This window comes from Onychomys torridus, chromosome 2 (genome assembly GCF_903995425.1).
Source record: "Onychomys torridus chromosome 2, mOncTor1.1, whole genome shotgun sequence".
Classification (NCBI taxonomy): domain Eukaryota; kingdom Metazoa; phylum Chordata; class Mammalia; order Rodentia; family Cricetidae; genus Onychomys; species Onychomys torridus.
Window position 1 is genome coordinate 3,890,076 of NC_050444.1, and position 72,089 is coordinate 3,962,164.

General features: G+C 40.1%; 2 protein-coding genes across 2 annotated transcripts in view; both read right to left on the reverse strand.

Moving 5' to 3' along the window:
- The window catches only part of Tcea1 (transcription elongation factor A1), a 36,779-nt gene extending 26,651 nt beyond the window's left edge, over positions 1 to 10,128 (reverse strand). Inside the window, exons 1-2 of the mRNA XM_036179518.1 lie at positions 9,892 to 10,128; positions 1,744 to 1,806 (exon numbers count right to left, since the gene is read on the reverse strand). Coding sequence (XP_036035411.1) covers positions 1,744 to 1,806; positions 9,892 to 9,954 — 126 coding nt within the window. The 5' untranslated portion in view covers positions 9,955 to 10,128. The remainder of the gene's footprint in view (positions 1 to 1,743; positions 1,807 to 9,891) is intronic.
- Positions 10,129 to 24,686: 14,558 nt separating this feature from the next.
- Positions 24,687 to 59,446, reverse strand: LOC118577601 (acyl-protein thioesterase 1). Its single transcript, XM_036178001.1, has 9 exons — positions 59,257 to 59,446; positions 58,711 to 58,742; positions 36,675 to 36,740; positions 35,321 to 35,368; positions 33,886 to 33,956; positions 31,302 to 31,375; positions 28,314 to 28,415; positions 26,945 to 27,121; positions 24,687 to 25,388 (listed from the first exon to the last, which is right to left on the reverse strand). The coding sequence occupies exons 1-9, from the start codon at positions 59,323 to 59,325 to the stop codon at positions 25,335 to 25,337; spliced, it is 693 nt and encodes a 230-aa protein (XP_036033894.1). The 5' UTR covers positions 59,326 to 59,446; the 3' UTR covers positions 24,687 to 25,334.
- Between the last annotated feature and the right edge of the window lie 12,643 nt (positions 59,447 to 72,089).

Below are 72,089 nucleotides of genomic sequence, written 5' to 3' on the forward strand. Positions count from 1 at the left end.
TGGGGTGGGACAGAGAGTTGGTTGTGGTTAAGATCATTTGTTGCTTTTGAAGAGGACCCAGGTTCAATTCCCAGCATCCAGATGGTGGTTCCCAACCATTTGTTAATTACAGTTACAATGGATCCAAAGCCCTCCCTCTTCTGACACATAGTGCATAGACACACATGTAGGCAAAACATCTATACACATAAAATAATAAAACTTTGAAAAACAGAAACTTCCCTTTCTTCCAGACTTTACCTGGTTACCAATGCTATTGCTTTTAAATACAATTTCTTCTCATAGTCTTTGAGCTCCAAGGGAGAAAGATCTTAATTTACTGACATTCACAATTGTTAGCCATAATAAAATTTCAAGTATCTGTTATATAATTAGACTGAAGAGAAAAAAAATTAGAGATGGATAAAAATGCAAACCCTACCTAGTCTCCACACTTTTATAACTCTATACATCTCTCAATTACTTGCTGGGATTACTAAGATTGCTTTCAAGGTATTTTCTCCACATAAGCCTACTACCTCTGCTAGGAAGGGTTACACCTAGGTGGGAGGTAAGGTACTATCCAAAAGGAAATGGCTGCTGATCCTAGAACCCAGAAATTCAACTTCATGGGTAGCTTCCTCTTTCTTGAGACTGCATGTAAAGTTCTTTTTATTTGGTTTTGTTTTCAACTATAGATCGTTCTGGCCATTTGGTGAAACTTACAGACATCTTCCTCAGAAGTGCTTTAAAGCACGTTAAATAAAACACATAAGACTGCAAAGAAAAGCAAACTATACATTAAGTACAGTAATACACTTATGTCCTTATTAAAATATTAAAACAGAATAAACAACATAAGCAACCATCAGGATGAGCAAATGAATTTTAATACATTTGCAAAAATATAGGTTAATGGAACTTAAAACATTTGTGATTTTTTTTTGTCAACAAATGCTACTAAAATGATTGTAGTTTTATCATCTTTATAATGAGAAACATGCTCAGTTTCAGTTAGACACTCCTGAAGATAATTTTCCCCAGCAAGGTTCACACACCTTTCTAATTCTTTCTTGAATTCTGATTTAATGAAATAGAAACATCAAGGAAGAATGCTCAAGAACAACAAGGTATGTCTAGTGGAAAAAATCTACATTCATGTTATTGACCATACTTACTTCCCTTTTTAACATTTTGACTTACTTTCTTACTTTAGATTGAGCACCTAGACTTCAGTACTCACTCTGCTGACATTCAGTTGTTTGCATGTATGGCTGATGCTGAAAGAGGGAGAAGAGTGGTGATTCCCTCTCATCCTACACTAAGCTACAGTGAAATGCTGGAAGACCAAACCAAAGCCAAGAATCCAGGGGCAGCCCTTACGCTGAGATCTCACGACCCCATAACCTTGGAAAGTTCTTTGAGGAACACATATATAATTTATAACAACTGACTGATTCATGTTGTCATCTAAAAAAAGAATGATCGCCAGGCGGTGGTGGCGCATGCCTGTAATCCTAGCACTCAGGAGGCAGAGACAGGTTGATTTCTGTGAGTTCAAGACCAGCCTGGTCTACAGAGCTAGTCCAGGACAGGCTCCAAAGCTACAGAGAAAGAAATCCTGTCTCAAAAAACCAAAACAAACAAACAAGAATGATCTATTCTATAAAAGGATAGATTAAAAGCATGTTATTGATAATGAAGATGATCTATTATTTTATGGCAATTACCAATTTAAACATTCTGACATTTAGAAGCACATACCTGTAATAATTCCAGAGTCATGGGAATATTCTTAAGTTCTTTCAGCAAATCCAACGCACCAGCCTATAAAATAAAACAGGTTAATATTGAATTCCCATGGAAGCAGAGCAAGGACTAGCCAATTAACAATACAATGGCTCATCTACTCACATGAGTACAAAGATACATGTATGCATATACATACATCTATCATCTTACAATGGAGATTAAAACATCTGAGGTTTATAATATCTGCTTTCTGAGTTATGGCTAGCACTTGTGAAGTAATTTTGAATTGTATTTTCAACAGTATTTGTGCAAATGTATCTTCGGAGAAGAAATGTAAAATTTCTTACTGTAATAAAAAAACATACCTAAGACTTCCATTGGAAAGAGCTGCATGTGAGAAAAGCCAGACTGAGAAAATGGGAGGCCCAACAGCTGCTATACCCTCTAGTGCTTATCCATGCAAGGATAATACAAACTGGCATTAAAGAGGAACAGAGGGGCAACAGTGCCACCTATAACTTTGGCCAACTACCCCTCCCCACCCCCCACTGCCTTATTTTTTTTTGGAGACAGGGTCTTATTAGGTAGCTCTGGATGGCTTGAAATTCCCTATGTAGACCAGGTTGGCCTCAAACTCAGATCTACCTGCCTCTGCTTCCTAAGTGCAGGGATTAAAGGCATGTGCCACATTGCTGCGCACTCTGGTATTCACTTAATTTCATTTTACCTAAAACAGTCATTTCATTAATGTTCTACATTTCAAAAGAACAGAAAAAAAAAAAAGGAAAATTTAATTTGTTTTTCTATCTGTGTGGGTTTCCCTGTGTGTGTCAGAGAGTGCTAAGAGGTCTGAGGTCAGGTGTCTTCCCCTAGTCCCTTTCCACTTACACACTCAGGCAAAGCCTCCTGCTCAACTCAGTGCTCCAGCTTGTTCCAGGGATTCCCTGCCTGTACCCTCTGCACTGGGATTACAAAACAGCTACCAAACCCACCTCCAGTCTTTTTTTATGTGGGTTCTGGGAAAAAGAATTCCATCTCCCATGCTTTACTCTCTGCCTCATTTCCTCTGCTCAAAAACACACAAACACACACAAAAGTTATGGTATATTTTCTTTTAACGCCCTTTCCTTCTGCTTATTGAAAAATACCCTTTTAGCTATGTACACACCTTTATTCTCAGCACTCACAATGCTATGGTAAATGGATCTCTAAGAGCTGAAGTCAGATACTGTTAAACAAACAACAACAGCAAAACTCAAGAATTCTTTTAGACATGAAATTTTTATTTTTATCATATATTGCCTCTTATATACATAAAATGGAAAATATGAATAAAACAAATCAGCTAAGGTGTTACCAAAGTACTTCATATTCAGAACCAGACATTTATAAATCATTTTTTGGCTCAAATGTGATAATGTCTGTTTCTACAGAGGGTTAGGTAAGGCAGCACAGCATATAACTTGAATCCTAGAACCTGGGAGGCAGACAGGCAACTCTTTGCAGGTTCCAGATTACATAGTGAGCCCTAGTCTCAAAAAACAAAAAAGAAGGGGTTGGGGATTTAGCTCAGTGGTAGAGCACTTGCCTAGCAAGCTCAAGGACCTGGGTTCGATCCTCAGCTTAAAAAAAAAAAAAAAAAAAAAGTTGTATCAAGAAGACTAGTAATAGGGTGATAACTCTGGTAGTGTGGTAACAGGTGCCTGTAATCTCAACGCTGGGAGACTGAGGAAGGAGCATCACAAGTTTAAGGTCAGCCTGGGCCATACAGGGACTCTTTGTCTCAAAACATGAATGTAATGAAACACTCTGTGAAAGAATCCATAAGAAAACTAATGCCAGGCTGGATTTGCAGCATGGAGAACCACACTTTTTCTACTCTTTCTATTTACTTCCTCAGGGTATCTCTGATTTTCTTCCAAGATTATGACACTGACTCTGCACATCATTATTATTCTTCCTGTGTGTGCATGTGTGGGGGTGAGTGGGGGTGCCCGCATGCCACAGCGCACTTGGGAAAGTCAGAGGGCGACATGACATGCAACTGTTGGCTTTCTGTTCCCGCTTTGGGTGTTAGGGATGGAACTCATGCTCTTAGGCCATTTTACCAGCCCTCTCTCCACAAGTTTTGACATTCTGCTGTGAAAGTACACAGTACACTACCAAGAGCCATCTGGCTAACTATATATGTAACTCACGCTGCCTTCCAAACTCTTAAAATATGAAAACAAGGCACCTTACAAATCAATGAAAACACAGCATACCTGGGAAAAATAAAAATCCCTCACCACAGTGCATTCTATAGAAAGAAGCAAAACTTTCATACTGTGTTTCTTTAAAAAAAAAAAATAATGTATTTTTTATATGTGCATGGGTATTTTGGCTGCCTATGTATCTGAGCACCACATGCATACCCAGTGCCTTTGGAGGCTAAAAGAGTATGTTGGATTCCCTAGGACTAGAGTTACAGCCTGCTGTTATCCACTATCTGGGGTACTGGGAATCAAACCTGGGCAGCTAGGGCTCTTAACTGGGGCATCTCTCCAGCACTTTGTACTGTTATTCTTTTAAAAAATAAAACCAAGAAAAGATTTCCAGTCATGATTTGAAGCCATTCAACACCAGACCTGACCTTCCAGAATAAAATGGTATTAACATCTCTTCCGACAACATCAATATAGAACATTTTAATTTAACCACAAACTTGAAAGAAAACACAAGAAAAATTATGAAACAGGTTATTATAAAGGATTTTAACCATTTGTGGTTTATAGATCTCTTTTTATGTTAAAATTCTGTATACGTTTTATTTAGACTGAACTAAATACAGTAAAACATTGTTAGAGATCATTGGTCTAAAGTTCAACACTAATTTAAAAAAAAAATTCTAAGGGGCTGGAGAGATGGCTCAGCAATTAAGAACACTTGCTGCTCTTGCAGAGGACTCGGGTTTGGTTCCCAGTACCCATTCAGGTGGCTTAGAATCACCTGCAACCCAGTTCCAGGGCACCTAACATTCTGGTTTTCATGGGCACCTGAATGCATGTAATGCATATACATACACTCAGGATAGGATATATATATATATATGTAAAATAAATACATACATACATACATACATACATACATACATCTTAAAGAATTTCTACAGCACTTCTTTTTTCAGTACAGATGAGGTTTAATCATGTATGTGCATATTGTCCCACCTCCCTCCAAATCAAACTAAAAACTGAAAAGTTAAGAAATTCATTTGGCAGCAAAGGCTAGTCTCAACAGATGTAAAGCTAATGGTTCTACATACCTAACTTAATGTCTTTTTTTTTTTTTTTAACTTCACTTAATGTTAAGGGTACAGTATTCACTATAGAAATGTTAATGTCTGATTGCTAGGAGCTGCCCAAATCCCTTTTAGAGGTATCACGTAATACATGATGAGGCATAATATCTTGTCAATCTGAAATATTCTGTAATTCTCAAGAGTCCAAAGGCTTTTAACAGATCTATCTATATTCTCTATTTTTGATAGCATTTTCTTCTAGCCACATCTCCATGGACTTTCTGATTCATTTCAGACTAAAAATCAATAAGAAGTTAACAAATTCAAATTTATAGGTAGTTCTTGTTCTCTTAAGGCACACGTGCCATGTCACATTAGCAATACAACACATGATTTAAGTCATTTTCCATGTAGCAGCAACAGATTGACTTTGACTTTGTTTCTACTCAGCCCTTTGGTGAGAATAGGTTTAGGAGACTGAGGCTATGATAGGAAGAAAATGGTAAGTGACTGATTGGATTCAGCAACTATGCTTGTTCTCAACAACTACCAAGTGTTCCAACCAGATGAGAATTTCATTCAAGGTTCTTTACAAAATAAACTAAGATGAACTGGATGAACCAGCCAAAAGCATGATTGTACGCTAACTCAGTGACAATTTATCTTTGGAGTTACTGTATACTAGGTATTGTGGAAAATATTTGAAAAATTCTGATTTTATGTATATGAGTGTTTGTCTGCATGTATTTATGTGTGTGTGTGTGTGTGTGTGTGTGTGTGTGTGTGTGTGTGTGTGTGTGTTGCCAGCAGAGGCCAGAAGAGAAAGCTGATCCTCTGGGACTGGAGTTACAGTTAATTGTAAGCCCCCAATGTGGGTGCTGGGAACCAAACCCAAGTCCTCTGCAAGAGCAGTAAGTTCTCTAAACAGGTAAGCCATCTCTTCAGCCCTTCAATAGATACTCTTAATGCCATATAATAAGCTCCATTCTGTGTGAGCACATAGCAGTAAACAAGACAGCAATCCTTTAGCATCTCAGAGAATTTTATTTAATATTAGAGATTGAACCTAGAGCCTCATACATGCTAACCTATTACTCTACTAGCAAGCTGTATACCACCCAGCTCCAGGGATTACATCAAAACAAACAACAACCCTCTACGTCTGTGATCCAGCGCAACTGCGTTTTCCATTCCTCTGGCCCACCACTGACAACTGTGCTTGCAGAACTCACTACCAAACAAAAGCTGCATTCTATCCCTCCCCAGTCACCTCCCTCCTAGCATCAAGCCATAAATAATGATGCAAGAGGAAGAAAGATCTGACTCTAACTTCCAAAGCCACACTTAGTTCACAGTACTGACTGAAAAATAAACTACAACTATCACACTATTTGATTACATTTTTAGTGCTTCTGTTAGCAGAAGTGCTTTTACAAAATACAGTATTCAAACTTTCAGACAACCTAATTCATATAAAACTAGAGGATTCAAACATCCTTCTTTTCCACATGCAAAAAGAAGAGGCATAAAGAACTTACAGTTAAGAACATGCGCTATATTTCCCTATGACCCAGATTCAAATTCATACTCTTGTTTCCATTAATTTTAAAAATCCTTTTCAGGCTTCTCACATATTGAAGAGAATAACATAGCTTCTAAGAGGTAGATGAAATGGTCAAGTACACAAGTGAAGTATTAAAACACAGAAAACACTGGACATAAGAGACAGCTGGGGTGGGGTGGCCTGGGGCTTGTATAGATGTTCCTTCAAAACAGATACACAGACGTCCAGTAAATATGGAAAAGATGCCCAGAGCATTTCACTAAAGACTGTAATTTAAAGGATAAACATCAACAAGTTTTAGAACAATGTAGTGAGATCAAAACAGTCAAGTACTACTGATGGCAACGTAAAATGGTATGTGCCACTTTGTGGGGAGAAAAAAAAAAGGAATTTTTTTGACAGTTTCTCAAATGGTTAAGTAGGTTTGGGGTATAGTTTAATGGTACAGTGTTTGCCTAGGAGTCCAGACCTAGGATTAAAAAGAAATATCACATAGACACTGCAGTATTTCTACTCCTACGTATATACCTAACAAAAATGAAAACATGCTAAAACAAACAAACATAAGTATATCTTAACATTAGTTTTATAGCCCAAAGTGGAAACGGCCTAGATGTACATCAAAAGATGAACCCAAATGTGATATACATGCCAGTACAATGAAATACTGTTCTATAATAGAAAAAAATGAAATATTAACAAGATGTGATACAGACTGGATTTTAAAACACATATAGTGAGCTTGAGCATGGTGGCATGTATCTAGGGTCCCAGTCAGCTACTCAAGATACTAAAAACAAACAAAAAAACCAGAGAGTTCTTAACTAGTCCAGACAACACAGTGAGACTGTTGTCTCAAAATAAAACACAGGACATTACAGTAATTGAAAGAAGCTAGTTAAAAGATGTCACATACTATAAGATTTTATTGATACGGAATTTCCAGAAGCAACAAAGATACAATGTATGTAGAGGTTCCAAGGGTGTTTTTCATTTCCAAATTCTCCTTTATAGAATGGGACTACTATCTGAGTATCTACTATCTAGCAAAACTATCTGAGTAATAAAAAGAGGTACAATTGATAATTACTGGATTTAGAGGAATATGTGGCTGAGAGTACAAGCTCAATAATTGGTAGCTGTAATTAAGTGACATCTACTCTATAGCTTTATTAAAATTAAGTGATATTTTTTTTAAAAAAGCAGAACTTAGATTTGTCTGTTAGTTATAACTATAATACTTGAGGCAGTTTCCATTTTTATGATCTAAAATAACTTAAAAATAGCTCCTATCACAGTTCATGCCTGTAATCCCATTTATGAGGAGACTGAGTCAGGAGAATCACATGAGCCTAGCTAAGGGTTCCAGGTCAGTTTGGACTACATAACAAGACCCCACCTTCACAACACAACACACACACACACACACACACACACACACACACACACACGCACGCACGCACGCACGCGCGCGCACACGCACGCGCACACGCACACACAAACAAAAACCAGTCTTGGGAGTGGGCATGGTAATGGCCCAGAACTTTAATCGCAGCATTCAGGATGCAGAGGCAGACAATCTCTAGGAGTTTGAGGCCAGCCTGGTCTAGTAAGGTCCTGATGTCAGCCAGTACTACATTATGACACCCAATATAAGTGGGGGGTGGGGGGAAGGATGCCAAGGAAATGGATAACAGTAAAGCCACTTGATCTCAAGTTTAGTGAGTTCAGCACCAGGAACATCCCTCTAATCCTGGCACCCAGGAGGCAGAAGGATCTCTGAGCTCCAGGACAGCCAGGGTTACTTAGAGAAATCCTCAAATTCTCCTCTAACCTATGCACCTGTGTATGCATAATGTTAATGTTTTAGAATTCATGGACAGAGTTGTCATTCTGACCTTTCTCTTTATTTCATCAGCCTGCTTGAATTTCGAAGGACAGGAAAATGAAAGAAAAAGCAATTAAAAGAACCAGATTTATGCTGGGTGTGGTGGCGCATGCCTTTAATCCCAGCACTTGGGAGGCAGGGGCAGGCGGATCTCTGTGAGTTCTCTTAGTCAGCCTGGTGTACAGAATGAGATCCAGGACAATCAGGGCTGTTACACAGAGAAACCTTGTCTCGAAAAACCTAAAAAGAACCAGATTTATTTTCCTTTTTAAAGGCAAATTTTCATATTGGTTAACGCTGTGCACTGTCAGAAAACAGACTCGAAGTTTGTTCTGATGGATTAGGGAAAAAAAATAACCCAGTTAATAACCTTTTCCCCCTGAGAGCTTCTAGTGTGGCAAACTGGGGACCTCCAGGCAGAGAGAAAAGCTTCCCAATTTAATACAAAAACAAAAAACAAAACCCAAGAAATGTTCAACCTATCATATAACCAAAACTCATCTCTTGCAGCAAGGAATAAAATGGCTCAATAAGTAAGGACGATAAACGACACAGGCTAACAGAAAACAAACAGGAAATATTTGAAAAGACCAAAATTGCAAATGCTGATTAACAGGGCATGAAATTAAATGCTGGGCAACGCACCTGTTGAAAAAGAGGAACAGGGGAAGTCTAAAGTTTTAGTCATTTGGTAGTAACACTAATTCCTATGCTGGCAGTAAGTGGAAAATTAGCTAGCTCCTGGCTCAGCCAAAACTACACAGTACTTAAGCACAAGTAATTTTACTCAATCTCTTGATTAAAAATTGTATATACCACGCACGCACAACTGTATCCTACTTACAAAAGAATTCTGCAGAGGTCTGTAACTCTAAAGCGCTGAACAAATGTAAGTAAGCACCCCTTCACGGCTTTAATTTCATAAATGGGAACAAATGATTTCTAGTACTTTGGTAATAAAAATGTGCGGAGTACGGGAGAACAAACCCAGGTGAAGTTGGCCGAGGAGAGGTAAGTGTGAAGCAAAGGGGTGGACACAGACGATGTCACCGGCCCGCCACTGCCTTAGCACCATGCAGCCCGCCGGGGAGTGTGGTTTTTAACCGTGGCTGGCCCGCACATCTCACCCAGGCCTCCTTGCTAAGAGACGGCGGCTACAATGTTTCTACTAGCGATGCGGGTCTGAGGCAGAGCACGCACTCTACCGCCCGTAAACGGACCGCGGCACCCAGTGAAGCCCGTTCCAAGGTAACCGGCGGCGGCAGCCGCACATTCTCTCAAACAGTGAGGGTTTCATCCTAGGCTCACTGCGGACGTTGCCGGCACCGACGTGTAAGCCGGAGGGCGCGCGGCGCGGCCCGGCCCTGACTGGCTCCGCGTGGGCCGGTGTCGCGGTCTCGGCCGCGGCCTGCCCGGGGCCCGCCCGCTCACCGCGTTCTTCTTCTGCACCATCTTGTCCATCTTCTTGGCAATGCGAACCACCTCGTCCTCCATGGCTCCGGAAGGCCTCCGCTCGCCCGGCCGCAGCGGACGGGAAGCGGGAGAAGCTGCGCAGACGCTCGGCAAGCCGTGAAGCAGACGGCCTAGGCCTTCCTCACGGACCCGGCCCGCGGCGGCGGCGGCGGCGGCGGCGGCGACAAACGCTCCGCCCCCTAGGCCGCGCCAGTCGAGCGCCGCCCGCGCCGCGCAGGCGCTACCAATCGATCGCGAAGGTCTGGATAGGGTCGCTAGAAGGCCGCAAGATCCGGCCCGCTGTCCTCTTTCTTGACCTGCTCCGGGCCGCAGAAGTCTGGAACTTCTGGTCCTACCTCAACTCGCGTTGCTGGAGGGTTGGGATGGGACTTTCATGGGCTTTCACGCCAGCAGGAGCCCGGCTCCTGGCGATAGACGGCAACCGGTTCCAACCGAACCCCTCCAGCACCGCGTCCGAAGGGATCGGAGTAGGCGTGGCTGTCCGCTTTGAAGAGCATGAGAGAGCACCGAGGGGCCAATCTCGGCCTCCGCTGTTCGAACCTTCTCAGCTGCTGAAGGAAACCTATTTAGAAGATGACAGCCTTGAGAATTGTGACTAATAAAAGGCCAAGGTAGAAAACTGACATATATATTGTTTGGGGTTGTTTACTTTGTCCCTGTGTAAAAGTTTTTAATAAATCAAGAGCCAATGAATATTACAAACATTAAGCCTCAAAATGTCTTCTTTCCAATGAAAAAATTAATTAAAACACATGTAGTGTTATTAATTAAACACGTGTCACTAAGAATGAAAAAGATCGTGTTATGAGAGTAGTAGTAACTAATGATGTGTCCTTCCACACTTTAGGGCTTCTCTAATGAGCAAAGAAAGTATAGTTTCCCAGGGTGACAGTCACCAATCACAGTTTCCATTGAAAGGAAACAGTTCAGTAGCATGTTTTGTCCACAATACGTGCTTTTCATTGTTTTCTTTTTTTTACCTTTCCCCTCAATATTCTTGAGAATAAAGAAGGAACAAGAATTGTCTCATTGGCACATGAGAAACTAGGTCTGTGCTCAGTTAAACCACTTAGTACCAATTTATACTATTCGCAACTATAACCCTATTCCAAAATGAATTATCATTAATTGAAATCTACCACCTAATACAATTCTCTCTATACCAAGATAACAGGTTTTTATGGTTCATGTTTGGGGAGACCAGAGCAAGATGTGGGAGGTTTGTACTATTATGACCACTAGACAGTTTCCAAATTTTCCATAATTTTATTGTCAGGTCCAAAAGAAACTTAGAACAAATAGCTAACTGTGGTACCTATTAGCATACCTCTATGCTCTCTTCACATCGCAAGTACCTGTTACAGAGTCCTTGCTGGCATCCTGGCTTCCTAACTCATTTCATCCTATCCCCTTACCTAAAATTCTCCAATTTACAGTCTTCCCTCCCCACAGCTTCTGATTCTTATATAACCACGCCATTTTAGCCGTGTGTCATTGGTTCTTGGTCCTCTTTCTTGGCCCCCACTCTGTTGGTCCTCTCTTGCTCCACCCTGCCATGGCTGGGTCCATTCTGCTGGCCATGTTTAGTCTACTCCTTTGTCTTCCTGCTCTGGACTCTTCATGATGCTTCTGGCTGTAGTTTCCCTCATATCTACAATAAAGACCTTACCCTCAACCATACCTTGAAGAGCTCATGCCCTTACTTTATACATTTGTCACTTTAAAAAATGTACAATTTTGCCTAATTTTTTAACGATTTATTTCTATTTTATGTCTGTGAATGTCTGGTGCCTGTAGAAGCCAGAAGAGGGCATCAGATCCCCAGAACTGGAGTTAGAGACAACCTTAAGCCAGCATGTGGTTCCTCAGCAAGAGCAGCAAGTGCTCTTAACCTCTGAACCATCTCTCCAGTCCCTGTTTTCCTAACTTCTACCTGGACTGTCTGGTTGTGTTGTAATTCTTTTTATATTTTGGATATAACACTTAGGGGATGTTTCCTCTTTTGCAGGCTATCTTCCCATTCATCTTTTCCTCGACACTTGGTCTTTTGTCTGTTGTAGAAGGCTACTGAACTATAGTTATGCCATCTTGTGAAAGTATTCCTGGTCTCTGGTCATGTAGACCAGCCATAAATTCCTATACAATGTGACCTAAAGATTGTGAGAACTGCCTGAACACTTAACTGCTATTTTTCTGCCCCGACCAGCAGGGTCTTCAACGGGGACCTAAAGGGAGGGCCGACGAACGAGAGGGACAGGAGACACAAAGAATGAGAGCAAGACAGGACGTCTGATCAAGCTCCAACATTTTATTTTTCTCTCAAGGCATATATAGGAAGGAAAAGGGGGTTGTGAGCAGGAAGGGACTTAATTGTGGGCTGTTCAGCCAGCAGGAAATGTTGCTCTGAAGGTTATCTATCTACCCTTGTCTAACTGCCTAATTGCTTAACTGCAGCTCATTCATCTGATATCTGAGAAGAGGTTCTGGTGCTATGGAGACTTAAGCAAGGCCTATAAAGAGGAGAGAAGCCCAAATATGGCAGCATGTGTGTCAAGGGTCGCTTAGGCTTATGGCTCCAGTCATTTTTCCACTTCTGTAAACAATGCTTGTTTACTGCAATGTCCACAGCTGCCTTTTTGTATATGTCATAATTGTCATCCTTGCCTTTAAAAACTTGAACAAACTGAAGGTCGAGGCTGCTTCCCAATACTCTGCCTGCAATAGCCCTGCTGGTGCTGCTTAATTACTCCATATGACATTCAAGCATCAAGCAGTTTTTCTCTTCAGGTACCCCATAATGGTGTCAAATCACAGAAAAGAATCACCAGATCTAAGGTTACGGAGAATAACCATTGTTGTTTTAATAATATTGTCTTCTAATCCATTAAAATTATTTCCATTAATTTGGAGCTAACTTTAGATTTTTTTGGCAATATAATTTTGAGCATGTGATTGTTACTATGGCTGAATTACTCAGTATTTTAGTCTTTAGAATGCAATTGTAAATGGAATTCTTTCTTGAGGCTCGCTCAATTTATTTGGTGCTAGTATTTACAAATACAGTGACTACTCATACTGATTTCTTATCCTCCAAATTTGTTGGTTTATTTGTTCTCGTGGTTTTTTGTTTGTCGGGTTTTTGAGACAGCCCTGGTTGGCCTCTGTTGATCATCACTATCAAGAGAGCCAAGCAGCTGCCATCTTCATGAATTCAGTAGTGCCTACTTGGAAAAGCTCATCATAGCTGACCTTGTTACTGTTGGAGGTCCATACAAATGGGTAAGAAGGGGAGGGTCATCAGACCTTCACCTGTGTATCCAGCCACCTCTCCCAACTAGTTAGTTGTACGCAGTTCTGTCCCAATTGCAGATGGCTTCAGGATCCTGGGGAAGGGCTAGTCTGTAGGTTGGAAAAGACTAGTGGGCAGGGCTCTATCTGTGTAGCCGCATGGGAGCCATTATCCAGGTGAAGCAGGTGGGGAAAGGGCAGACTTTGTTCTTCAGGGTCATCCATGCACTGTGAATAAGTCTTACGAATTAATTGGTTCCCAGAGTGAATCATTTGTCATCAGAACCTTAGGAGTGGGTAGAAAATAACATAGGTCCACCTCCAGGGTGAAAATACTCCTAACTTGCTGTGTAACTGAGGTTGACCTTAAATTTCTTTTCCTGCCTCCACCTCCCAAGTATTAGGATTACAAGGCCTATATTATCATGTCTAGTATCATTGTTTTTGAAAAGATGTTGTTTGTGACCCTAGCCATCACATCCTGGGCCTAGTGTACTTTAGTCAAGTGCTGAGACACTGAGACACATCTGCACCTTCGTTTTTTTGTTGTGTGTGTATTAGGGTCTATGTAACCCATGTTGGCCCACTGGCAATCATCTGACATCAGCTGCCTGAATGCTGGAGTAGGAGGCATATGCCATCAGGCTTCCATAGGATTTTCATTATATAAAATGTTGATGTAGAGCTGAGTAGTAGTGGTGCACGCCTTTAATCCCAGCACTCTGGAGGCAGAGGTAGGCAGATCTATGTGAGTTTGAGGCCAGCCTGGTCTATAGAGTGAGATCCAGGATAGGCACCAAAAATTACACAGAGAAACTATGTCTCGAAAAACCAAAACAGGAAAAAAAAAATTGGTGGATACATCAGAGGTGGTTACAGTAAGATGTGGAAAGCTTTTCCTATAGGCTCAAGAAGCAATCTGATAATATTCTTAGCTTTTGGGTTGATAGAAGCCAGTTGTCTGCTAAGTTAAGATTTTAGTTTAGACAGAGGTGGGCAAGGAATAATTGTTCCAGAGGGCTTGAAACTAGTCCAGTGTTAGGTATGTGTGATGTTTGAAAGAAAATTGCCCCCAAAGGGAGTGGCACTATTAAGAGGTGTGGCTTTTAGGTGTGGCCTTGTTGGAGGAAGTGTGTCACTGTGGGGGCTGGGCTTTGAGTCCTCCTATGCTCAAGCTACTCCCAGAAAGAGTCCACTTCCTGTTGTCCTGATCAAGATATTGCCAGCACCATATCTGCCTGCATGCTGCCATGCTCCCCGCCATCATGATAATGGACTGAACCTCTGAACTATAAACCACCACTTCAATGAAATGTTTTCTTTTTTAAGAGTTGCTGTGTGTCTTCACGGCAATAGAAACCCTAACTGAGACAGTGGGTCTGCAGAATTCCAATCTCTCCACAGTACTGCAGCAGTTCTGATTGGTCAGTAATTCTCTGCAGAGGTGTAGCTGGAGTGTGACAACTTGTAGTATGCTGTTGAATACAAGTAAAAATAGTTCTTTTCCTTGTCCCTGACCTTAGGGAGAAAGCTTTGTCTTTCCGTTGTGGAATATGATGTCAGCTGTTTTTTGTAGACACTCAGCATGCTGTATTCCTAGTCCTAATTTATTGTTCCTATCATAATTTGGTGTTGAGATGATTAGTTGCTATTTTCCTTTATCCTATTTGTTATTTTCCTGCTGAAGGAGTAACTATACTTCCCAGCTTCTTTTGCTGACTATGGAAGTCATCTCCACTCATTTAGCCATGTGCATACATGGGTGACAAGATGTCCCCTCGACCTGAATAAGCATGGTCCCACTTAAGGTCAGACCAAGCCTATCTTCTCTCCCTACAGCTGCTTTAAATAATAATTATCTTAACACTTAACGTGGCATATACAGCTGGTTTTATATGTTGAACCACTCTTAAATTCTGGATAGCTTAGTCTTTTAAATATGAACTTAGATTGGGTTTGCTTATAGTTTAAAATTTTTAAAACCATCTCTGTTGATAAAAAATGGAGGCCTGTAGTGTGGCCTTGGTACCTGGTAATACTAGTTTCATACACTGCTTCAAAGGGGTGTTCTTCCATGTAGTTTGATATAATTGAAAAGTATTATCATGGAAAGGACAGAATTACAATGTGAAGATTTCAGTTGACTGCAACACCTCTTTAAAGTTTCATTAAACTGCATTCCACTGAGTGGGAAAAATGTAGGCTCTGATGAGCTCATCACAAGAGCTATTACACAGACAGGAAAAAAGTTGAAGGGAGCAGAAATTAAAGAATACTAATAAGGAAATCAGACTGGTCAGCTACTTTCCTTGTAAGCTAGGACACAGAACAATTTAAAACAGAAGTCAATATTATGTGTCTTTTGTGTGAGAATTAAAGAGAGTAAACTTCATCATACTAACTGAAACTGGCTTGTCTAGCAAGTTTGACTTTCCCCCTGATATCTGGGAAGGTAAGATAAACAGATAAACTTTGGGATAAGTGGCTCCATTTTGATATATAGTCTGCTATGCTGGGCTATTGTCAAGTTTGGAATAACAAAAACACAGCCTCCTATAGTTTTTCTCTTAAGTGTTATAGAATGATAGAGTTCAATCACCTCTTTAACCATCTAGCTTTTCTTTGTTGATTTTTTTTTTAAAACTGATCCAACTTCATTGTTTCTGTCTTCTTAGAGCCAGTCTGGGCAGTTTGTATGTTTATAGGAATTTCTTTCATTTTTATCTAGGCTATTTTTTTTTTTTTACAGCACTGTGGATCAAATTCCATTGCCCACTTTTTACAGAGTTGTTCATACTATTCTGATTCTTACTTCTAAGTGTACCAAGTAGTTTTTGTCAAGTTGACATAGCTAAAGTCACCTTAGCTATGTATGATGCAGCTGTGCAAGGCTGCAGACAAGTCTACAAAGCATTTTCGATTGGTGAGAGAAGGCCAAGCCATTGTGGGAAATGTCATCCCTAAGCTGGTGGTCCTGGGTTCTCTAAGCAGGTGGAGCAAGCCATGAGCAGCAATCCAGTAAGCAGCACTCTTCCATGGCCTCTGCATCAGTTCCTGTCTCCAGGCCCCTGTCCTGTTTGAGTTCCTGTCTTGACTTCCCTCAGTGATGGAGTGTTAGCTGTAAGCTATAACCTGAAATAAAATTCCTCTACAAGTTGCTTTGGTCATTGTGTTGCATCACAGTAATAGTAACCCAAAGTAAGAAAGTCTTTATTTTCTTCAACTCAGAGGCTTAAAAAAAAAAACAAAAACAAAAACCAAAAACCAAAAATCAAAAATCTTGGGGCTGGAGTGATGGCTCAGAGGTTAAGAGCACTGGCTGCTCTTCCAGAGGTCCTGAGTTCAGTCCCCAGCAACCACATGGTGGCTCACAACCATCTATGAGATCTGGTGCCCTCTTCTGGCCTGCAGGCATACATGGAAGCAGAACAGTATACATAATAAACAATTATTTTAAAAAAAAAAAACTTTTGGTTTTGTTGATTCACTGTTGTTCTTCTAACTTTATATCTATTCTTTAAGATTTTCTTCTAACTTAGAAATATCCCAACTTTTTTGAAATGACTGTACCATTTTATATTCTCACCAGCAATGTATGAGTCCAGTTTTTCTACATGAAGTACTTAGCATTATTACTATTTTTTAAATTTCCCATTTATTTCTGTATATGTGTGCGTATATTCACATGCAATGGCACACATACAACAGACAACTTTTGAGAGTTGGTGCTCTTTTTTCAGCATGTGGGATCCAGGAATTGAACTCAGACTTGGCAGCAAGTGCCTTTACCTACTGAGCCAACAACCTTTACCTACTCAGCCATTATTATTATTATTTTAGGTGATCTAATAGGCATGTAGTAGTCTTACTGTAGTTCAAACTTCCATTTCCTTTAAGGTTTATGATATCAATAATCATTCATATAGCTCCCTCAATGAAATATCTCATGTTTGTTTGTTTGTTTGTTTGTTTGTTTTGAGCTGAGGATCCAACCCAGGGCCTTGCGCTTGCTAGGCAAGTGCTCTACCACTGAGCTAAATCCCCAACCCATTTTGTGTTAAGACTCATACTTTTTTTTTTTTTTTTGGTTGGGTTTTTTGAGACAGGGTTTCTCTGTGCAGCTTTGCGCCTTTCCTGGATCTCGCTCTATAGGTCAGGCTGGCCTTGAACTCACAAAGATCCGCCTGCCTCTGCCTCCCGAGTGCCGGGATTACAGGCCTGCGCCACCACCACCCTATCTCATGTTTTTTTAAATGAATTGTTTTACTATTTCCAGAACTATTTATATAATTCCTTCACAATAGTTTGCAAGTATTTTCTTTGTTTTTTGGAGATAGAGTCTTACTGTGTAGTACTGGTCTGGAACTTGGTCTATAGACCAGCCTAGCCTTGAATTCACAGAAATCCATCCACTTCTTTGGGATTAAATGTGTGCCACCATGCCTACCCTTGTTTTCTGGATAGGCTCTTTGAAAGAGCCAGGTTTTTAATCTTTGTATGAAGTGTACGGCTTAGATGGAATTGCTCTGCCCACAGCTGTCCAGCTGCTCACCCCTACGCCTGTGAAGCCTTTCTTCAGCATTCTTCTGTTTCATTCTTCTGTACGCTTATCTCTGTGAATATGAATTTCTGACACTATTTCAAATTTTTGAAATACTGTACTGTCCTTTTACAGCATCATTTCAACTAGTCTAAGTTCTCTTGTCTCTTCATATCACATACATTTAGAATATCTGTGTATAACAGTCTCATTGGGATTAAAACAGGAATCACATTAAACTTGTGCATTGATGTGAAGAGAATAAATGCATTTACTATACATAATCTTCCAATTTCTATAAGTCTGTTTTTTTGATACAATAAAATACAGGATAACCCATGAAAGAGGTTGATGTGGTAACAGCTTCCTTGGTTGGGAGTACTAACAGATGCAAGACATTGTATATCAAGAGGTAAGGAGCTCATGTGACTATTTTTTTCTTTTTCCTTTTCTTCTTTTATTTTTGATACAGAGTTTCTTTGTATAGCCCTGGTTGTTCTGGAACTCACTCTGTAGACCAGGCCAGTCTTGAACTCACCACGGAGATCCACCTTCCTCTGCCTCCCAAGTGCTGAGATTAAAGGTGTGTGCCACCACCATGTGACTATTAAGCTACCATGACTGCATCACAGGGTTTCCACCCTGATAACTAAACCTGAGCATATCCCAAAAGTCCTATGTCCAAACATCAATTGTTGATGCTTTTGTGATTGTTGTTAACCTGAGAGAAGTTAGAATCACCTGCCAGACTGGCTTCTGGGCAAAACCCCAGCACCACTCCACAGGTAGGGGATTCTGAACTATATAAAGTGGAATAACCTCCTGAGCACTGAACGTAGCGGGATCAGCTCTCTTTAAACAGCTGCTGTTTTGTCTTCACTACTACAGTGGACTGCAACCTAGAACTGTGAACTAAAATAGTCAAAGCAGTCTACCATAGCAACGGGAAACTAAGACAACTCTCTTAATACCAAAATGAGTTAAAATTTAATATATGAACCTCAGGGGATTCATTCAAACCATATCCTATCCATAGCCTGATCCACAAACACCAAGTCATGTCTTCTGCTGTTACTTTGTAGAATTCCTTTTTCCTCCAAATCCTGTAATTTAAATTTATTCATTTGTAATCAACTGTAAATGGCAATTTAAATTTTATTTACACAATTAAATCTCTAAAATGGTAAGCTTTATCTTCTAACACACTAAAAATATATACTTTAATAATCAGTGGATACCTTCCAGGTGGTGGTGGCACACGCCTTTAATCCCAGCAGTTGGGAGGCAGAGGCAGGCGGATCTCTGTGAGTTTGAGGCCAGCCTGATCTACAGAGCGAGTTCCAGGAAAGGTGCAAAGCTACACAGAGAAACCCTGTCTCGAAAAAACCAAAATAGAGAAAAATGGCAGGTGTCCTTTCTCCTACTCCCATTCAGTTCTACTCTCATTTCTGTTTTTGATTTTTCTTAACTATGAAAATATCTTTCTTAAAAATCAATGAGGAGATTGCTCACTCAGGAAGGTGCTTGCCATGTGAGCACATCAGTTTGGATGACCAGCATGCCAGTAAAAAGCTAGGGACAGCAGCATCTACCTGCAGGCCTGGCCCTGGGGAGGGAGCAGCAGAACCATCCTGGAAGCTTCCTTGCCATCCAGCTTAGCTGAATCCGCAAGCTCCGGCTTCCATGAGAGACATGTTTCAAAAATTAAAGTGGCAAACGACTAAGGGAGCTATTATTGACATCTGGCCTCTACATGTACATCCATGTTTATATACACACTACTCCACAAGCGCACATGTGCAAACGTTCATGTTTTTATTTTATTTTATAATTTAATTTTACATATCAGCCATGGATTCCCATTCCCCCACCTTCCCCCCAGCCCATCCCCTATTTCCATCTCCTCCAGGGCCAAGACTCCCCTGGGGATTCAGCTCAACCTGGTCGATTCAGTACAGGCAGGTCCAGTCCCCTCCTCCCAGGCTGAGCTAAGTGTCCCCACATAAGCCCCAGGTTCCAAACAGCCAGCCCATGCACTGAGAACAGGTCCGGTCCCACTGCCTGGGTGCCTCCCAAACAGTTCAAGCTAATCAACTGTCTTACTTATCCAGAGGGCCTGATCCAGTTAGGGGCTCCTCAGCCGTTGGTTCATGTTTCCACTAGTGTGGCTATTTGTCCCTGTGCTTTTTCCAATCTTGGTCTCAACAATTCTCACTCATACAATCCCTCCTCTTTCTTGCCAACTGGATTCCTGGAGCTCCACCTGGGGCCTGGCGGTGGATCTTTGCATCGGCTTCCCTCAGTCATTGGATGAGATTTCTAGCATGACAGGGTGTTTGGCCATCCGATCACCAGAGGAGGTCAGTTCAGGCTTTCTCTCGACCACTGCCAGTAGTCTACAGTGGAGGTATCTTTGTGGATTTCTGGGGACCTCTCTAGCACTTTGCTTCTTCTTATTCTCATGTGGTCTTCATTTATCATGGTCTCTTATTCCTTGTTCTCCCTCTCTGTTCTGGATCCAGCTGGGATCTCCCGCTTCCCTAAGCTCTCTTTCCCTCGAACCTTGTCCTTCATTATCCCCACTCACGTCCAGGTTGTTCATGTAGATCTCATCCATTTCACTGTCACTGGGCGATCCCTGTGTCTTTCTTAGGGTCCTGTTTTCTAGGTAGCCTCCCTGGAGTTGTGAGGAGCAGTCTAGTCATCTCTGTTTTACATCCTCCTATGAGCTACTCTCATTTCTTTACACATGCTCCACAGATATATTTGTGTGTACGTGTGAGTATGTGTGCAAGTGTGTGGGGCCAGTAGAGGATATTGGCAACCCTTAGAAGGATCATGTTTTTATAGTGGTAGATTATTTCCACATCTTTCCTCATTTGAGCCTCAAGTTAAAGTGTGGAGTTGGATCTATATGGAATTGTGAGCTGCCAGTCATGGGGTGCTGGGAATTGAATCTGGATCAAGCATCTCCACACCTCATATTGTGTGTATTTTAAATATTCATTGTTTGAGTATAACCCGAGTCAGCTTCAAACTAACACATTACATGTTCATTCTTTTTTGAAAATCACATTTTGTACCTCAGTTCATTTTATGGTGCAGATTAATCTAGTCCACTTTTGACATTTCAGGTATTTTTTTGCTACTTCTCTACTGACCTTTCACTGGAGTGGGTGATTTTCATCCCCCTCTCCCCCAAATCTGAATTTTAATGCTGTTTCTCCTTTTTGTCTTTAACATTCTCATACACTATCCCCAGACTATTTCTTCAGGTCCTTGGCATAATCACCCTCTACTCTTTCATCACTGGTGCTCACTTATGGCAGGTTGTTTGGTTTGAGCATGCTCACTTCTAATAGGGCTAAACATATGGAACTTTACACAAAGCATTTTTAAATGTCTATTCTTCCACATGCCCCAGAGGCAGGTCCGACTCAGGGAGGTTCTCTATTAATTTGTAAGTTTATGCATTGCCAATCCATAACTTACCTTTGTTCCATTTCCTCTTTCAGTTTTAGGAATTTGTACAAAAATAAAATGTTCTTATAGTGTGGCAAGGGTTGCATGTCTACTTCCAGAAAGTAACAAGTCCTACCTACTAAAAAGCAGGCAAAATTCTGTTATTTATGACTACAATCAATTAAGCATGCACTGGATTCTTTTTAATACAAGGCTGATGAAACAGATATCAACGCCTTAAGTTAGGGTTATTACTCAGTAGACTGTCTAGTGCAGTACAAAAACCTGGGTCTGATCCTTAGCATTGCACGAACTGGGTGTGATGCCCCAAGCCTGTAATCCCAGTATTTTGGAAGCTGAGGTAGCAGGACTGCTATGAGTTCCAGGACAGCCAGGATTATATTATAAGATCCCCTAACTGACAAATAAAACCATAGGGATGTGATGCTGCTTTGCAGAGTAAATCTGCAAGAATAGAGGTTAGAAATAAGTTTATGTCACACATCTCTGCATTAGTTACTTTTTCGTTGCTGTGATAAAAGTGATCAAAGTCAATATATATATGTGTGTGTATATAAACATATGTGCATGCGTGTGTGTGTGTGTGTGTGTGTGTGTGTGTGTGTGTGAAGCTTATTTTGGCTTACTAGTTTAGAAGGATAAGAGTCTATCCTGGTGCCAGGCATGGAGGGGCATGTATGTAATTCCAGTACTTGGGAGGCAGAGGCAGGTGGATCTCTGTGAGTTTGAGGCCAGCCTAGTCTTAAGAATGAGTTCCAGGATGGCCAGGGTTATGTAGAGAAACCCTGTCTCAAACATAAGAGTCCATCTTGGTGGGAAGACAAGGCAGCAATTGGACATGGTGGCAAAGCTGGAAGCTGAGGGGTCACACCTCAACCATGAGTATGAAGCAGAGAAAGCAAACTGGAAGTGGGGCAGGGCTTTAAACTCCCCAAACCTGACTGTCAGTCCCTAGAGCCAGACGAGTGGCCAGACCCTCCCACCTCCACCCCAAGGACCTCTAACTGCCAGGTTCTGCCCACAGAATACTCTTATTGCCCTAATTGCTGGGCCCTGCCCCCCACACTACAGAGTAAAAAGCCCAATCTCCGGACGCGAAATCCTACCAATCTCCACCCTGAAAAGTTCCACCCCATTCTTAGAACCTCTATAAGCCCTGTATCTGGGTTCAGTGTACTGCTGTTTCTTGCCCAGGCAGAGGCAGCCACCCTCCTGGTTTTTTCCCCTCCCAATAAATCTTCTGTGTGAGGTTTGTTGTGCAGTGTGACTTTGTGGCATTCCTTGGCTCCCAGCTGCCAGGATACTTTACACCAGAGCTGCAATGCTTACACTGACCACACTGATAAATAAGCTTCTTCCAGCAAGCCTGCCCTCCACATAACCTCTCCAGACAGCGCCACCAACTGGGGACAGAGCCTACGGGGCCTTTCCTACTCAAACCATCGCAAAATCTCGTCACTAGGACTATGCCAAAATCAACAAAGCAAAATCAGAAAAAGGTGAGCTCTAAGTATTCAGAAGCAGAAACTAAAGGACTATTTAACACAAAAGAATAGACCCCTGTTTTAGCAAAAGTTAGAACTCAATAATGACATACGTGGAGAAAAAAAATATTTGGATAACTGACATATGATACTTATTTAAAATTCCTAGTGATAACTACATTTAAAAAAAGGTGAAAATACCCAATAGATTAAGACACTGAAAATGAATTTTTAGCAGATTAAAATTTAGTAAAATTTTTTTCTCTCATGGCTAGTTCCATTCCAAGCTAATCCTATCACATCAAAACTCTTCTCCCAATGCATTACGATCACATTTTTGTATCCTCCTTTTCAACATAGATGGCCATTCCTACACCTGTCATTACAGCACTAAGGAGACAGAGGCCGGAGGATTGAGACTTCGAGGCCAGACTGGGATGACTATGAGGGAGACCTTGCCTTCAAAAAATACAAAAACTTGGAAAAACAAGCAGGTCATGGAAGCATATATCTGTTTATACCTATAATGTCAGCACTTGGGAGGCAAAGGCAGGTCAATCTCCATGACTTCCAGGTCAGCATGATTAGTTACTTTGCTGATGCTGTAACTACACCATGATACAACACCATGGCCAAAAGCAACTTAGTAGAAAGAATTTAGGCAAGTTCTAGGCCAGCCAGGGCTAACTAGTAAGACTCTTAAATAAAAAATTAAAAAAAAAAAAAAAAAAAAAAAAAAAGAAAGAAACAATGCATCATAAAACAAGAAAGCCAGAATTAAATTTTATTTCACATTGATAGAAACGGAAAAATATGACATTTTCTCACATTACAACACACGAAATCAATGGAATATTTCTTACCACAAATAAAATTTTACTGATGGTATAACTGAAGTAAGTTTATGTTCTTCAAAGTAAAGCAAAATAGTAAATGATTGTTTGAAATTGTTTTAAACCTAGACATAATAAGCACATGGCTTCATTATTAACATCCTAGCTAGTCCATAGCAAATGATCTCCATATTAGTTAGCACCTGTTTATAATGATGCTTCTTAGCAAGGTCGTGGTCAGTTGGAAATAGCAGGAAAACAACAATTCATAAATGACCATAATTTTTGCAACATAATTCAATTGTGTTGTAACTATACTATATATGTATATATAATTAGATATATATAGGTTCTAATCAGTCTTTATTACCCATAAATTAATTTAAATAATTTTCACCAATATTCTGGACATGTTGATTTAAAATCAAATGATTGCTATTTTAATGTTTGTATAGGAGACTAATTCTCAAAAAACTCCTTTACCTAAGACAAAAATTTCAAATTAGTTTGCTACCAGATAAAAATAAGTTTCTGATTGCTCATCTTGAACAATATTTAGTTTCAATCATAACACATGTACAGAAAATGTAAACTTAAACTCTGCTATAAGATGTAACTGATTTAGAAATTAGACTCCACCAAGGCGGTGGTGGCGCACGCCTTTAATCCCATCACTTGGGAGGCAGAGGCAGGCAGATCTCTGAGTTCAAGGCCAGCCTGGTCTACAAATCGAGTTCCAGGAAAGGCGTAAAGCTACACAGGGAAACCGTCTGGAAAAACCAAAAAAAAAAAAAAAAAAAAAGGCTCCAATACTGGTCTTAAATATTTATTTCTGAACATGCCAAGATATTATTTACTCTTTTAAGTCTTTTACAGAAAAATAAAACCACAGAATTATTACCAGTACTAAAAATGCCAATAACTCTACAGTCTAAAGTTGGACTATGGTGCAGTTATTTGAAATACATAAGCTTAAGTGATGTTTTGTTTCTTTTTACATTACTAGATTTGGAATACTGTATGTGTGTGATTCAAAATGTCAAATTATAGTATATATATTGACAGGTTTTTTTTTTTTTATGGCAGAGAGGCAATATTGGTCTTCTATGAAAAAAATCAAGAAAGAAACTTCTTTGTTTCTTGAGAGGGGAAAAATTAAGTAGAAGGAAAAGAACAGCCTGGCCCCCCAGTAAAAGGACCATTAATTGAAGAGAACAGTATTACTTTTCTGACACTTAAAAAGCATTATCCTAGTATCAGGGATAATGTAATACCATCTAGTCCTTATGTATTACAGTCATGTATATATGATTACACATATAAAAATAGACACTGCATGGTGACTAAACAATTGAGTAAGACCACAGTCTAACTCTCAGCATTAAAAAGTCACTTACAGATTATCCTAACAGTATGTTTAGACCTGAACAAATTTTCAGTGAGCATACTAGTAATCTTCAAATGATATAATAAAATTCTGGTTGTGGTATTTTATTTTGTTGAATTAATTTGAGAAAAAGAAGCTAGCTGCTTCTTTTCATCTATTTTAATACTAGTACATTCTGGATTGTATAATACAGATATATGTATAGAAACTTAAAAGGATCACACATTTCCCATGAGGGAGACATCATTTAGTCTGTATCATTGGTATGTATTTGTAAAACATTTTAATACTGCAAACATTAGAAGTTTTATGATCAGGCATGGGAAAGGGTTTATACTCTACTACAGTGATGCTGGTGAACATCTACACAAGGCCTCTTAGTGACGTCAATCAATTGGAGGTAGGAGTTTATCAATGAACTGCTTGACATCCATCATTTCCTATTTGGAAAAAAATGATTTAATAAACAGCTACATAAGTAAAAAATTACAATTCCAAGATTGCCAGTAATAAAATCCATATAGGTGAGATATTTCACTACTATAGTAAAAGTGCATGTAAGAAAAATGAGGCTCCCAATAGAAATTTTGTTAACATCTCTTAGGATTATTGCTATACACTGAAATAAATGCTCTCATACTATCTAGTTCCATGAAGTCTGTATTTTCTGACACACAAATAAAACACTGGGGAGTCAGGAAGTTCAGAATGACAATAACCTATACAGAGAAGTTTAATAATGTCTACTGACTAACAACTGAGCATCAGTGAATTTCCTCATTAGAATGAAATGATACATAGCTAATCTCTTTTTGTGTGTGCCTTTCATAAAGAATGGCATACAGCTACCCATTTGAAAGAATGTATGTATGTCAGTCCTTGGGAAAAAAGAAGGTAAATTTCTCCTGGAAGCCTCCTAGGTCTGAACCCATCTCCTCCTTTCCTCAAGCTCCTGGTCCTCACTGGTTAACAATCTAGCTTTGCAGTGAACTTCCAACCTTGCATCACTGAGAAGAGCTATGGCATGAGAGAAATCTATTTTACAACACTTTAAAGCCCTATCTCAGTTTCCTACAATATTCCACCCCCATCCTCTCATTCATGCTGATCAGCCCAAAGTTTTCAAATGCCAGCACAAGAACTCATTTATATGTATAGTTCTCAAGATGCTCAGGGTCTTCAGCCACCCCCGAGTCTTGAGGGTTTAGTGACTCCCTACTCTTGTGGATTCAACAGCTCCTTTCAGGGTGTGGGGGATGGAAGGCTCTCTAGAATTCTAGGCACATTGGTCTTTCTGTGTACATCACATTACTACCCACTTCCTTTGTGCCTAAAGCAAATGATTTAACCTTGCTTAATGGTTGTACAACAGTGTTAGCTTGGACTACACCCCAGCGATTGGGCTAATCAAATTTTATTCTAGGCCATTACAAGCATCCCAAACCCATCCAGGTCTTTCTCTTTTAAGTAACTGTATCTCCTACTTCACCAAGAGGACAAAGAGCATGTAATACAAGTTCCCCAAAACCCTGATCCCTCTCGACTTCTTCTATTAATACTCACCCAATCTTGTTCTCCTCTTTTGAGGTAGCATAATCCAGCTACGGTCCCAGATGATCATATGATTTAAGTTATCCTCTCATCAAATATCTTTATCACCTTCTACTCATAGTCTTTCTCCCATTTCATTAAAGAAGGCTCTTATTTATTGTAACTTAAATATTACTGAATAAAAATGTATATTTATAAATTGGCCTTTGGATTATTACAAATATATATATATATATATATATATATATATATATATTATATGCTCATTTGTAAAAGGTAACAGATTTTTAAAATTTAATTGAGTAAGCTATCATTGAAAATTGTGTTAAATTGATTCAGTTATGAATTCATTGTAAATCACCAACATCCAAGTGTTATTTGTCTCAAAAATATAACATGGGAGATATTAAAGTCGTGGCTATAATCACTGCTTCCAGACACCTACCTGCTGACATGAGCCGTGCATCATGCCTTCATAGATTTTGAAGGTTACATTGGATGGATTTATCAGTGTTTTTAGTTTTTCAACAGTAAGAGAACCAAACATTAGGGGAACTAAAGGATCACAATCTCCATGGCACTGGAGAACAGAAATATCTCTATTAGTGCTATTGATAGGACCCTGTAAAACAAATATAAAAGGAATGTTATTCATCAAATATATGAAGCACCATGCCAGACTCCTAAAAACTATATATATATGCATATGCTATTACTCATAATTCAGTCACATATTTTGGTCAAGTAAATCATCTAACCTTATGCTCTCCCAACATCTTTAATTTAAACTTCTATGGGGATACATGATTATTTTGCCATGTATTGTAATACATGTTTCCAATGAATCAGTTTCTTTAAGCCAATTACATTTTAATTCATCTTTCATTTTCAGTATGTTGACATGAGAGGTAATCAATAACTATTAGGGCACATTAGGTAAGTTATGTTCTTCTCAACTTTACGACCAAATTAAATAAGAGAGTTAGCAATCTATTATGTATAGTACACTGAAAAGTTATTACATGACAAAAAAACTGAACTCTTATCTAGAATAGAATGTGAATTTGGAGTGTGGCAAATTGGTATACCTGCAACCCCAGCACTGGGGAGGCTGGGGTAAGAGGATCACAGATTTAAGGTCAGCCTCATCAGTGTACTAGCTTAAGAGAAAACATAATAGCAACTTGAACACAGAAGTAAGACTTGACTAGCATGTTCAAGGTCTGAGATTAATCTCCAGCACCAAAAACAAGAAGTAAAATAAAGAATCTCCACATCTCTGATAGCATATTACACCACTGTTAAAATAAATTACAATTTTATAGTAAAATTCTGCAAAGGACTAAACATTTAAAATTTGAGTTAAAGTGTGTGTGTGAATATGTATCTTAAAATGTACCAAATAATTAAATGTAGGACAGGACTGTAAGTTCTTCTTCTATCTATATAAAACATAAGAAGGATATACAGATCAAGTGTAGTAATACACCACAAAGGTTCAAATAAATACTTTTAAAATAAGGTAACTGATGTAAAACATTAATTTTGGGTAGTAGAGATGTTTCAGTGTACATTCACCAACTGATGTAATGGTACCACTGTAGTGTGGAATGTCTAGCGTAGGGGAGGCTGTGTGTGGAGTGGAAAGGAGGAATAAGAGAACTCTTTATTTCCACTCAAATTTTCTATAAACCTAGATCTTCTAAAAAAGATAAAAAGTTCATTAATTAGAAGAAAAGATGACTTGCTCCTAAATACTTTCTGCTATGTCCTAGCTCTGTAATCTTGTTTCTCGAACCACGCAAGCAAGCTACCTGTGGAAACGAAGCCCGAAGTGGAAGCCAGCAACTGAGCGCAGTGACGCCGGCCAGTTTCTGCTGCGTGGTAAGAGCAGTGTATAAAGATAAAGCGCCTCCCTGGAACAGAAGCAGGGAGTTAACTGGAGCACAGTTCTGCCAAAAGCGTGTGAGAGAATTCTGATTAGTAATGTCCATAAGAAAATATACTGTGTTAAATCAAACCAGGTAAGCTGGACGTGGTGGTGCACTTGGGAGACAAGAGGCAAGTGGATCTCTGGAGTTTGAGGCCAGCATGGTTTCCAATTTCAGGATAGCCAAGGGTACACAGAGAAACCTTGTCTTGAAAAACCAAAGGGGAAAAAAAATCAAGTCAGGTAAAGAATGAAACTATATACTCATAGAGGATGGATCTCTACCTCCAAGAAAATACACCAATATAAGATCTCCACTTAGAGCATAGCATGGCTTAAGAGCAGTCTGAATTTATAGTTCTCTCATTTTCCTATCTGAAAAGTCTTAGATATAAACTCCAAATGAGATTTAGGTGATTTTTCCAAAACAGAAATCTAAGACAATACAGATGGAATAGCAGATACCTTTAGAGATTTGCCCACCTAGCTCACAACACACCAGGTGTTGTGAGCCATCTAGATGCCACACCCTGACCAGGCCTGGAGCACATCGGGGCATGAGAGACTTTCTTTCCTCTTTTTTTTTTTTTTTTTTTTTTTGGTTTTTCAAGACAGGATTTCTCTGTGAAGTTTTGGAGCCTGTCCTGGAACTCGCTCTGTAGACCAGGCTGGCCTCAAACTCACAGAGATCTGCCTGCCTCTGTCTCCCCAGTGCTGGGATTAAAGGCGTGCGCCATGACTGTCCAGCCTGAGAGACTTTCTGTTCCCAAGCAGTGATGTTCTTTCTCTCAGGACTGTGGGATTGGAATTCAGTTACTTACAAGGCCATCTCTATATGGTTAGAAACGCAACATGTAAACCCCAGAGCTGTAAAAGCTAACACGGCTAACGGTTGGTGGAAAGGCAAATAAACAGGTAAGTAGGGGAAGAAATGATGACGAGAGAGTCCTGATGGCTTGCCAAGTATTAACTCTTTTCTAGGCGGTAGTTTTATTTTCAGTTTCCTTGATACAATGATGCTACACACTTATAAGTGACTTCTTGCCTAAAAGTATCTGGAATGGGTTTCCTTAGGTGTATGGAGTGTTAGTGTGGAGGTCAGAGGTTGAAGTCAGGTATCTTCCACAATTGTTTTCCACCTTCTTTTTGAGACATGGACTCTGGTTTCTGAATAAACCTGGACTTACTCAAGGCTGGGGGGCCAGGTAGCTCAGGCAATCTGTCTGTTGCCATTTCCCTAGCAGCAGGGCTATGGATGTCTGCCATGACAATCAGCTTTTTACACAGGGTCCAGGGATCCAAACTCAGCACCTTATGGCTTTGTGGTAAGCACTATACTGCCTGAGCCCAGCCCTAGGAATTAGTTTCTATAGGTTGCAATCAGTATCAAATAACAACAACTATGAGCACATTATACTTTTTTTGGCCTTTATGCTTGTGTGGGTATGCATGTTTTGTATTATCTAGACAAAGGCCATATATCAACAACACCTTTTTATTTAAAGTTATTTTGTTCTTGTGTTTTTCCAAATAGTTTTTCTGTGTACCTCTGGCTGTCCTGGAACTTGTTCTGTAGACTAGGCTGGCCATGAACTCAGAGATCATGCCTCCCGAGTGCTGAGATTAAAGGCATGCATTGCTGTTTTGTCTGTATGTCTGTGTGAGGGTATCGGATCCTCTAGAGCTAGAGTTGCAGATAGTTGAGAACTGTCATTGAACCTGGGTCCTCTGGAAGAGAAAGTGCTCTTAACCACTGTGCAGGTCCCATCAATATTACCTTTTTAATGTATTGTATTAACCACATTAACATACATACAACATTCCATTGAGTGTATTGTCTCAACTGATTCCAGAATTCTGACATTTGTCATAGTTATTGACTGAGGAGATTAGAAGCTAGAGCATTCTGGGAACAGGTTACTTAGAAACTGGTGAGTAAAAATGTAAGTTCAAAGTAAGGATATAACTTCATGATAAAGAGCTTCTTGTTCAGCTTGTGCTAGGACCTAGGGCAATCACTAGCACTACAAAACAAACCAAGAAGGATGTAAGGTCAACACAAAGATCAGGCTGAAGAAAGTAACACAAGTAATACAGTACTTACATCTTAGAAACCTAGGCACTTACACCTGTCCCCTTACAGTCCTATTTCACTAAAAGAAGCCTAACTAGCACATTGCAGTTACTTTAAGACAGTATATTCTACCCGGCCGGTGGTGGCACTTGCCTTTGATTCCAGCATTCAGAAGGCAGAGGCAGATGGATCTCTGTGAGTTCGAGGCCAGCCTGTTCTACAGAGCAAGTTCCAGGACAGCCCTGGCTATATAGAGAAACCCTGACTCGGGGGGGAAAAAAAAAAAAACCTTGAAATAAGGGATTAAGTAAATTTACACCTCTCCCTCTCTTTCTCTCTCTCTCTCCTCTCTCCTCTCTCTCTCTCTCTCTCTCTCTCTCTGTGTGTGTGTGTGTGTGTGTGTGTGTGTGTGTATGTGTGGTTTCTCAAGACAGGGTTTGTCTGCCTTTCAACTGTCCTGAAACTCACTTTGTAGACTAGGTAGGACTCAAACTCACAGAGATCCACCTGCCTCCACCTCCTTGAGTGCTAGGATTAAAGGTGTGCATCACCACACCAGGCCATTCGAAGGCAATCTAAAAGAAAAATGTGACTGTGGTAAGAAACTAGAAAATAAATAAGTAATGAAAATGTATGAGGCAGAAATTTTGTCCAGTCCAATTCAACTTTAACTCAGCACCTATATCATCTAAGATTCTGTAACAGGTCCAAATAAGAGACTCTTTCAAAGAAACACAATTGAAGGTACAAACTTGTAGATCAATATGCTGATGGTATGGACACACCAATCAAACTTACCTGAGAAAATCCTCCCAAAATAATTCTGTTAGAGGGAATGCCATTCTTTACCTCTTGATCTATCAAAGCTTTTACTAAAAATAAGAAAAATATAAATATTTTCAAAGTTAAGTCCACTGAGATAACTAAAAATCTGATAAAAATAACAGAAGCAGAGTCTATTAAAGACAGAAGTGAATGAAACCTTGAAGCATTCTACTTTAAAACATGAAGTGACATGTAGTTTCATGATGTAACTTCTCAGGCTCTCCAGGGGTAGCTGAGCTTAACACTTTTATAATTTCCTGTTATATATTTTCTCCTCACAGAGAGCTGTATGTCCTTTTATTTATGGTTAGTTAGTTCTAGTGTTCATTATATACTTCTGTCCAATAAACTAAACAGAAATTAGGTAAAACTTGTCATTTTAAAACAGAATACATTTAAAGATTATGTAATTTGTGGCTTACAGTGTCTAACACCATTAGTCATATTTTTAAAAGCTGCTGCATTATTTTTTCCTATAATTCAAATGATTAGGATTCTGTTTAAATAGAAACAGTAAATGATGGGGGAGGCATTTGAAATTCTGTGTGTACCTGTGTGTGTCTGGTGCCCAGAGTCCAGAAGAGGGTGTCAGAATTCCTGGAACTGCAGTTATAGACAGCTATGTCCAAATCTGAAGTTATTTTTAGTTTATAAAAAAATTTTAGCTGGGTGTAGTGGCTCAAGCCTTTAATGCAGAGGCAGGTAGATCTCTGTGAGTTTGAGGGCAGCCTGGTCTACAGAGTGAGGAAAGCCAGGACAGCCCTGTCTCAAAACAAACAAAAATTAATTTTCTTTTTTTTAAATTAGTTCTTAAAGTTTGTATGAAAAAGAAAAGGTAGTCCAACTAGTATGAACAGTATGAGACAGTGGGTATTACAGCAGGCAACGAAAGAACTATGAGACACAGGAGCTGAGGGCAGAGACAGCCCCACCGTCAGAGGGCCACCCCTGTGGGTTTGAGGCACATTAACTCCACCCAGCCCAGGGGCCTGAGAATATTTAGCTTCACTTTCTAGATTTCACCAACTGATGATGTAATCTATGTGGTACAAAACAAAAATGTTTAACAAACCGCACTGAAAACAGCCACGTGTAGAGCAGTGGGCTCCAAATTCAGTCACATTCTACCTAAGAGCGTAGGCACAATGCCCTTCCCAGAGGCAGCACTGACTTTATCCAATAGCATATCCATCCTTGTCTTCCCGAACTCTCTAGCCTTCATTCCCTTCAATATTCATTTGACGGGAAAGAAATAACCAAAAACTCTGTTGTTTTAAGAGACTCGTTTACTCAGGGGCTTAGTAACCAGGGCAGCTCTTCCATCCTCCACACGTTCTAACACACTTATACCAAAATAAATATTTTTCTTATTTAATCTTAAGACAAAACCTTGACTCTAGGATTCTGGCATTAATGTACATTCTGATAATCTAAAAAGTCACTGATCAGGGTTTCACATCCCCAGATAGAGAAAATACAGTCAAAACACATTAACTATCTCAAAGATTTCAAGTTGTTTTTAAAAAGAATAAAATGATATCTCTGGGTTTTAGTTTTTCATCTATTTTGGAAAACTTCAAATAAATATAAAAGTAGAAAGAGCAGCTCATGTACATGGCTCTAAGATTCTGCTGTTATCAGTTCTCAGCTGGACTGGTTTCTTCTAATGTGGCCCACAGACTTTTCTAAGTCATTGCCAGTCACTGCATTATATGAAAACCAAAGACAGTCTGACTCCAACACATATGTAAAAGAAAAGGCTCTTTTCTGTGCAGTTCTTAAAAATTACTTATCTCAGTAAGTTAATCTGTTTTCTATCACAAAACAGTACTTATAAAGGAGAATGGAATACCAACTTTACAGAACTGTTAAAAGAGACAATTTATAAGCAATGACTAGCTGGGAAGAAGCTAAGTGATAAGTCATGGAATCTATTATTACTTCACTAACATTAGCCATCTGTGTGACTTTTACTGTTAGTTACCTTTACGTCACTGTCTTTACTTCAAGTCTCTTTTAATACCTATATACAACTATCCAACAGAGTACTATTTCCTCCACTGCCTATCTGTTTTTGTTTTGAGACAGCGTTTGCTGTGCAATCCAGGCTGGCTATATCTCACAGCAATCCTCTTGCCTCAGATTCCCAAGAGTTGCGATTATATATGGGCACCACAACACTCAGCTTTGCTTATATCAATCAAGACAAAATCCCTATCCGACAGAGCTCAAATTTGATAAATGACACCACTGACTACAGATAAGAGAGGGTAATGAGAATGGAGACAGTGTGCTTGTCTGGTATTTGTGAGGCCCTTGGTTAGTCCCCAGTATGACAAAGGGAGGAAGGGAGGAGAAAAGAAAGGGAGGGAGGAACAAGAAGGCAGGAAGTAAGGGAAAGGGACAAAAGGATTGGCTCTTAAAAACACATAACTATAGCACATTTAATCAAATTTAACTGTTCAACCTACTAAAAACAATATTTAATAAAAATTTAACTACTGAATCTACTAGAAACATTTATTGATGTGTTTGCCTTTACTCTTTTGGTACTCACCATTTTCTGCTGCCTGTTTAATTCCAGATTCATCCTCCTGAGAATCTGGTGAAAGTCCAATAATATCAAACCTAGAAAATAAGACCACGAGAAAAGAACTGTTAGATTCTAAAAGCACCATATCTGGCAAATAAGTTTACTAACTTCAAGTTAGTCTGTAGAGAAATGGACACTTACTCACTCTTCTTTCTGGCTGTGAAGGGCATGAGAGGCATCTTGACAGGGCTACAAGGGAAATGACCTAAACATCCAACCAGCCAGCCAGGAAGGCAAGGAGTTAGCAGATCAAAGATGCTGTGGTGTAATCGGTGTGCATGTGTCATGACTCAAATGTTGGATTAATGATCCCAACAAACACCAAGCAGCAGGATAGATTTCTCTTATTATTCACTCTTGTTTTTCTACCTTTTATATAGCTTGTTAACTCACAGTTATTAAGCATGAATACTGGAATAAAGGTTAAGTTTAAACTCTTAACAGTAATGGAGAAGGTGCCTGAACTGGCCTTCCCCTGTAATCAGATTAGTGACTACCTTAATTGTTATCATAGAGCCTTCATCCAGTGACTGATGGAAGCAGATCCATGGCTAGGCACTGGGCTGAGCACATTGGGTTCAGCTGATGAAAGGAAGGAAGGACTGTATGGGGGGAGGGACAAGATCATGGTGGGGAAACCCACAGAAACAGATGACCTGAGCTAGTGAGAGCTCATGGACTTTGGACGGACAGCTGGGAAACCTGCAGGACACCAAACTAGGCCCTCTGAATGTGGGTGACAGTTGTATGGCTTGGTCTGTCTGTGGGGCCCCTGGCAGTGGGACCAAGATTTAATCCTGGTTCATGAGCTGGCTTTTGGGAGCCCATTCCCTATGGAGGGAAACATTGCTCAGCCTTGATGCCAGGGGGTGGGTGGGTGGGTGGGGCTTGGGCATGCCTCAACTTGATGTACCAGGCTTTGTTGACTCACCATGAAAGGCCTTACAATCTCTGAGGAGTGGATGGGGGTTGGGGTAGGGGGAAGATGGGGAAGGAGCAGGAGGAAGGGAGAGGGGGAACTGTGGTTGGTATGTAACATGAAAAAAATTTTTAAATTAAAAGAAAAAAAAGAAAAAAGAAAAACCGGTTAAGCTTAAATGTTCTCTTTCAATTTAAGAATATCTAATAAAAAACAAACAAACAAACAAACAAAAAATAGGGATATACACAAGAGCTCTTCTGAAAAGATTAAAAGGTTTTTTTTTTTTAGTTTGTTTTTTGAAAAAGAGTTTCTCTACGTAGCCCTGGCTGTTCTAGAATTCACACTATAGACCATACTGGCCTTGAACTCATAGAGATCCACTTGCCTCTGCCTCCCCAATGCTGGGACTAAAAGTATGTATGCCAGCACTGCTCGATGACTAAAAGGTTCTTAATGAGAAAGCAAACACTTACTTACCAGGAAGGCATAGCCATATTCATGTTTAATGTAACAGGCATAATGGGCCTATGTGGGAAAGAAACAAACCACACATCAGGATAACAGAGCCAAATATAGCAGCATGGCTTTAACATAGGGTGCCTTTCACACCTCTGACCCTTTGTCCCACATCGGTTTCCTGAAGACAGAACAGCTGTTGCAGAGGACTAAGTTGGCTCAGGACTAAACTTGGCTCATTACAAGTACTTTTTGTCTCAGTGGCCTAACTGTAACTTTTAGGGACTAAGACAACTGGAAAGACGAAAACAATATGACTTTGGTAAGAGCAATTTATTGCTAGCTACTGTACCATTAATCTCCATATGCTTGTATTACATTGTTTATTCCCTAGTTATGTACTTGCTTGATTAGACCTATAAATAAATATAAGTTCTACCTTAGTGTTCATTATGTCCAACCCAAATCTGGAATGAAAAATAGGCTGAGCAACCAAAACGTCTGGTACAAAAGGAAAGAAACACGACTATACTCTTAAGTTACCAATTCCACCCTCCTCCTGATTCATACAACAAAACCAATTCAATATTTTAGGAAAACAAACTTCCCCAGATTAGGAAACATCTTTACAGCAATTCAATTTAGGGGCAAATATGGTGGAAATTCAAATAGTCAAGAATTCTGTCTCTTGCTTGGGCTGGCCACTCTAGCTAGAGCATTCAGCTGTAGCCTACAGAGAGGTAAGTCAGACTCTCTGCTGCCAGACAAGAAAACCCTCAGACCTCACTCCCTATCCTGTCACCTCAGTTGTCTTGTCATTTCTGAGGCATAAGCCCTAACCTACTGGTGTGGACCCGATGCTTTTAGCCTCCCCCGGCTGTTCTTAGTAACCTTTCATCTAAGCTTATTGGTTTTCTGAGTTTGCTCAAAACTTGCTAGTTCCCTGACACCAGAAAACATTTTCAGAGCTAGGTACTGAGATCCTGTTTATGACAGTATATCACATTGCCTTTAATTAATAAGACATGGGCATCTTCAATAGCATGAAGATTTCTCACAAATCTAGCCGGTAACCTGTTTAATAGATAACACATAGGTATCCTTGGAACTCTGCAGGTACTTATGTATCTAAAAGAATTGTTGTGGCTTTAAGTTCATTTGACCTCTAGAAAAATATCTTAAATTTCAAACAATGGATTTTTTCCCCCTAATTTAACCAAGAGACTATTTTAGCTTTAAGGAGTGTTAGTAGTCTTTTTTTTTTTTTTTACCTAAGAGGTAAACAATTGTATTCAAATATTTTTTTGGAAAAGCAAACCTATTACAATTTGTTCTAGATTCTGAAGGAAAAAACCTAAATATTAGAAATACTCACGCATGTGGACAAATGTATTTGATGTGGGAACTTCTGATACCTGCAAAGGCTTCTGCCCATCCGTGCCTGGTAGAAAATTATTAAAACCATGCTATTAAATACTGCTTTAAATTCTAGTAAACTGATACAGAACTGATATTTACGGCTTCAGTGAGGTCAAAGGTTAGCTCCCTAGAGTGCTGTATGAGTAAGGAGATTGTGCTACTGAGCACCACTGCTGACCTGGGAGCAATGGCCATTCTCCAACATTTGGCTCCACAGAGAAGGATGCTCTCGTGAGTTCTGACTGTCAACAGATACTGCTGCTAGATGATACGATTTGATACATTAAAAAACCTTCAAAAACTCCAGGAAAGTAGCTATACACAAAACCAACACTAAAATCCATAGTCTTCCTATGTACAAATGACAAACATATTGAAAAGAAAATTAGGGAAACAGTACCTTTCACAACAATATATATTCTAAAAACTATGCATTCAAAATATAGTTATTCTAAGATACACACACATACACACACACACACACACACACACACACACACACACACACACACGTCTTATAATGAACAAATGAAAGACCTGTATAATAAAAACTTTAAGACGCTAAACAAAGAAATTGAAGAAGACAACAGAAGATGGAATAACTGCCCATACTCATGAGTTGGTAGGATTAACACTGTGAAATGGCCATCCTACTAAAAGGAATCTACAGATTAAATGAAATTCCCATCAACATTCCAACAATTCTTCACAGAAGTTGAAGATAATAATCTCAAAACTCCTAAGGAAATAAAATGACCAATGACAGCTAAAACAATCTAAGCAATAAAAACACTGATGAAGGATCCCCATCCTTGACTTCAACTTACACTACAGAGCTGTTAGTAATAACAACAGCATGGCATTGGCATAAAAACAAAACACACTGATAAATGGAAGAGAATAGAAGACTCATATAAAAGCATACACTCCTATAGCAACTTGATTCTTGATGAAGAGGCCAAAAAATACACATTGGAGAAAAAACAGTATCTCCAACAAATGGTGCTGATCACACTGGACAGCTACATACAGAAGAATGAAACCTAGCCTCATCAATCACTCTACACAAAATTCAACTCCAAGTGGATCAAGGACATTAACTGTCAGACACCAGTACTGACCTGTTCAAGGGTTCTTGGGGGGAGGAGTGAGGAATGAAGTATTAGATAGAAATATAAGCCTAGACGACGAGAAAGACAGAGATACAGGATGGCTTTGGGAAGGTCCTGGGTCAATACCCAGCAACCCCTAGTTTAATCATGATGGCCTTTTAATACATCAGCAAGGGGAGGAGCAAAAGACTCCCCCTTACCCATTCCAAGGTCGAGGTATAAAGTATCAACAAGTGTAGACCCTTCAAAACATATGGTAACCGTGCCCTTAGCCAAATCATCCCATTATGCAGCCCTGCTGGGCAAAGCAAGCTCAGACTTTCTGACCTTGAGTAAGACCTTACTAGGAAGCCTCTGTAAGCCTCCACAATTAACATAAGACACAATACCTTAAACTGATGGAAAAGAGTAAGTATGGAATACACTCAATCTCATTGGCACAGTAAAGGACTTTCTGAATAGGACACAGGCATTAAGACTAACAATAAATGGGACCTCAGGAAACAGTTTCTGTACAGCTAAGGACACAATCATTTCAGCAAAGAGGCAGACTACAGAATAGGAACAAATCTTTACCAATCATATATCTGACAGAGGATTAGTAACTAGAATATAAGAGAACTAAAACAAAACTCCAAAGTACTGGAACGTCAAGGAAATAACCTAATTTAAAGAACTAACAGATAGTTATAAAAAGATTAAATAAATACTAGTGGCTGAGAAACAAAGAAAGTACAACATCCTGAACCATCAGAAAAGACAAAATTATTTTCAGATTTCATCTTAGCCCAATTCAAAATGTCCACAATTAATAAAAACAAATGGCAGTACATGTTGGTGAGGCTGTGGGGGGAAGGGGGACAGTTATTCATTGTGAGTATGAGCGCAAACTTGTACAGTCACTATGAAACTCTGGAGGTTCCTCAAGAAGCTGGGAGTCAACTTCCCTCAAGATCCAGCTATACCACTCTTGGGTATATACCCAAAGGACTCTACATCTTGCTCATCCATGTTCTCTGCAGCTCTATTCATAATAGCCAGAAATGGAAAGCAATTGGATGTCCATCAACAAATGAATGCAAAATGAAAATGTGGTATATTTATACAATTTATATTTACACAATTCAGCAGTTAAGAAAAATTATATCATAAAATTTTCAGGTAAATGGATGGAGCTGAAACAATCATCCTGCACTGTTTTTAACTAAATCTCTATCATTCTATATCATTCTATTTTAGCATTAAAGACAACGGGGTGAAAATCTTCTAGTTCAGAGAGGTGGAGAAAACACCCAGCTGACCTCCCGGACTGCCAACATCCCAGAAATAGAGCTTTCTCCTAAACTTCTCAAACAAAACTCCTCAAAGTGGATGTCCCTCCCTTCTACTTCCTGTGCATCTCTCTATCAGTCCTCCTGATTCCCTCTTACTGTTTTACTCCTGCCAACTGGTTGCTCTGCCTCTTAACCTATGGTTGACTTTATTTAACCCTGTTTACAATATTCAAGCAGAAAGCTCTTGAATTAAAGGTGCATGCTAGGGCTGAGGGACACCACAACTAAAAAACAGGGTTTTCCCTTTACAAACCCTTAATTCTGAGGGCTCAGGCCGTCCTCCTCCTCTCACTGTGTTGGGAGTGCTGGAACACGGACCAAGCCGGGGCTTGTAATCAAAACCCCTGTGTGTGTGCATAAACATTGGCTCTGTGGTGGTTGTGCTTGGAACCCCCGTGGTTCTTGCAGACCCTGCCCTAGGGGGAGGACCGGCGAGGGGTACCTGGAGATGGAGAGAAACTCCTGATCCTGGTGGAGTTGCCCTTCCCCTAAGAGCTGCTGGTCCCCTGATGATTCAGGGCAACACCAAAGTCCTTAGCCAGAGAGAAATGGACAGTGATTAGGGGAGACAGGGTTCAGCACCCCCCCACCTCCCTGATCCTAGGGTAAACCTAAAAGTGGAGGGGAAAAGGTTTGATTTCATGGTGGATACGGGAATTCAAAATTCAGTGTTATTAAAAGCCAATCGACCCATGACAGACAAATGGACTTGAGTCCAAGGGGCCACAGGGGCTAAGGTCTATTCATGGACTACCCAATGAACAGCAGACTTAGGAGCGGGATGGGTAACCCATTCATTTCTGGTATTTCCAGAATGCCCATACCCCCTGTTAGGGTGTGATTTACTGAACAAAATGAAAGCTCAGATACATTTTTCTGATGAAGGAGCTAAATTGCTCAGGGAAAACAGGAAACCTAGTCATGTGTTGGTAACCACATGACTGAAGAATATAGATTACACCAAGGGGCTCCCATAGCTGACCCCAGACTAGAAGACTGGCTCCAGGAGTTTCCATCAGCCTGGGCCGAGACCTGGAGAATGGGGCGGGCAGCACATTGTCCCTAGGTCTATGTGGAAATCAAGCCAGGGGCAGATCCAGTAAATGTCCATCAGTACCCCATGGCCCTGGAGGTCAAGAAGGGCATCACTCCACACATTAGGCGATTGACTTGGGAATCCTCTGGCCTGTGCAATCAACCTGGAACACACCCCTGCTGCTTGTTAAGAAGCGCTATACCAATGATTATAGGCTAGTACAAGACCTGAGGGAGGTCAATAAAAGGGTGATTGACATCTACCCAATAGTCCCGAAACCTTACACCTTGCTCAGCTCCCTACCTGCTGGTCGACAATGGTGCACAGTCCTGCATCTGAAGGATGCTTTCTTCAGTCTGCCTCTGGCTCCCAAAAGTCAGCAGTACTTTGCCTTTGAATGGCATGACCCAGAGATTGTTGTCAGTGGCCAGCTGACATGGACTAGGCTGCTACAAAAATTCAAAAATTCTTCTACCAGCTTTGATTAAGCCCTGCATGAGAACCTAGGTGAATACTTCCTACAGAACCCTGAAGTTAGTCTCTTATAGTATGTGGATGATCTGCTAATCGCAGCTGCCAACCGGAAAAGCTGCCTTGAAGGGACTAAGCAACTACTCTGTGCCTTGGGGAGTTTGGAATATCAAGCCTTGACTAAGAAAGTCCAGCTCTGTCAACAGGTAACATACTTGGGGTACATCCTGAAGGGAGACAGTGGTGGCTTCTGGATGTACGAAAAGGAACAGTCCTTAAGATCCCAACCCCCACGACTGCCAGACAAGTGAGGGAGTTCCTAGGCACGGTGGGCTTTTGTCGCTTGTGGATTCTAGCTTTGATGAACTGGCTAAGCCCCTGTATGAGGCAACTAAAGAGGGGCAAGATGTCTTGTGGACTGAACATCAGCAAGCCTTTGACAAACTCACACAAAGCCTGCTTTCGGCCCCAGCACTGGGCCTGCCAGATGTAGCTAAGCCCTTCCACTCATTTGTGTATGAGCACAAAGGGGTCGCCAAGGGCATCCTGATTCAGATCTTGGGACCTTGGAAGCGACCTGTGGCCTACCTGTCCAAGAAACTAGACCTGGTTGCAGCAGGATGGCCCCCATGCCACCGTATAATAGCAGCTGTGGCTGTACTAGTCAAAGATGCTGACAAATTGACTTTGGGACAAAATCTCACCATAACTACCCCTCATGCTTTGGAGAGAGTTCTTAAGCATCCCCCGATAGGTGGCTGAGTAACACTAGAATGACTCATTATCAGACTCTGTTGCTCAACCCTGCCAGAATACCGTTCCAGGTACTCACAGCCCTGAACCTGGCCTCCCTGCTACCAGACCCAGACTTGGAAGCACTCCAGCACAACTGTTCTGGGATTTTAGCTCAGGTACACTGTGTATGACCTGACCTGAGGGATACTCCCCTGCCTGACACGGAAGTCACCTGGTACACTGATGGAAGCAGTTTTGTGCAAAATGGACAGAGGTATGCAGAGGCAGTGGTTACCACCTTGGAAGAGGTAGTCTGGGCTGAACCAATGCCATCAGGCACCTCTGCTCAGAGAGCAGAGTTAGTGGCTTAAAAAAAGCCCTGGAATTGGGATAAGGGCAAAGGGTTAATATCTACACCAACAGCCACTGTGCATTAGCCACTGCCCATGTGCATAAAAGGGGGCTGGTGACTACAGAATGTAAGACTACCAAAAATAAGGAAGAAATCCTGGCCCTTCTCAACACACTATGGAGTCCTAAGAAAGGGGGCATAATACATTTCATTGCCCAGGACACCAAAAGGGGAATGGGCTGATCCCAAAGGGTAATAATTTTGTGGACAAAACCGCCCAGGAGGTGGTACTGCAGAGTGGCCCAGTTTTGGCTCTGGTCTTAGTGGATCCAGGGCCCCCTGACTTACCTGAAGCTCTTTAATACACCAAGGACAATCTTGCATGGATAAAGTCCCTTCCCATGGTGCAGTGCCTAGAGGGATGGTGGTGATCAGCAGACAAGATTATTTTGCCTGAATACCTGGGACAAAAGATGTTCTGAAAAATTCATTGTGCCTCCCATACGGGAGCCCAGAAAAAGCAAGACCTACTGAGGCAGTCTAGAGTAAAAATCAGGGATGGACACCAGAAAGTCATACACATTGTTTCCAAATGTAAAGCCTGTCAACTAACCAACACCATTGCGAATTCAAAGAATCTTGGAACAAGACTTTGAGGAAAGAAACATGGATCCTACTGGTAGGTAGACTTTATTGAAACAAAACCTGGTAATTATGGATATAAATATCTGTTAGTGTTTTCAAGATGGGTAAAGGCATTTCCTACCGAGCATAAAACGGCGCAGACAGTGGCCAAGAAGTTTCTAGAAGACATCCTGCTTAGGTAAGGATTTCCTGCTTTGACAGGGTCAGACAATGGACCAGCCCACTCCCTCACCAAGTAGCAGCATCGTAAATTCGTGGGCTCTGAGGCTGCCTACTGTGCCAGCTGGGGGTGCAAGTCCATGGGATATATTTTATGGACACCTCCCATATGGGGGGGATTTGATTTCAGTAGCCCATGCAGGGGACATGAATATACCAGGGATGGGAATATGCACCATGGGCCAGCAGCAGGTAAACTGTGTCCCATGTTACAAGAGGGAGTGCTTCCCCAAACACCCACGAGCCACTAGTGGGGGACGCTGCAATTTATGAGTTATCAAATTCACTGACCGGGGAAGAAAACAGACTGGACAAATGGTACAACTTGGGGACTGAGCCTTTACTAGACATGACTCCTGGCTGATGTTTACCATCAGGCATACTCAGACCCCGTTAAGAGCAGCGATGGGCCCAACTGGGTAATAAACTCCCATCAGCGCCAAAGCCCACATCCCCGAAAAGCACCCTGAGCCCTTGTACCTCACAACTGTCAGACATGTCGGTCCCTTTGGCCACCAGGACCCCAGTAACCAGTCCAGCTGCAACTGAGGGAGGGGATCCACTCCTGGAGCTCCTTAACCAGTCATTTCTGGCCCTGAACTCCACCAAGCCTACCTAACCTGACTACATCTTGTTGGCTCTGCTATGACACAGCTCTCCCATATTATGAAGGTATTGCCGTTGTTGGTAGCTATACCAAAGTCACTGATCCTAAGCAGTGCTGCTGGCAGTCTAAGGCACCATTGATCCTTCAACAAGTCATAGGCCAGGGCTTCAGTATAGGGGCAGTCCCCAAAGGGCAACAAACTCTCTGTGACCAAACCCTTGTACTCCCAGACTCCCAGAGTTATCTGAAACTCCACAATGTTATGTGGTGGGCTTGTTCCTTGGGTTTAACACCCTGCATTCATACCCAGGTTCTCCATAATACAAAAAGCTTCTGTGTGATGGTACGGCTTGTCTCAAGGCTAATTTACCAGACAGAACTACTCTACAAGTTAGAAGCAGCATCCCCAAAATGTATAAAGAGAGAGCCTGTGACAGCTCTCACCTGAGTATCCTGTTGGGAGCCAGCCTAGCTGGTTTAGGAACTGGGACAGAATCCCTGATCACACAAAGCCAGCACTATGTCAGCTTGCGCCTTGCCATAGATATAGATATAGAAAGATTAAATAACTCCAACTCCCATCTCCAGGAGTCTCTGACATCCTCAGCTGAGGTTGTAATGTAAAACAGATGAGGGCTGGATATGATCTGCCTTCAGCAAGAAGGATTGTGTGTAGCCCTGGGTGAGGAATGTTGTTTCTATATAGACCATTCAGGAGTAGTAAAAGACTCAATGGCCAAAGTGAGGGAATGGCTGGAGAAGCACAGAAGGGATTGAGAAGCCAACCAGGGATGGTTCGAATCACGGTTTGATGCTTCTCCATGGCTGACTACTCTCTATTTTGTTGGGTCCCATTGTTATATTGCTAATGCTCTTAACTTTTGACCCTTACATTTTAAACAAACTGGTACAATTTATAAAAGACAGACTTGGGACCATTCAGCTAATGGTCACTAGGTCCAATTACCACATTATGCCTTTTTTGGAGAGAGCAATAGCCTGGATGGAGATGGAAAATAGGCTACTACATAGAGACAGTTAAATCAAGAGAGGCTGCATCGAGAACATACACACCTGAGTGAATCTTCCCATGTATTTTCTTTTTGACCTCCCTCCCTCAACATATATTAATTTAAAAATAAGGGTTGAGCAGACATGGTACAAGTAGCTTACAACTTTAACCCCCAACACCATGGAAGGCTGAGGTAGGTAGATCTCTAGGAATTTGAGACAGCCCTGTTCTACTAAGTGAATTCTATTTCAAAGTTGGGGGTGGGGAGTTAGAGATATTTCTCAGTGGTAGAATGCTTACCTAGCATGTAGAAGGCATTGGGTTTGATCCCTAGTACCACCAAAAAATGGAAAATGTAATAGATTTGATAAAAATGAGAGACTTCTGTTAGTATTCTGACCTGCCCCTTAGAGACCTGCCCAGCGTGCTCAGGTAAACTCCCCTTTAAGAAAGAGAACTGCTCCTCCCCCCCATTCCTACAAGGTGTGCACCCTCGCCCCTCCCCCTCTTTCTTTCTGCCTGAGTGACTGTCTACGTGCTGCAGCCTGGCCCTGCATCTGTCCAGCATGTCTCCCTGAAGGAGTGGGGTACCCTGGCCTGGTCAACCCAGGTCCCCCTCGTGCAATACCATAACACCTTCTGTATAGTTTCTGCCTTACTCACTCTTACATTACACTTGATAGATATATATATTTTAGCTGAGGATCGAACCCAGGGCCTTGTGCTTGCTAGGCAAGCACTCTATCACTAAGCTAAATCCCCAACCCATATTTTTTACATGTTATCTTTACTAAAGGATTAAGCAGAAGTCATTTGAGCCAGATTTCCTTTGCAAAACTGTCCAACATGAATTTTAAATACTTTTATAGACTTTTATTCTTTATTAATCCATTCAAAGTGTTAAAGACAAAATGATTTAAAACAAGTATGATCTAGGCTATTCTAGCAATTGGATGCATGTGTGTCTAAGTACAAGCTCATGTGGATTATACGTGTTGTGCGTTGCTTGTGAGAAGACACCAAGAAATCAAGACAGGAGTCTTATGACCTCAGTTTCTTCAATAACATGGAACTGTTCTTAAAATGCTCTTTCCTGATCCTCCCCGGTGTAAAGGATAAGAGTGAATTTACTTCAGACTACTCATTACAACTGGCTATTGTTATTTGTTTACATGCTCTATGGAAGAACGCGACTGCTGTAAGTGGCTTATCTGCCAATGTGGCTTGTCCTTGTGACTGGACACTCTATTCATGTGACTCTTCTTAACCCTCAGTACAAATTGTCTGATGCTCTAGAGTTGGCTATTGCATGAGACTTCAGTTCCTCTCATTCATCAGCTCCATTCTCCCAGGTCCCACCACTTCTAGAGTATATATGTGTGTGTCTGTGGACCTCTATTAAGATTTACTTGGAAAATTATAAAACAAAGAGCTACATAAATGGAAACAGATCCCATGCTCACACAACAATATAATAGTAAGAAAGAGTGCAAGACCAGGGTAAGGGCAGAGCTATAAATTAACTGGGAGTTCGGAAATAAACAAACACAACTCTTGTCAATTAAACAATGCCATAATAAGACAGTGTAAAAAACAAGTCTTTTTAGCAAACATAGTTGGGACAAGTGAATATCTACATGCAAGAGAATGAAACTAGATTGCTGTTTCACACCATACATAAAAATTAACTCAAAATAGGTCAAATTATTAAATGTAGCAAACAAATCTACAGAACTTACCAATTTAAGCCATATAAATCTTTGTGATCTTCAAATTAGCAATGATTTGAGAAATAACTATGAAAAAATAAACTATAAATCAACAAAACTAAAAACCTGTGCTTCAAGGACACTATGAAGAAAGTGAAGAGACTCTACAGAAAATTAAACTATATGCAAATCATATATATAATAGTACCCATCCATAATATATACAGAACATTTGTAACTAACATAGCAGCCATTCAGCATTTTAATAGTCAACAAACACAAGGACAGATATTCACCATCATTAGTCATTAAGGAAACATAAGTCAAAACCACACTAAGGGCTGACAGAGTGCATATGCCTGTCATCCCAGGAGGCTGAGGCAGGAAGAGCTGGAGTTCAAAGGTAGCCTGTGCTGCACAGTTAGACCCTGTCTCAAACCTCACACATACACAGCAAGCACATATAGTGAGATTCCATTTCATACCCACTAAGATGGCTATAAAACTGAGGTTGCTGTTTGTTTGCTGAAACACAGTAACACTGTAACTGGATGGCTTAGTATTCTCTAAGTAGCCCAAATTGGCCTCAGACCATGGCCATCTTCCTGCCTAGCCTCTGAGAAGTGGCTTTACACAGGCATGTGTCATCATGTACATAGTAAGAAACTTTCTACAGTGTTGATATATACCTGTACTTCCAGATCACCAGACCAAGCCAGACATTATCAAGTAATCAAGGCAATTCTTGCCTCTGAGCATTAACCTGAGAGATCTTTTAAGCCATGTGGCCAAAGCTACATTTAAAATACATAAATGTAGGGCTGGAGAGATGGTACTTGTTTGGTTTTACAGAGGACTGGAGTTTGATTCCCAGCACCCGCAAAGTGGCTCAAAACTGTCCTTAATTCTAGTTCCAGGGGATTAGATTATCTTCTTCTGATCTCCACAGGCACCAGACACGCACATATATGCTGACAAAACATTCGTATAAATAAAATAAATCTGAAACAAAATACAATACAAAACCTTCTGGGTAATTCCAGCTAAGTCAAGAGAGGTTATGAGTTTGTAGTCAACCTGGTTACACAGTGAGACCTTGTTTCAAAAAACAAAAAATAATTATTATAATTAATTACATAAAACCTAAACTACACACACACACACACACACACACACACACACACACACACACACACACCCTGTTATCCCTGTAAAAGGCAACAAGCAACAGTCCAGCCACAATAGAAAAGGTTCTTAGCTTGCTCACTGCCAAGGCTGATTCAGTTTTTTTTTTTTCAATTTCTAAGTATACCATTAGTGTATTCTCTATTTTGGGATTTGTTCTAATGACCTCAGGGATAGACTAAATAAGCCATAAACACTATGGTATGACTTCAGTTAATTAGACCTCTGGGAATGGATAGTCAACAAAAACCATGTTTATAAAACAATTGTCTACCAATTATTAAGAGTCCAAATGGAACACAGGTTCAATTATCTTCCTCAAAGTATTACTGCAAGCCTGGCCTGGTAACATGCACATGCAATGAACACTCGAATGGCTAAGGCAGGAGCACTGTTCAGCTTGAAGCCAATGAAGCCACAGAGGGAATTAAAAGCCATCCTAGAAGAGATAGCAAGACAGTCTCTTACGGAGAAAAATAGCCACATATAACAAAGCTTGATTTAATATGAAGAACTAGAATGCTTGATGGCCTCACCTCCCTGTAATCTCATTTTTTTAATTGAGAAGCAGTGACTTAAAAATTATGGCAACTAGGAAAACAGAACTCAGATAAAAAAAAAATTGACATTAATTTTACAAGGCTTCCTAATATACAAAATCTTGGTCATTTTTTTTTCCATATCAAATGGTCTATACTGCAGGCTTTTAACCTTACGATCGTTTGTGGCCTGTATATTTATTCAAATTCAATGATGAGTAATATAAAAGCTGGAGTTGTGAGGCTGGGAATGTAGCACATTAGCAGAGTGCTTGCCTAGTTCACACAACACCATGTTCACTCTCAAGCACTACACAGACCAGGCAAGACAGTGTATAAGTGTAATCCTGACACTGGAGAGGTGGAGGAAGGAGTCCAAGGTAATCCTTGGCCTATAAAAAGGCAGCCTGGGCTACACTGAAACCCTATGTAAAAAACAAACAAACAAATAAATAAAACAGCCAGTGTTCAAATAAAAACCCAGCACCAAAATGTACCTCTTTTTGAGTTGCTAGCCAATGGAGTCTCATAGACCTTCAAACATTACAGGTGACTGCCACTGTTCTTGGTAAGCAGAACCTGACAGCTGAGAGACCCCCCACCCCAGTTCCCCCTAAGACCTGGAGAGTTGAGGGAAGGGATATCTTAAAATAACCATAACTGAATCAGTTCCCCATTCTCAGACAGGGTGAAGTCAGAAGTTTTAAAAGTATAAAGTCAGGACGTCTGGTGGTAACTAACCCCGAGAAAACATGACCAGACTTCAGAGATGAGCCGTAAAACTCCTGACAGAGCAAACAGACAAACTAAAATAAGATAAAGTCCAGGCTCGGGAAAACTGGACCAATCAAGGATGGACCCGTACTAACCCACTCCTCTCTGAAGAATTTTGTGGTTTTTGCCTTCAAAAGCTAACCTCCCCAAGAAAGAGGAACTCTCCTCTGTGCCTCGATTTAGCTGGGCGCTGCAGATTAGGGCTCCCTGCTAGCTTGTATAAGAAGTAAACCTTGCTGCTGCATTCTGGACATCCACAGTCTCCAGTGGTCTCTTTGGAGGTTCTAATTTGGGTAGAACAACAGCAAGAACCTACTGCTGAAGATATCACACACTTAAGTCACAAACATGGAGAAACCAAGCAGATACTGATCTGAAGGCTTCATCTCTATTGGCTAGCTCTCAGTTCTGGAAGGCACTGTGTATTCATTGATCTCACCCAGCTGTGAATGTCACATGCTGCAATAATGACCTATTTCGCAAGGTGTGCCCACTGGTGTTATAGTGGCATGACTGTTATGGGAGTGACCAACCACCTTCTGCTTGTATTTAAGACCTGTTACACAAGATGAAACCCACACCTAGTAGTAGTTGGGCAAGGGGGTTGATTGTGATTAAAATCCATTGTATGGGGGGAAGGAGAAAAACGTATCGTATGAATGAACACATTCTCAATGAATTAGTAAATTATTTTTGACAAGCTGGAATCCATTGTATTTAGAAAAACAAAGTACAAGAGCCTGAGAATATAGAAACTGCTCTTCAAGGTCCTTTTGGTTTTCTCTCTAGCTCTTGAGTCTGGGGTAAAAGGTTGCTGAAGAATTGTCTTTCAATTACTTAATGATAGAATAATTAATTGCAGTATTACTTAATGTAAATCTTGACTATTAAAGAGTCTACCTCTGTTTATTGTTCAAATTATAATCCAACAATTTTAATAATATTTACAATTGATATTTCAGGCTTTCAGGCTTCTTTTCCCCTAAGATACACTACTATTATTAATTGGTGTTTTTGCCACACAAGTCACTGTTTTCCCCTGATATATTTAGTCAACATCTCTAGCCCAATGGAACATCCCCTAAAAATAATTTTTAATAATAGATATTTTAAAAATATCTAGGACAGAATTTCAAAAATTCTGTATATAATGAAAGAAAAATTAAAATTTGGACAGTATTTCCAGATCTACAATCTAGTTTAAGAAAATGGACATAAATATACCGGCACAAAAATCAAAATATAAGTACTACAAAGAATTATAAAGAATGTCAAGGAACTGGAGAGATGGCTCAGTGGCTAAGAGAACTGTCTGCTCTTCCAGAGGACCTGGGCTCAATTCCCAGCACCCACATGGCAGCTCACAACTGTATGTAACTCCAGTTCCAGAGGATCTGGAACCCTCACACAGACATACATGCAGACAAAACATCAATGAACATATAAATAAGTAAATGATTTGGTTAGTGCTAAAACCATTAGTAAAAAATATGGTGAGGAAAAGATTACCTTCAGGAATGCCAAGTACCTTCTTACAAAATATTCTTAAATATTTAAAATATTAAATATGTAAGCATTTAGCATTAAAATGTTAAATTATTATTCATAATTACTAGGCACCATCTTAACCAACTGACAAAATATAGTATCACCAATACTGGAACAAGAATTGAAATCATGTGTACCTGAGACAAACAGCAACAATCTTCTGATAAATGCACTGAGGCCAGCCTTGCCAGACTTTGGCAAAAACAAACAACCACCACCCAAACTGAGGGACATTCTATAAACCAGCCTGCATTCTTAAACATATCAAGGTCATAAAAGACAAGTAAGGACTAATCCAGATAAAGACTGAAGGATAGAAATAAATGTAACCTGTAATCCTGGATTGGTCAACTAAAGGAAATACGGTGTTGGAAGATTAGACAGAATTGATGGTTATACTGTCAGCATGTGGGAATGTCCTTGTCCTTAAAAATATACACTGAGGCCAGCAAGATAGCACAGAGGATAAAGAAGGTACTTGCCATCTGGTTTGGTGGCAAGTAAGCCTGATGACCTGACATATGCCCTAGAAACTGTATGGTGGAGAGAAAGAACCAAGTCTCCAAAGCCAAGTTGTCCTTTGGTTTTCACACGCATAACTCCTCCATAAATAAAAACAATAAATTTTGTAAAATACACACTGGAAGTATAAAGGACTAATGAGGCGATGTGGCTGCAGCTGTTTTGTTTGTTTGTTGAGACAAGGTTTCTCTGTGTAGCCCTGGCTATCCTGGAACTGCCTCTACCTCCCAAGTTGTGGGATTAAAGCAGTGAACCCAGCTAACTTTTTAATTTTCTTTCTTTTTCTTTTCATGTACTCCAGGCCAACTAAAAATCTCCAAACTCACTATGTTGTGGCCGTTTATGACTTTGAACTTCACACAGGAATACAACACCTTGCTTGGTTTTATGAAGTACCAGTTACCAAGCACAGAACTTCCTACATGCTAGCAATTGACTGACATCTCCCTGCAACTTATTCCTAAATAGTTCACAAACATTTACAATCAGGTAATCTGGGTAAAGATAGATGAAGCTATGAATGCTATTTCAGGAACTTTTATGTGTCAAAACTATTTTAAAAGAAAAAGTTAACCCAACTTAAAACCCAACAGCAATGGAATATAATCTATTAAATTAGTCTTTGTCCACACACATATGTGCAAGAGCAAACTAACTGCTAAAAATATTGGGTGAAAGTTGGATGAATAACTATCTTCATAGTCTCAAAGAATCTTTACACACACCTTGCTCTTTGTTTTAATAGAGTTTCAAACTGCTTCCAACTCACTACAATCCTGCAACCATGTATCACCACACCAGGCCATGACTTGCTTTTTAATTACAAATAGGAAATAAATGCAATAAGGAAACTTGGAAAAGACCACATTAATAAGAACAAGTGATCTGTTAAAAATAATGGGACAGGGACAGGCCAATCTGGTCTACATAGTGAATTCCAGAACAGCCAAAACTATACAGAGCTATATAGACAGACGGTCTTAAAAAAACAAAACAAAACAAAAAAAGAGTATGAAGAAAATGGCATCACTCTTTTCAAAAAAACAGAAAATTTCTGTCACACAGACAGATGTGCCAACTAAATGCATATGTGATTGCTGTGGAATAATCCTCTTATACACTTTAAGGATTTGTCACCCCAATTGGTTTAATAAAACGCTGATTGGCCAGTAGCCAGAAGGAAGTATAGGCAGGGCGAACAAACTAAGGATAATGAGAAAGAGAAGGTTGGAGTCAGGAGTTGCCAGTCAGATACAGAGGGAGCAGGAGATGAATGTGCCATGCTAATAAAGGTACTGCCATGTAGCAAGAATGTAAATTAGCAGTTTGGGTTAACTTAAAATGTCATAGCTGGTTAGTAATAAGCCTGAGCTATCGGCTGAGCATTTATAATTCATATAAGCCTCTCTGTGTTTATTTGGGACTGAGAGTAGGGACAGGCAATGTCCATTTACATATGGTATTCCAACATGTGCCCTAAGTTTCCACATAAAAACCTGACAAAGCTTAAAAAAGGATTCTAGACACACAAGGTTGGAGTCAAGCACAGCTTCTTGGTAACTGTCTTTTCTCCAGTAGGCTCTGTTTGCTGGTGCTTCCCTTAAGAGACAGCTTCCTGACTGAGCTTTAAAAAACTGCATGGCTCTTGTAAGAGGCCCTGCTACCAAACACTTAAAAGGAGTTTATGAGCAATGGTGGCACACTACTCAGAGGCAGTGTGGATCCAAAAACTTCCTAGAGTAGGGGCGGTAAACATGGTTCCCAGAGCTGGTGCTAAATGTACCTCTGCCATAAGACAAGCCTCTCAAGGAACCAAGAAATGGGGCAGAGCCAGCTGCCAAAGCCACAGATTTGGTCCTAACCACGCCACTTAGCAGTTTAAAGACTCATGTAGTCAGCAAATGATATACGCAGTAAAGACAAATTCAGACAAAAAGAGAGAGAGAGAGAGAGAGAGAAAGAAGGAAAGAAAGAAAGAAACAAAACCTCTAAATGTGTTACAGTGTGTTTAAAAATGTATGTAGGCTTGGGAGAGAAAATAAAAAGGGTAGAGAAAATCCTTAAAAAAGGAATAGAGTAATAAAAAATATAATAAGCCACATAAAGATAGCAAATACACAGAGAGTCTGGATTATGTATATTATTATGTTGTCTTGAAAATTTTTGGCTGCTAAGAGACCTTGGATTATATTAAACCTACCTATATATTTTAAAATTATCTTGACTTCAAAATTTCATTCAAAAGATGTTACTTTGGGAGAGAGGTTATACTTTTGTTTCCACAGGAAATAAGAGGCTGTAGATTCACTCGAGTTAAGAAAAATCAAGACCCCCTAAAAAATCTCCAAAGGGAATGGATGGCCCACATGATCCAACATTTCCGAACACCTCTGTTGCAGTTTCCTCTAAGTTCTGCTTCCAGAAAGGCTTCAAGGTTGCTACAGGCTGAGATGATCCAGCCTCACAGACTACTCCAGTAAGGACTAGACAATAATCCTGAATTTTCTCAGGGTCCCCATAAGATAATCAGTACCCCAAATCAACAGGAAGTAGTCTAGAAAACTATGCCCATATTCCCTAAAACATGTGTTATGGATATTTATTGTCATTTTGGGGGGGGGGGGCTGGTTACAAGTTGTTATGGATAATGGTCAGTAAAAAGCTAAACAAAGGAGATTAGATTTGGGGATCTTGTTGTGAAAAGAAAAAGGGGGGATATAGAAATGATAGGATAAAAGAGTAAATTACTGAATCTTCTTTAATTAAAAAAACAGCTATTAGTCCTACATATTTTACATTGGTATGGATTTTAGGTTACTGAGACAAATTTAAAATTAATTTTGTTATATGTATATTTCTACTCTTGTTTAAGGTATTATGTTTATGCAACTCATTTAAGATGTAATGTATAATTAAGAAATACAAATTAATAGTCATCTATAATAGTTAAACTTATAGTCATGTCATTAGGGTATACAGAGATAAATTTCAGATAGATAGGTAAACTTTAAATACTTTAAAGACCTGCAGAATATGGCATTTAATATGTTTAATAAGCTACGGCTTTGCATGACAACGAAACACATCTGCTCCTGGCAGCACCAATGTACTCCAGAGAAGATTATGGGCATCAAAGAAACTCTATATGGAGTTTGTTTTCTTTACGGCAAAAGTTAGCCATATGGACTCAACTGCTGACAGTTACTGTCCAAATGCACCACCAGGACACAAGAAAGGTGACTGTCGAACTTTGCCAATACAAGGTAGACAGTCCTTCAAAATTCCCTCCTTCACAGGAAAGTCTGTCAGATATGCCAGGCCTGTAGGCCAGAATTGGATGCCTTGATGTTGCAGAGAAACTTTGGGTGACTGTCCAGGCATCCTGATGTCCTTGTCATTAGGTAACATTTCATCCTCCTGGATTCTTTGATAAGAGTTGAAGAGTAGATAGTAATAGTTACAATAAAAGGGTAAATTAGATATAAAACTTTGGACTCATCAAGATAGGATGGAAATTTAAATGTTTTCTGATTTTGTCAAATACAAATAAATTGGATATTGTAACTGTAATTCTTATTTGATAACTGTTTTTGTTGTATATAATCTTACTTTGTTAAAGTTAAAACTGTCCTTTTTAATTAGACAAAAAGGGGGAAATGCTGTGGAATAATCTTCTTGTACGCTGTAAAGATTTGTCAATTGAACTGGTTTAATAAAATGCTTATTGGCCAGTAGTCAGTCAGGAAGTATAGGCAGAGTGAACAAACTAAGAATGATGGGAAGAAGGGCGGAGTTAGGAGTCATCAGCCAGATGCAGAGGGAACAGGATATGAATGTGTCATGCTAATATAGATACCACCATGTGGCAGAGTGTAAATAAGGAATATGGGTTAACTTAAAATGTAAGAGCTAGTTAGTAATAAGCCTGAGCCATTGGCTGAGCATTTATAATTCATATAAGCCTCTGTATGTTTATTTGGGACCAAGTAGTCAGGACAGGAATCCATTTACATGTGACAATAAATTGGATTGCATTACTTAGGTGACCTCACAAAGCTTGCACATGAGCTACATTAGATAATATTAAATGCCCTGAATTTTGATAACTGTTCCATGGTTATATAAGATGTTGTCCTTATACAAAAAAAAGCATTCACAGTTTATATATAGCTTATAGGAGTTACGTGGCATATAGGACACACAACTATTGCATCTGCAACTTACCCTCACCGGTACAGCAAGCATATGTATGTCAGCAAAGGAAGAGATCAGTAAATCTAGATAAAGGGGACTCAGGGATTTATGTTATTCTTGAAACATCTGTAAGTTTGGAAATATTTCAAAATAAAAGTTTTTAAATGCTATGAAAATAAGGTTGGGGATTTAGCTCAGTGGTAGAGCGCTTGCCTAGCAAGCGCAAGGCCCTGGGTTCGATCCTCAGCTTCCAAAAAAAAAAAAAAAAAAATGCTATGAAAATAAATAGGGTATATCTGGGTTGTGGAATTTCAATGCATTTCATTCCCTTTTTAAACATATTAACATTTTTTTTTGCCATACAGTTGTAACATTTTCAAATTATAAAACCTATTTTTACTTTAGAAAGAAAACTGATAGCATTCAATAGAGAACATGATTTCCTCAACATTCATTTTAATTTATTACATGTTATACATATAAGCATGTCAGAGGACTTCTGTTAAAGAGTTTTAAACATTAAATTGCTACTTTTTAGGTTGGCTGGTTTTGAGTTTCACTATATATTCATGGAATTAATCATGTTACCAGGCCTTTGGTGATAGTTCATATGGTATTTTCATAACTGAATATTTTTAATTTTTACATAAACAACCGTAACATGAAACAAATAACTCCTTTCGTATCACAGAAGCTTCTGGTATTTCTAAACTGATTTTTTTCTTCTTCATATTTTCACTCTCTTAGTTCAAGGAATCTGGCCACACTGGATCTGTAGAGGACATGTTGACACTAAAGTCTGTTCTTGTTTTGACTCACTTTGTCCACAAGACTAAGCTGTGAACAAAATAAATGAACAAAACAAAACAAAACAAAACAAAAAACAGCTCCCCAGAAAGTTTGCCATTTAAAATCCTTTCAGTTGTCAGGTAAGGAGGAACAAGCCTTTAACTAGCACTCTCTGAGACAAATCTCTTGAGTTTGAAGTCAAGCCCACGTCAGTCTACACAGGGAGTTTTAGGACAGCAAAAGGCCACACAGATAGACCCTGTCTCAAAAACATTAAAGTCCATTTAGTGGAGCAAATGTGTGTGTGTGTGTGTGTGTGTGTGTGTGTGTGTGTGTGTGTGTGTGTTTAAAGCAGTTTCACTACCTAGACCAGGACTGACCTAAATTCAGAGAGGCCCCTTCCTGTCTTTGTCTCCCAAATGCTGGGGTTAAAGGCCTGTACCACAAAGCCTGGGCCACAAGTCTGTCATTTTTTATCAAATGGATCGATAGAGTCCTACAATATTTTCATTAACCTCATATTAGACTTAGTACAAATAGAAGAACATGAAAAATAAATCATTTTTAAGAACTAGTGTAGTGGGTAGCTGTTCCAGCTTTGACCTGGAAGTACTACTCCCATTGAGGCTTCCAGTAACTACCATGCCTGCCTATGGCCTGCCCCTGAGGCAGGGTTAAGACAGAAGCCTTTAAGACCTGGGATCTAGGTATGCTGGCTCTTTTGGTTCCTGGTAATCCTGGATGTGGGATGGTAGACCAAGCAGAGTTCTCCAAAGAACACCACTGGACTGCCTGTCACCTCTCCCGGACCCTGTAACCTATCCCTTTACTTGCTGTAAGTAGTGAACCCCCAAATAAACCTCCCTTTCAACTATGTGGAGTTGCCTTAATACTTCCACCAATAAACTAGGGATGGGGCTGGGAAGACAGTTTAGTTAGTAAAAATGCTTGTCTTCCTTGTAAGCATGAGGACTTCAGTTCAACCCCAGAAACCATGCTTAAAAGAAACAAAAAAAACAGGGACTAGAGTGACAGCTCAGTGGTTAGAGCACTTGCTGCTCTTTTCTTGCAGAGGACCTGGGTTAGGTTTTCAGCACCACAACTCCAGTTACAGGGCACCTGATGCCCTTTTCTGGCATCTGATAGCACCAGAAACACACACACACACACACACACACACACACACACACACACACACACATAGTGCCTACATACAGGCAGGCAAAGCACTTACACACATAATAAATCAATACGGCTTTAAAAACAAAAGCAAAACCAAAACACTAGGCCAATGCCGAACCCTATCTCTAAAAACAAACAAAAATGTAAAGGTCAGCAATGGACAACATCCAAGGCTGTCCTCCATCCTCTACATGCATGTACATATGTGCACCCACACATAGAACTGTTGCTCCCTTAGGCAGCATGTCATGGTGGCAAACATCTGTAAAGGAAGCTTTGGGGAGGCAGGGAAAGAGGATCACAAGTTTGGAGCAAGCCTGGTCAACACTGACCTCGGCCAGCACAGAGAGACTACCTCAACAAAAACAAAGAAAACCAGCTGTGCATGTAGAAAAGAGGGCGAGAGAAAGGGAAAGAAAATTATCACTTCAAAGGAAAAATCAGTTGAATATCAGGTGACAGCTAGAAGGTTAATTTGAAGGTTTATCAAACAGAAGTGGGCCTGGAAGACAGCTGCTAATTCTGGGCCACCCTTGAACACAGAGAAAAAATAATAGCAATTGGGCTGGAGAGATGGCTCAGTGGGCTAAAGCATGTTCCACCATCATGGGCAACTTGAATTCAATCCTGGTAACCTACCTGGTGGAAGGAGAAAACTGACTCCTCCAAAATGTCCTGATGGACCTACACACACACACACACACACAATGTAATTGTAAAACATCTAGCCCTTGTCAGGAGGTGTAGCACATACCTTTCAGAGGCAGGGGCAGGTGGATCTCTGAGTTCAAGGCCAGCCTAGTCTACAGAGTAAGTAGGCACCCAGGACTACACAGAAAAACCCTGTCTCAAAAAACAAAACAAGAATCTAGCTGATACATCTAATTTCCAAAGTTAAGAGGGTGAGACACAGTTCGTACCTTGAACGGACACTAGACTAGCTCAATGCCCCATTCATTCAGAGGCGAGGTCTATGTTGCCCAGGCTGGTCTCAAACTCCAGGGTTTGAGCAAACTGCCTGTGTCAACCTCTTGAGTATTTGGAACAACAGGCCTAATAACTCCTTGGAAAGAACATTTAATAATATTTTGGCTACTTTATAAAAATTTATCTTTGTGTTTTAACCAATTTTTAAAAATGTAATCTTTTAAATTTTTATGTGTACAGGTGTTCTGCTTACATGTATGTCTGTGCACCACAAGTGTGCAGCTCCTGTGGAGGCCAGAGCTTCTTGGAACTGGAGTTGTAAGTCACCATGCGGGTGTTCAAAATTGAACCCATATCCTTTGGAAGAGCAGCCTGCTCTTAACCACTGAGCCATCTCCCTAGTTTCAATTCTAATTTTTAACAACAGTCCTACATAACCCAAGTTTCAATCAGATTATCACTGAATTAAACACAAGAAAACCTCTCAGCAGAAAAAAAAGAATGAATAACAAAAAACCATAACCTAAAATTAATACAGCATAGACTGATAAGGGACTGAGTTTGGTTTTCAGAACCCCCCCTAAAAAAAAACAAACAAAAAACCAAAATTTGTTTGATAAACCTCCAAATTAATCTTTGAGTTGTCACCTCTGCCTATTCTTTTTTGATTTTCTTTTTTAAGAGATCATCCGCTCTCTGATCTGGGATGACATATGCTTCATGTTATTGTTATTTCTCCTAACAGACTCAACTAGTCCTTCTCAACGTGCTCTGAAATTTTAATTCCCCTGGAAAGCTCTCAATTGTACACTGCTTCTGCAAACATTCCACTCCTCTCTGGAATCCAATATCCACCCAAAGAGCAGTTAACAGTTTTAACATGTTCTAGAGACAAGCTCAAAGACCAGAAATTCAAGGTAACGGGGGAAATCTGGGGGAGAGGGGGAGTTGTAAGCAGAAAAGCCAGTCTCATCACTGGGCTATGAGAAATGCGACCAGCAATACTTGTTCCTACAGTCAGACTCCTTCAGCATGCAACCTTTGACCAGTAAACAGCTGCACGACCCCATCTCATTACTGTTACTAACATGGGTACCTACCCAGTATCTCCCAATCCATGAAGGAAAATAACCTAAAAGAGAAGAAGAAAAAATAAGCCCACACTGAACTGTTACACACCGTAGCTTTGGCTAAGTTACAAACGCAAATGAAGGTCCTAAAAACTTCCAACAGAATACTATTCCTCAAGCTAATTTATTTCTATACGCCTTCCTTTTCATTCCTAAAATAATGCGGCGTTTTAGCACTTAGAGGCAAATCACAGTCTGATCAAGATAATCGTCTCTCTTTAGTCACGAAAGCCTCACATACACAGTCGATTTTTTTCGTCACAAAAGTTTCCGGGAGCGAAAGTTAATCTGATCTCCTGCGGCACAGTTACACACGCAGGTCGGCTGTTGCAGCTCCAGCCCTCGGAACTCGCTTCCCGGGGGTCAGAGTGCAAGGCGGGCGGGCGGTGCCCCGCCAGCTTCGATTCCCGGCCCCGACCCCCGCGGAGCCCGCGAGCCGACGCGGACGCAATCACGCCCGGCGGCCTGCGTGCCGCTGCGCCCGCTGGGCCCCGAGCCCCGGCCGCCGCCACTCACCGCAGCGGTGGCCTTCCGGGCGGCGGGCACGACGGCGGGCAGCGGGGCCGACATGTTGTTGCCGCACATCCACCGGCTGGCGGACAGCGCGTCGGAAGCGGAAGGGAGCTCAGGCGCCCAGCCGTAGAAGGGCGTGTGAGCCCAGAGTCCCAGCCCGCCCCTCCGGGCGCGCGCTCCGGCGCGCACGCGCCGCCCTCCCTGGCTCCGCGCGCTCGGCCCCGCCTCGGCCGCGCGTGCACGTCACAATGCGGCTTCCCGCGCCCAGCAGGAGCAGAGCGCGCCGGGGCTGACCTCGGGTTGCGGCTCCTGGCTGGCTGGGCCTGGGCGAGCAGCAGGTGACCAGGACCGACCCCAGGGCCGTTGAGTACTTGCTGTGGTCCCTGCGGGCTTGATTCCCGAATCCACTTCCCTAAACAGGTCAGCATTATTAACTAATGGGAGGGATTTATTGAGATTTATTAATCGGTTTAAGCACTATAAGGCCACCACCTTTTTGCACGACTGTAAAGAAAAGCACAACCGTCTTTAGCTCTCAGTATGAACATAATGATCCAAATCACTATTATGTGAGCTTCTCTATGATAAGATACGTAGAATTCCAGGGCCTACCATTGTTCCACTAGAGAGAATGAGGACACCTCAAGTTGGGGTGTCTGTTCTTCCTACCTCAAAGTTTCTGCAATGTTTCTGGGGTTTTACATTCTCCAACAAGCTTGTTTCTGTTGTTCTGAATGATTTCTTTCTTCCCCAAGTGAGGTAATACAGTAAATATAAAATTTCTTTAAAGGAAAAAAAGCAGTTAAAAATTATTCAGATGATATGATTGTACAAAATAAAGTCACCGATATGAAAATTAGCAACATAGTCATACTAGGTCAGTACATGTGCACAAAAGTATATTTCTAGATAAAAGCAATAGCCAGTTAGTTATGTAACACTAAGAGACAGTCACAATAGAGATTTAAAAATATAAGCAACATTATTGAATATGACTGACAAAATGCTGTGCAGTACATACCTGCCTGTGAAACCATGATTATTAAGATCATAAGCATCATCATCACCTGTGGCTGGATTTATCTTTGGGTGCTAACCAGCTTCCAAATGATGACAGAGACTTCTTATTAATTATGAAAGCTCAGCCTTTAGCTTATGCTTGTTCCACTAGCTCTTATAACTCAATTTAACCTGTTTCTATTCATCTGTTTTGCTTTTTTACCTTTTTTTCAATCTGTATGTCCTGCTTTCCTGCTTACTTTGTGGCTGGTTGGCTAGCAACTGGTGTAACTCCCTGGTGTCTCCCTCTGTCCCTCTGTTTCTCTTGAGCCTAGACTCCTCCTCCTACTTACTTTCTCTGTCCAGAAGTCCCACCTATAGCTCCTGCTTAGCTATTGGCCATTTCGATTTTTATTAGATCAATCAGATGCCTTAGGCAGGCAAGGTAAACAAATGCAACCAAACTTTAAACAAATATTCCACAACATAAGCAAATGCAACACATGTTTACATAGGTAAACTAATATTCCATAACAATCACCCCTCAAAAGTCTCCTACCCTTTCCATTATTGCTGTGGGTTTTGTTTTTATTTTACTTAGAATGCTACATAAAGTTTACCTTCCTGGTAATTTTAAGTATCTTCTTGGCGCTCTTGTCAAGTTAGTTGACTTTACATGCATTGGTTTACTTTTGGTCTATGTGTTTATCTCATCTTCTATAAAAAAAATTCCTTTGGAATTTTGATAGGGAGTGTATTGATCCTGTAGGTCTTTTTACATAGTATGAGCACTTTAGCAATATGAATTTTCCAATCCATTAACATAGGATATATTTCCATTTATTAATTTGTGTCTACTTTCATTAATGTTATCACCATACAGATATTTAATCTCAGGCTAGAGTTACTTGTATTTTATTTTTTAATTTCTTGACATGTGTTTATTTATTTGATTATTGTATGTATGCATGCTTGTGCCATGGCATACATGTGAATGTCAGAAGACAACTTGTGGGAGTTGATCTTTTTCTTTTACTGTATGGGTTTCTGGGATTGAACTCAGTGTGTTAGGCTTGGCAGCAAGAGCCTTTCCCACAGAGCCATCCTGCTGTCCCTGTATTTTTTTCCATGCCATTGCAAATAGGATTTTTTTTTTTAGAAGCATAAATAATTAATTGTAACAAAGGAGTTTGTGTACAGTGTTGAAAATCTACAACTTCTTGTTAAATTCACATTTGCACTGCACCTTTTTAAACAAACATTTATAATCATTATTTTATACAGATATAGATATGTAAATACAACATCAAGTTCAGTGGTCTTTTAGCATTTTCCACTTAAATGTTTTTTAACATAAAAACAGGTTATAGCCAGGCAGTGGTGGCGCATGCCTTTAATCCCAGCACTCGGGAGGCAGAGCCAGGCAGATCTCTGTGAGTTTGAGGCCAGCCTGGGCTACCAAGTAAGTTCCAGGGAAGGTGCAAAGCTACACAGAGAAACCCTGTCTTGAAAAACAAAACAAAACCAGGTTATAATAATTCCAAGTTCCAGAGTTATTTGAAACTGGAAAATATTTTCTCTGTAGAAAATAGTAAAAATGATAACATTTCCCAATAAGCCCTCTTAAGCCAAATAATAGCTGAATTTTACTGATTAGATTCTGGGATACAGAAAAACCCTGTCTTCATCTGTTAAGAGAGCTATGTTTTATTCAAGTTGTGTAAGTGTAATTCCTATTCATCTTCCTTTTCACTGTTTGATTTATGGCAGATGTTTTTCTATAGGCTAATCAATAATCTAAAAAGATTTTTAGCCTCCCCTCCTGAAAGTACAACCAGCATATCCTTTCATCGGCTTGATACTGGTACAAATTCTTATCCCAGTAGTTTCATTAGAGTATGCCCAGTGATTGGGCAAAACCAAAACTCATTATAAGCCACAGTCATCCTAGGGCCCCCCCTGCAAGGCAGTCTCCCTGGTTCTCGGGGTTGCAGTCTGATGTCCTATGCTTTACATCTAGTATCCACTTATGAGTGAGTACACACCATGTTTGTCTTTCTCAGTCTGGGTTACCTCACTCAGGATGATATTTTCTAGTTCTGTCCATTTGCCTACAAATTTCATGCTGTCATTGTTTCTCTCTGCTGAGTAGTACCCCATTGTGTATATATATGTACCACATTTTCTTTATCCATTCTTCAGTTGATGGGCATCTAGGTTGTTTCCTGGTTCTGGCTATTACGAATAATGCTGTTATGAACATTGTTGAGCATGTATCTTTGTGGTATTATTGAGCATTCCTTGGGTATATGCCCAAGAGTGGTATGGCTGGGTCTTGAGGTAGATCAATTCCCAATTTTCTGAGAAACCGCCATACTGATTTCCACAGTGGTTTCCCACGGAGCCATCCTGCTGTCCCTGTATTTTTTTCTCCATGCTATTGCAGATAGGATTGTTTTCTTTTTTGTGTTTTTTTGTTTGTTGTTTTTTTCAAGATAGAGTTTCTATGTGTAGCCTGACCTGGATCTCCTCTGTAGATCAGGCTGGCCTTGAACTCACAGAGATCCACCTGGCTCTGCTTCCTAAGTGCTGGGATTAAAGGCTTGTACCACCACTGCCCAGCCAGGATTATTTTCTTAATTTCTTTTTCTGATAGTTTGTTGCCAGTGTATAGCAATACAACTAATTTTTGTCTGTTAACTCTATGTTTTGCAGATTTACTGCATTTGTTACGTTATTCTAACAGGTTTTTTTTTTTTTTTTTATGGAGACTCTAGAGTTTTCTAATAGTGACATCTGCAGAGGTAATTTTACTTTTCATAAGCAAAACTTTAATATATTAGATCTATATCAAGAAAAGTATCAAGTTACCTAGGTGAAGAAGAGACAACTTAATAGGAAGATCCAATATTATAAAATTACCAATTTTCTCAGACTTAATCTACCACAACTGAAGAAGTCGAATGTGTTGGTGCCAGGTACCAGCATGGGCTGTTTGCGTTCAACAGTCTAGTGTTGCTGCCACACATGGATGTTGGTGAATTCTTCTTAGGGCTGAGACTTCTTGTGGTTTACTTGATGTTCCTTTGGTTATTCTGAGCTGGTTGCTAGGATCTTATTTTTTTTTTTTCCCTTGGCTTCAGAACCTATGGTTAAGCATTCAAATTGCTTGTTTTCAGTATAAGTAGTTTCAAAGCACTGGGTTTATTTTTGTTTTATTTGCTTTAGAATATTCCCTTGTTAATTTTCTAGTTTTCAGTGTTTTTCCTGCCATTCCTCCATTATTAGCTCAAGGAAGGAGAAAATGTTGGGAGAAAAACTGCTATTTTGTACTTTAGTGGGTTATATGCTTCATAAATGTGTTAGTAGTATTTATATAACTACTTTACCATTTGGGAAATGGTAAAATTTAATTAAAGATAATTGGCTTTATGCTTCCTCCAATGAGGAACATTTTATCCTAATGTTTTGTTTTTGTTTGTGTGCTAATTTGGGAGTTCTAGCAATGGAATCATGAATGCCCAGCCTGCTTTAACTGAAATATAAAAACATCTTTTTAAAAAACATGATAAAATTAATAACTTACAAAAAATTAGTGAGTTTCACAAGCTACATTACAAGTTTTAAAGATATATCAGAAGTAAATAGGAAAACCAGGTGTGGTGGCATATGCCTTTAATCCCAGAACTGGAGAGTCAGAGGCAGTTGGATCTCTGAGTTTGAGGCCAACATGATCTACATAGCAAGTTTCAGGACAGCCAGAACTACACAGAGAAACCCTATCTCAAAAAACAATAAGTAAATGAATAAATAAATGTCTTTTTAGAAGTACAGATAAATTACAAAAACCTAACTATTCTCAACCACCTATTTACTATAAAGGAAAGGAGAAACAAGAAACAGCAGGTTTGTGGAAAGGGATTGCCTGGCAGTTCAGAAGAGCTGCATTAAGAGAGAGAACTTTTTTTTTTTTTTTTTGGTGTTTGGAGACAGGGTTTCTCTGTGTAGCTCTGGGTGTCCTGGAACTTGCTCTGTAAACCAAACTGGCCTTGAACTCTCAGAGATCTGATTGTCTCTGCCCCCTGAAGAATTGGCTATAGTTAACAAGGTACCAGATCAACTAAGTGAAACCTTTGCTTTGCTGGGATAATTGATGCTGGGAGAAATTATCAGAGATTAACAAGAGACCAGCATCATTGAGGTAAAGTCTTCTGGGGAGGATTTCCTTGTGGAATCCCACAGAGGTTTCCTATGTTTCTCTCTGTCTCCTTTCCACTCTCTTATTCCTCTTTCCTGTTCATAGGAACCCTTTGAAGATGAGAGCTGGCCTCCCACAGATGGTGCCCAAACTAGGGACTTGGGTGCAGAGGGTAGTAAGTGAGAGTAGGTTAACACCACAAAAGCAGTTAGACATGTCCGGTTGTGAATTATGAAAAGGTTAGACAGTGGTATTTTATTCTTCAGGAGTGAAACCTTTATATAGAAAAGACTAAGCTGCTGCAAGCATCTCTCTCTGTCTAGGTTTCTTTCTATCTCTCTCTTAATTTCTATCTATTAAATTAGGTGAAAAATATAGGGTTTAGGTATAGAAATATTGTGTAGAAAGGAACTTAGGGTAAGAGTAGAATTTGCTTAGTGCCAGACCTGACGCATATAAAACAGCATCCAGGAACAAGCAGCACTGTGGATTTAGCAGTCTGAGAAATAAAAGCCACTATGGGGCAGAGAAATAGTATATTCGCTTGTAGAAAGTCTGAAAACTAGGGAAGTTACGGTAGAACTGCAACAAGTGCTGAGGTTCTTTGTTTGTAGAGGAACTGGACGTAGACTCCTGGGGGAGAATCAAGAGTCAAAATGCAAAAATACTAGAAGGAATATGGCCCAGAAAAGATTCCTCTGGAAGCTTTTGGCCTGTGGGCATTAATTCAGGACAGCTTAGATCTAACCCCTGAGTGGTAGGGGGGATTTTTCCTGAGGCAGACATAGGTTGAACAAAACTTTCTGTTCTGCTGGAACTGTTGCTAGATGAGAACACTTTTACAATATCATTTAATCAGGGTCAGGTCCCTCTTGGCCATGAAGCTGAGTGTAAGGAACAGAACTTTTGGGATGGGACAAGGGAGGAAATAAAGGGCTTGAAAACAGTAATTCCTCTTCTTCAAAAACTGGAAGCTCTTCAGGTCTCTCTCCCTTCAGTAGGGATAGAACTAAAATCACCTGGGGGGTCATCTATAAGAATGGAAAAGCCACCCATAATTGCCCTGGCACAAAAACCTCCCAGAACACGGCAAACCCTTGCAGTTAGCGCTGTGTCTCCTCTTCAAGCCAGTATTCAGGAGCAGTTAGCACAGGGGAAGTTAGCAAGGCTTTCAAATGCTCCCTGTAATTGAACAGCCAGACACCCAGGGAAATATAGTGCAAGTAAATGTAAATGGAGCTGGGGGTGGAGCAGCTGTGGCTGGGTTTCCTCCAGGAGCCAGGGCTGCTGGAGAGCAGTGGCTCATAGCAGCAGGAGGAACCTTGAGCCTCTGGGGTGAGAGGCAGTTGAGAGTGCTTGAGCCTCAGGAATGGGATTGTAAAAGCAGCTAATACCACTCAGTTTCTGTTTGCTGGCTGCAATACAGTAGCTTTTGAAAGGACTTTCCCCAGACAGATAGCAGCTTTTGCCCTGGAGCAGTTTTCTCCTAGGGAAAGCTAACTGAAAATACCTCTATGGCTGATAGTGAAACTTCAGAGCCTCTTGTTTGAACTTAGTTGAATTGTTGCCCTGAGCTGCAATGACTTTAGGTAAAGGGACCACTCCTTGGACCACTCCCAGTGGCGACCATCTGCCACTGGGTGCACTTCTGCTGGTTCCAAAATGGTTAGGAGGGTCAGGCAGGGAAGGTGGCTCAGGCAGAGCAGCATCGCTCCAAGTGTAACAGGCCCCTGGTAACAGCACTCACTGAATCCCAGGGTTGAGGGAGATATGTACAAAGGCTCTAGTGCCACTTATGAATTAGGCTCTGGTTTCAGACTGTCAGTTGAACTTTGGGACGGGTATTAAAACTGACTCTGAACTTCAAACTTCAGAAATGAAACAATTCTGAGTTCACCTGCAATTAATTATGGTGGCTCATGATTCATGCACCCTCTGTCTTGTTGGCAGAAAATGTAAATAGTTCTGTTAAGAGATTTCTCTTAGATGTTTGCTAAAGTTTGCAAAGTAGCCCTATATAGAGCTTGCTTTTGAATGTAAGTTTATAAGAATTGTAAATATGTATAGTAATATTTATGCTAGTTGTAAATATGTAGTAATATTTCTACTAGAATTATGTTAATCTGTTGATATTAATGAACCATGGTTTGGTGACGCCTAGGGAGTCTTTAAGTTTGATGCAGTTGCATCTGTAGTTTATTCATTTATTTGATGTGTTTGCATCAAGAGTTTATTCATTTTTAAAAAGGGCTTGGCACAGCTAAGTTCGTTATAGACCCATTTAAGAAGTATATTCCATCTTTATCATCCTCTACTCCTTTACTGGGGTGTGTGGCAGCCCTGGGGATTGCTGTGGTTGTTCTATCTGCTTGTAAGCTCTTAGTAGGGACCTGAGTCAGTGCGAGTTCAGCTCTGTACTTCCCCTTACCAGAAGCTGGTAGTCAGGGATGGGCAACGTTCTTCTTGCTAGCTTCCAACCTAAGACAAAGTACACTTGGTGGAAAGTGTATCTCAAAGATGGGTAAGGCTTGTTTAGCTTAAGATGACCATCGAAGGCAGACACAGTATATCTGAGGGCCCCCCATTTTTTTTGAGCTGAGGATCGAACCCAGGGCCTTGTGCTTGCTAGGCAAGCACTCTACCACTGAGCTAAATCCCCAACCCTGAGGGGCCCTCTAATATATGAAGAAGGGAGAGCTATGGAGACCCACAGAGATTTCCTAGTGAGGTCTGAGCTTACTTTACCCAGCAGGGCTGCATAGGGGAGTGATTAGACAATAGGTGTGGTTACCAAGTATTTGGAAGGGTCTGCATTTTGATATAAGCCTCTGAGTAATTATTTTATATGTGGCTGCGGGACCAGGCCAAGCAGGACCAGAGAAACCTTCTGACTACAGTTGATTCTTTTTATTTTGTTTTGTTGTTGTTGTTGGTGGTGGTAGTACTAGAGGTGGTGGTGGTGGTTTTAGTAGTGGTGTGGTATGCGTATTTTGTTAACCCCTCCAGCCAAGAATGAAAACCACCATCCAAATTAAAACCAGTTGAAAGCAAGCTTTATTTACTATGTATAAGACTGACTCTCCAAAGTGGAATTTGAGAGGTCAGTGTGGGTTAACTTTTCAGGCCTCCTTTTATAGAGAAAAAGTATAAACTGGGAATTTTGTAATAAAAGAATTTTGCAAGTGAATTTTACAGAAGCAGATAGCAGATGAGATTATTTGCAGATCATCTTGGCAGAAAATCTCAAGATTCCATGACAGAGTATCTTGTCAGGATGGGGTACATGTGAGTCAAACTTGACCTTAACAAATTCTGACCTTAACAAATGGCATTTTACCAAACTAGGCTGGTCTATCAGTTTCCCTTCTTTTGGTTTTTCTAGTGTGAGATTATTTCTTGTGTTTTCATGGGTGTAGTTAACCTCCTTAGGTTGGAATTTTCCTTCTAGCACCTTCTATAGGGCTGGATTTGTAAATAGATAGTTTAAATTTGACTTTATCATGGAATTTCTTATTTTCTTCATCTATGGTGAGCAAAAGTTTTGCCAGTATAGTAGTCTGGGCTGGCATCTGTAGTCTCTTAGAGTCTTCAGCACATCTGTCCAGACCCTTCTGGCTTTTAGTCTCTGTTGAGAAGTCAGGTGTAATTCTAATAGGTCAGCTTTTTTTTTTTTTTTTTTTAAATGTTACTTGGCCTTTTTCCTTTAGCTTTTAATATTCTTTCTTTTTTCCTCTATGTTTAGTGTTTTGATTATTATGTGCCAAGGAGACTTTCTGTTTTGGTCCTCTCTATTTGGTTCTCTGTATGCTTCTTGTACCTTTATAAGCATCTCCTTTAGGTTAAGAATTTTTTTCTATGATTTTATTGAAGATATTTTTGGGCCTTTGGCCTGAATTTCTTTTCCTTTGTCTATTTCTATTATTCTTAGGTTTGGGCTTCCATAATGTCCCAATTAGATGTTTTGTGCCAGGATTTTTTAGATTTAATATTTTCTTTGACTGATGTATCTATTTCTTCTATTGTATCTTTAATGCCTGAGATTCTGTCTTCCATCTCTTGCATTCTGTTGATGAAGCTTGTCTCTGTAGTTACTGTTCGAATTCCTAGATTTTTCATTTCCAGAATTCCCTCAATTTGTGATTTCTTTATTGCTTTTATTTCCATTTTTAAGTCTTGGATAGTTTTAACGTTTGATTAAACTGTTTGTATTTTCTTGGCTTTCTTTACGGAATTCATTAATTTCCTCTTTAAGGACCTTTATCAACTTCATATAGGTGCCTTTGGGGTCTTTTTCTTGTGCTTCAGCTATGTTGGAACAATCAGGGCCTGCTGTGGTAGGATAGCTGGGCTCTAGTTTTGTGCAGGGTTAGAGATATGGATCTAATTTCATTCTTTTTTCAGCTGGATATGCACTTTTGCCAGTACCATTTGTTAAACAGGCCTTTCTCCATTGTGTCTTTGTCAAAATTTAGATGTCCATAGCTATTTAGGTTCCTGTCTTTCATTGTGTCTAGGCATCTGAGTTTGGGGTGATTATAGGTCCAGATGCTGGTATCTATTTTTATGTGTATGGGTGTTTTGTCTGTCTGTACACCACCTGTGTGTCTGGTGCCTCTGGAACTGTGTATAGCAGGCTTTCTTTTGGGCCACCAGTCAGATCCTAAATCATGACATGGAGACTTATTATTAGTTATGAATGCTTGGCCTTACCTTATGTTTGTCCCACTAGCTCTTACAACTTAAATTAACCTGTTTCTCTTCATCTACATTTTGCCTTGGGGCTTTTTACCTTTCTTTCATTCTTATGTTCCACTCTGTGTTTGGCTGGCTGGTGGCTGCCTGGCTTTCCAGCCCCAGGTGTCTCCCTCTCTTTCTCATTCTCTTCCCTTTCTCTTGAGCCTATATTCCTCCTCCTACTATTCTCTCTGCTGCCAGCCCTGCCTATCCCTCTACTGCCTAGCTATTGGCCATTCAGCTCTTTATTAGACCAATCAGGCAGGCAAGGTAAAACTGCAACACATCTTTACATAATTGAGGTAATATTTCACAACAGTTGTGAGCTACTACATGTCTGCCGGGAATTCAAACTAGGGTCCTCTGGAAGAGCAGCTAAATGCTCTTAACCACTGAGCTCTCTAGCCACTGCTCTCCCTGCCCCCCCAGATAATTTCTTTGAAGCGATTGTACAACTGGGATATTTTTGTTAATTTCTTTCAGAAAATTCATTATTGATATATAAAAGTTGTAGTGGATAGCCATCCCAGCATTGGCCTGGAAGTTCCAACCCCCACTGAGGCTTCGGTAGTAGTCACGCCCACAAGGCAGGGTGGAGGAGGAAGCTCAAGACCCAGGATCGAGAGGAGGTTGCTCTCTTGGTTCTGGGACCCTGGACGCTGGAGGTAGACCGAGCAGAGTTCTCCAGAGAACGCCGCCAGACTGTGCCATACCTTTGCCAGACCCTACAACCTATCCCTTCATTTGTAAGTTACCCCACAAAATAAACCTCCCTTTTAACTACGTGGAGTGGCCTTAATAATTTCACCAATAAAAAGCCTCTATTTTGCATATTGTTTTTGTATCCTATAAATGAAATGAATACTTTAATGAAAGAATTTAGCAGATCCAAAAGCTTTCTGTGGAATCATTTAAGTATAGAATGAGGTCATCTTCAAATAGAGGAACTTGACTTCTTCCTTCCTATTTGTATCTCTATTACATCCTTCTATTATCTTATTCCTCTAGCTAAGACTTCAAACACTATGTTGAATGAAAGTGGAAAGAAGACACACCTTTATATAATTCCAGATATTAGAGGAAATGCTGTCAGTGTTTTCCCATTTAGTATAATGTTGGTTATATAAAGTCTCATACATGTCTCTCCATAACTAACTAACTAACTAACTAACTAACTAACTAATTAACTACACACACACACACATACACACACACACACACACACATCATTATGTTGAAGTATGTTCAATCTGTTACTAATTTCTTTAGGACTTTTATCATGAAAGTATATTTTTGGTGACACAAACTAGGTTCATCTGGGAAGAGGGACAAAACCTCAATCAAGAAAGGAACAATTAATTCTCTGTAATGGAACACAGGTAAAGCCATGAGACACATGGAGATATATAGATTAATAGAAATGGGTTAATTTAAGATAAAAGAGCTAGTTAGCAGTAAGCTTGAGCCATAGACCAAACAGATTGTAATTAATATTAAGCCTCTGACTGGTTATTTGTGAACTGGTGGGTAGGAGAGATTTATTCGTCTACATGTCTCATCATAACCCCTCTGTACTATCATATTTCTTTATCATATATGTATTATATATATAATTTTATATATAAATATACTTCAAAAAATTAAAGCAAAAACCTATTTAAGTGTGAAAAGTGATCTTTAACTAGAGACCATGACTTGGTGTTTTCTCTTTTTATTATTGTTGAAATAAATATATTATTACTACAGCTCCTTTTTAACTATTTAAACAGAATTTAGAGTAATGCCTAAAGCATATTCGTGTATAATAGATAACAACTGAGTGATTATAGAAATTTTGTCATCATCATAGAGCTAAAAGACTGGTGATTTACTACACCCTTATGACACTCTTAAGGACATAAATCAAACTCTTCAACTCGTTCTCACAGTTTTATATGCTTAGCATGTTGACTTTGAGGTAAACATAGCCTACAATTACAGACTAATATTTCCACTGTTACTGACTGATGAATATTAGTTACATTATATAACCCACACAACAAAGAAAATGTGTTCTAACAAGAAATGCAACACCATATTTTGTATTTTCTGAATCTCATTTACTCCATACAAATTCTTCCCCAAATAGAGAAGCCATTATTGGTATTAACACTCAACTGGAAGTTCATTATTTAATACAATGTATATATTTCTGTAAATTAAGGTACATTTTGTAACTATATTTTGCAATTTTCTTCCCAAAAGTATTACTAAAAAAGATGATGGAAAATAATTAAAAACTACTATGGACTGGAAGTATTATAGTTCTATATTTGTTGTTGTTGTTCTTATAAATTGAGTCTGGACCTTACCTTTTTATCATTTTGTACAACTAGTTTTGGTACTGGGTAGGCAAGGAATTAAGATATGAGGAAATGGGGGGGAAACTGTGGTTGAATCTTTGCATCTGTGTTTCCTACTTTCAGAATGTGCTCTGGGTAAATATTCTTGAAGCTGCCATTATGTTCAAGCATTATCAGAAATTAAGGCACCAGGGCATGTTCCCACTTATGTACACTAAGGGAAGGTTTGCATCCTCAAATGTGCTGATCAACCCACTTGCACTGTAATTTTGAATTCTCCCACTCCATGGGCTTTCTTAGAGAATCATTGGAAGAAATATCCTTAAACGGAGATCCCATCCACCATGAAAGGTCATAAAAATTGTTCCCTTTTAAATATCATTCACTTAATAACTATTCATAAGAATCTTAAAACCCAGCTGGGCGGTGGTGGCATACGCCTTTAATCCCAGCACTCGGGAAGAGACAGGTGGATTTCTGTGAGTTTGAGGCCAGCCTCGTCTACAGAGTGAGTTCCAAGAAAGGTACCAATACTATAAACCCTGTCTTGAAAAACTGGAAAC

Bases quoted from the DNA above. Each gene is read 5' to 3' on its own strand.
- LOC118577601 (XM_036178001.1), bottom strand. From the start codon at position 59,325: ATGTGCGGCAACAACATGTCGGCCCCGCTGCCCGCCGTCGTGCCCGCC. The intron at 58,743-59,256 runs GTGAGTGGCGGC...CTTCTCTTTTAG, and splicing joins CCCGGAAGGCCACCGCTGCG to GTTATTTTCCTTCATGGATT. The intron at 27,122-28,313 runs GTAGCTTGCTTG...TTTGTTTTACAG, and splicing joins TTCGGGCTTCGTTTCCACAG to GGTCCTATCAATAGCACTAA.